General features: G+C 32.6%; 1 protein-coding gene and 1 pseudogene across 1 annotated transcript; both read right to left on the minus strand.

The window, feature by feature from the left end:
* Positions 1 to 5,079, minus strand: part of LOC146888664 (uncharacterized) — a 6,376-nt pseudogene extending 1,297 nt beyond the window's left edge.
* Positions 5,080 to 21,273: 16,194 nt separating this feature from the next.
* LOC114191973 (callose synthase 2-like) lies at positions 21,274 to 41,098 on the minus strand. Its single transcript, XM_085669683.1, has 44 exons — positions 40,962 to 41,098; positions 40,608 to 40,881; positions 39,658 to 39,894; positions 39,105 to 39,205; positions 38,719 to 38,837; positions 38,523 to 38,616; positions 38,303 to 38,413; positions 37,867 to 37,983; positions 37,693 to 37,785; positions 37,504 to 37,595; positions 36,938 to 37,064; positions 36,001 to 36,138; positions 35,826 to 35,902; positions 35,646 to 35,745; positions 35,100 to 35,222; positions 34,884 to 35,001; positions 33,991 to 34,325; positions 33,682 to 33,734; positions 33,527 to 33,587; positions 33,142 to 33,223; positions 33,014 to 33,063; positions 32,839 to 32,925; positions 32,175 to 32,312; positions 31,623 to 31,717; positions 31,393 to 31,477; positions 31,141 to 31,301; positions 30,939 to 31,062; positions 30,759 to 30,856; positions 30,548 to 30,677; positions 30,248 to 30,399; positions 29,901 to 30,010; positions 28,736 to 28,855; positions 28,542 to 28,610; positions 28,263 to 28,452; positions 28,033 to 28,189; positions 27,586 to 27,705; positions 27,381 to 27,499; positions 27,190 to 27,273; positions 24,409 to 24,521; positions 24,088 to 24,317; positions 23,215 to 24,012; positions 23,049 to 23,099; positions 22,456 to 22,641; positions 21,274 to 21,865 (listed from the first exon to the last, which is right to left on the minus strand). The coding sequence occupies exons 3-44, from the start codon at positions 39,842 to 39,844 to the stop codon at positions 21,617 to 21,619; spliced, it is 5,844 nt and encodes a 1,947-aa protein (XP_085525809.1). The 5' UTR covers positions 39,845 to 39,894; positions 40,608 to 40,881; positions 40,962 to 41,098; the 3' UTR covers positions 21,274 to 21,616.
* Positions 41,099 to 72,089: the final 30,991 nt, after the last annotated feature.

Here is a 72,089-nt window from a genome sequence, read left to right on the forward strand (position 1 = left end):
ACATAAAACAATTAAAATTAACAAGAGTTATAGTATAATTAAATTATATATTAAGCTTTTACAATGTTGACCTGAATAGTGTTCTTAAGTTTGTCTTCTTTATAATATTTAGGAATCTTCTTCCAACTAGAATAGCTAATGGGAAGAGAATTAGAGTTTCTTGCAATGCTACCTAAGAACATATTCAATAATGCTCCACCATTTGCAATTGGTTGACCCTCATTATTTCACTGCACAACAATCCTTTCATTAGGAGGTAAATGCTAGACATCATTGGTTCGCAGTTGTTTTGTAATTCTCTTTCCTTGACATCTACGGAATGTGAGAAAATAATTATTACTAATTTATTATAAAGACAAATATATGTATAATATATTATGTAGTACTTTGTATATAGTTGCTTACCAATCACATTAACAAACCTTGCTCTTTTTCGAGTTGCAGGCATTTGTTCATCTAGTTGCAACTCAGTCTCTTCATTTTCTTTCTCTTCATTTTCAGAATATGAATATGATGTAGTTGGTATTGTTAGTTCAGATATAAGAAAAGATTGATATGGTGGTTGAGAATTAGATTGAGGTGTAATTGGGGGTTGGCTAGTTGAAGATATCCTCACTTTCAGGGTTCCTGAAAATACATTGGTTAGATATTCCGAAAACTAAATATAAAATCAAATTGATATATACAAAATCTAATCTATAATAGAATATATACAGAATGCAGAATATAAAATATATACAATATATATATATATATATATATATATATATATATATAAATATATATATATAATAGGACAAAACAAATTACTTGCCTGAGATGCAGATGGAGGTGGAGGACATGCATATTTAGGACCTTGTTGAATACTTGCTTGAGATGCAAATGGAAGTGTGGGGGGGGGGGGGGGGGGGGGGAATGAAAATGAAGGAACCTTGTTGAATATTTGCTTGAGGTGTAATTGGGGTTGGAATTTGTACTTGGTAGACAGCTTTTGTCGCCTAAACTGTCCCAAACAAACTAAATTAATCACCCTTTACTAATGCAGTATAAGGATCACCTCAGGTCAGTCCAAGGATGGAGTCAATGCAATGAGTGGATTGAATGCTAAATACATGTTTTTGGGAGATTTTTAAAAGCATAAAAGATAGACAAAGAAATTAAAACGAAGGCATTTGTAAAGTGATGAATTAATGAAACTAACTCATAAGAAATATGCTAGACACTTAAAAGAAGAATAAATGAGAATGTATGTAGCCATGAAACTAATGCAAGGATAACAAGGAGAAGAAATGACAACATTTGAAACAGATAACAAAAATTGGCCTAGCTAGTGTCTAAAACTCAATAACAAAGTGATCACTAAGAAAGAAGGGAAACAAAACTAAAAATGATGTCTACGTACTCCACTAGCTAGTGCCCTATTTTAATTTAGAACTTGATTTGGCATAACACAAGAGCATGAAACCAATAAAACAGTGACTGACCCAAGCCATATGGAGCCAAAAACAGAACTGCAATGTATATCATGGAAAGCTTAAACAATAACTGTAAATTAAACATAATAAAAATGCAAAGTAACTTTAAACTAGGATATATTCAACCAAGATGGATGCTCTCTGGACAGCAGCAAATGAAGTGCAGGACAAAATAAAAATATAAAATCAGAAGCTAAGTGTAAAATGCAAGCTGAAAATATTCATTGAAGACATAAAACTCCCACAACAGATTGAATTGGCAAGAACATTCATCATGGATTTCAACTTACATAGTCTTAGAATCAAAATAACAACTGAATAGCAAACTAAAATAAAACTCACAATCCATATCACAATGCAAAGTGCTCAACAATTCATCTTCGAGGAACTTGAAAAGAAATTTTTTTTCAGAGAATAGAGAATTATGGTGTTGTCTAAGAGCTAACAAAAGAAACTGCACTACAGAAAAAAAACACTCCCTCGTTCTCTCTATCCCCTTTTCCAAATTCCAGCCCCCTACCCTCTGCACCAAATTGCCTCTCCAAATTCCCAACAACATCCTGCCAAAAGCTGCCAAAAGCTGATTATCCTTTTTTGAGTGTGTGTGCTGCCAGTGCTCACAGAATTTTCTTCTATTTTGTCTGCTGATGTGGCAATGACAACCAACCCTAGATCAGCTCCCTTTTTTGGGCCATTCCATGTGCAGAGAAGAAGCCCATTAGGTGAAGAAAGGGTCTGCTTCAAGGCTTTGCTAAATGCACCAAATTTTCAACGAAAACATGAGGTGGTTTTTGCCTTTGTAACTGCTGCCATCTTCCAGAGTAAACTGCATCTCGCAAAAAATTCCAAAAATTGCGTTCTACCACTTCAATTAAAGCTCTTTGAGTGTAGAATCCAACGCAACAAGAACCAACTCATTTGAACACCTATATAGAAAGTTATGATCAAAACAAGCAGCAAAGGTCAGTGCTGAAAAATCGGCGTTTTTCCGCCAGTGGCGGCAACAGGGTAGCGCCAGGCGGGAACGTGATAGTGGAAAATGATCCTTTAAGATGCGCCGGGCGGTAATAAATACCGCCAGGCGATACTGCAACTTTTGAAAATAACTTTAAAATATCACATTTTGAAGCTAAGATTGAAAGATAAAGGAAACTAAAATGGCAAGTGAGTGCAATAAGCTTCAATATGAAGGTATAGAAATTGAGTTATCAGTACTTTAATTCATGGAGGTTGAGTACTAGGTAGTGAAGAATGAGTACTCACTTTAGTTTTTGACTTAGACTTACTTGAGGTTGAAAAGTTCATCTTCAAGACTCCTAACAACAGATAAATATTGATAAAGTTAGAAAAATCACAAAGCCATGCAGAAAAGAAAAGAATTAACAAATATGCTTATAGGATTGAAAACATTTCAAAGTAGCTAATTAGATTTTCAATATTCAAGCCTGTCTTAATACAACAACTCCAATAGCTAAAAAATGTTAGGACTACCTAAAGACTTTCAAAGCACTTTTCTACAAGTCAAAGCAGCTAAGGAAACATGTAAGAAAGCTCAAAACAATAAAAAAATCAAAACAGAGTAAACAATCAAATTTAGACATGGTTCCTTTGATTTCAATAACGCACACATGCTAGACTAGACAGTAGAGTTTATGAAGAATAACAAAAACTATGAAAGCTTTTTGAGGCATAAATAGTTAGGATTCGTTTAAGAAATAGTGAACATCATAATGCAAATTTAGAGGTCAAAGAATAAAGGAGATGCATAAATGAGGCTTGGAAAATTGTGAAGATGGATGTCAAAATAAAGTTTTGTTTATCCTTGTTATGTAATAATATTGGTACAAAATTACCTGGATGAGATTGATAATGAGATGTAGGTGTAACTACATGTCCCCATGTAGAAGATTTATTGGTTGATATTTTCTTCTTGATTGATATTTTCTTCATCTTCAGGTGGTCTACCAAATAATATAAACACATCAAATTCAACAATGAAGGATATTAATTTAAGATGAATTAGTAAAATGACTCAACAATTGAAAAAAGAAAAAAAAAACTTGCTAGTTGTATATTTCCATCCTTGTTAGAAAATAATATTTCTAGGTTTTGTTGTTCAAATGGCTCACATTCATGAAATTGTCAACATCATCTCCATCCATGTTGTATAAGTCTCTAGGCTTTACATGTACAAGTATGCACCAATTTTTATCCAACTCATCGTCTACATAATACACCATTTGAGCTTTTGATGCCTTAATGTATGGCTCGTCATTATCATTATCATCGGTGTGGATTAAGTGTGCAAACCTTACTAATGTAAATCCATACTCATGACTTATAATCCCTCTAGATTTAGTTGTATTAGCCTAGTGAATTAAACAATTGAGAATCAACCATGGTAGTTTATCTCAATTATGTCTACCAATCGACCATAGCCCTCTGACCGTAATAAGAAAGAGTATAGGTATAGGTAAAAGCCTCCTTCTCATGTCTAAAGGAGGAGATCCAATATTTCTTTTATCTAAATCTATCCGTTGGAGCAGAGCCAAAGCCCTTGAAAGGAGGACCTGAGGATAGAGACCTCTACCCTCACTCGATAGCAGAAGGACCCATAGCCTTCTCTTTTAGAGGGAAAACTAAGCACCAATGAATAACTTGCTCCCCCAACCCATCGATGAACACTTCAGCATCGTACTCGGGGTTTCTGCATCTTCAGCTACAGACTCTTATTCCTTCCATGTATATCTTCTGTCCGGGCAGTTGCCCTTTTTTCTTCTATAGTCAAGTCGGCCTTTTCCTCTGCTCTGAGGGTGCATCTACGCGAATGCATATCTGGACATGGTGTCTTTCCCCCGAAACCTACCTTTAAATAAAGGAATAGTTGGATTGCCCTTCCTTTTTTGAAGGGAGTGGATCCTTTCCACAAATATAACTCTCGGTCTTCTTTTTGGTTCAGCTACTTAGCTTGAGTAAGACTGAATTTCTGGGTTAAGATTACATTCTCCTAGAGGGTCGTCCCTTCTTCCCTGATAGATAGCGCTAGTATAGAGATTAGGCTCTCCTACCTACATAGAAAGCAACCTTCCCTTAGATTATATCCCAGCCCGGTCAGTAAGAAATGGATTACCATCCTACTAGAAGAAATAAAAAGAATAGACTGATTCCAGGATCTCTTCTTGGCGAATTTCTCCACTTAGGATTAGCGGGATCATAGACTACAGAAGTAGCGCTTTCTACGAGTAGATTAGCATACCCGATCAGGTCCGGGGTTGGGATACCTGGTTCTAGTGCTATGAACCAGAAGTTGCTCGATAGGAAGGGCTTCTTTATCAAAAAGAGAAATGATATTTCATAATAGAGGAAAGATGGTAGCCTAGTTTGGATTAAAGGTATGCCACAAGGCTATCCGAGTTCACAGATGTCCCTACTTACCTCCAAACTGCATTTGATTATCACTACTACTTGCATAACTCCTTGTCCCAAATATACCAAACACTCCATTGTTTTGTGTTTTAAGCCATAGATCACGCTCCAATATACAAAATTTGAACCCATTAACATTGTAGGCACTATATCGCTTTGCATAATCAATAGGACCCATGGGTAAGAACTTTAAATAATCTGAATGGATATCAAATGATTCATTTCTTGTCTAAAACACAAAAGATAAGAATCATACAAATTGTAATATACTCATAAATAAAAGATTTCTAGAAAAAAATATACATACACGACGTAAAAACCACTCAACAAATTCTTTATGAACCCTTTTGTCTAAGCCATCCATATATTGAGGTGTGTTTCTTGGCATGTTTATCTAAGATTTATCCATGGTCTGTTCAGGCCAAAATAATTCATACATTATTATAGTATAACAATAATAAACAAAACAAAGGAGAATAATGAATTCTCCTTTCCTATCTAAAGTAGAATTTGGTTGAACAAACCATATGTATATAAAAATTGGTTGAACAAGCGATATGTATATATATAACAAGAAATTGATAAATAAAGAACAAAGAAAAAAAAGTATTAAAATATAATGAATGTGCCATAAGAGATATTATGTCTTGTAAGATAAATTTGATTATTGAAAGAAGATAATGTATTTAATTTGGACTAGAAAGTGTTGATAATAGTTGAATAGCCAAAAAGTTTTAATCAAGAAGATATTATAAAGTTTGGCCCATTTATTATATTATAAAATTTTATTAATAAGAAAAATCAAATATGAATTCAAAAGTATTGGTTCAGAATACATAGTTTTTAAGTGTGAGTGGTTTTGTTGGAATAATTATGAGATTAAATAATGGTGTACTCCACCATGCAAAGTATCTTAGTTAGTGCACAATAACATCTTAGCTTTATATATATATATATATATATATATATATATATATATATATATATATATATATATATATATATATATATATATATATATATATATATATATATTACTTTTTTTAATTCCCTTTTTATAATTCATAATTAAAAATGTTTCCTTCTCTGGATATTTAAGAAGCTTAATAATCATGTGAAGCGGTTTTATTAGTGGGTTATTTTTCTGTTTTTAATAAATGCGAGTCTATAGGATTCCTATTTTGTAGGCGTCAACTTAGTCATGTATGCTAGTCTGATGCTAGTCTGTTATCTTTTTATATTGGCTATAAAGTAGCCTATTTTTGAGGCAATAAACACACAATTCTTGCACCGATACTTTGATATACACTTTCAAACTGGCATCAAAGCTTTACGGGGCCTGATACAGAAGCTACAACTTACTTGTGAGAAGCAAAGTCTCAAAATGCAAAGCGGGAAGTTATCGACCAAAATACCTTACTTTGATGGTCAACATTATGACCATTGGAGTGAATTAATGGAGAATCTTCTTTGTGCCTAGGGTCTTTCGAATGTAGTCAAAACTGGTGTCGAGGAGCCACAAGAGGGCACGACTCTAACTACTGAGCAAACAACAAAGTTTGAGAAATCTAGACTCGAGGATCATAAGGTAAAGGATTACCTCTTCCAAGCCATTGATCGAATGGTCTTCGAGCAAATTCTTGATAGGAGTACATCCCAAATTGTGTGGGATTCACTGAAACGTAAATATGGAGGAAATGCACGTCTGAAGAAATCCATGCTCAATGCATTGTGACGAGAGTTTGAGGTGCTTGAGATGAGTGATACAGAGACCATCTCAGAATACTTTGCACGGGTTATGGCAATGGCGAATAGGATGCGAAGCAACGGAGAAATTATGCTGACTGCAAGGTGGTTGAAAAAAATTCTTCGCACACTAACAACACGGTTCACTTATGTGCTAGTCTCGATTGAGGAATCATAGGACACTGAGAACATGTCCATTGATGAGTTACAAAGCTTGTTAGTTGTCCTTGAGAAAAAATTCAAACGAATCAATTGAGATGATGAGAATGTATTGACATCTGAAAGCGATTACGGTAGAGGTCGAGAAGGAAGTAGAGGGCCCAACCGATGACATGGACGTGGTAGAGGAAGACAATCCTTCTCCAAGGCAACTGTGGAATGCTTCAAGTGCCACCAGTTGAGGCATTTTCAGTATGAATGCCTTAAATGGACCAAAGAGGAGGCAAACTATGCAGAACTTGATGACACTGAAGAGTTGCTCTTGATGGCCACGATCAACGAAGAAGCCAACAAGAAGATAACATGGTTTCTAGATTCTGGGTGCTCTAATCACATGTGTGGTGATAAAAAGGCTTTCGTTGACTTGACGTATGAGGCTAAGCATTTTGTGAAATGTGGAAATTATTCACGTATGGTTGTGGTTGGCATAGGAAGTATCAGATTAGTTTTCAATGGCACCACTTTTCTAATATGGGATGTATATTATGTACCAAAGCTTCAAAAAAACTTATTAAGCATTGGTCAACTTCAGGAAAGGGGTCTCTTCATCCTTATACAAAAGGGAAAGTGCAACATCTATCACCCATCCAAAGGTTGGATTGCCCACACAAATATGAACAAAAAATCGTATGTTCATTCTTCTTGATGAAGGCTGAGACACTTTTCCTCCCACTGACGAGTGTCTACATACTTCCTCCACTGACCTTACTTATCTCTGGCATAAAAGGCTCGGTTACCTACACTACAAAGGCCTAAAGACTCTACAAACCCTAAACATGGTACATGATCTTCCAACACTTGATTCCTCGGATGTTGTATGTCCTGATTGCTTCATTGGCAAACAACATCGCAATCCAACTCCTAAGACAAGCAAGTGACATGCAAACACTATCTTGGAGCTTATACATGTAGACATATGTGGACCTATATAACCTATTTCTCATAGTGGAAAATAGTATTTCTTAAGCCTCATTGATGATTATAGTCATAAAGGGTATGAGTATTTGCTTTCTAAAAATTTGAAGCTTTGGAGTGTTTCAAGTTATACAAAAGCATGGTGGAAAAGGAAGTTGGGGCGTCCATCAAATGTCTCCAAATCGATAGAAGAGGTGAGTTCAATTCTCTTGCATTCAAATCTTTTTGTGATGAAAATGGTATTAAGCGACAACTTACCACTACCTACACGCCACATTAAAACGGAGTCGCTGAACGTAAGAATAGGACTGTTATGAACATGGTGAGATGTATGCTCTCAACAAAAGGAATTCCAAAATTTTTTTGGCTAGAAGTAGTAAATTGGGCATTTTATCTTCTAAATCGTTGTCCCACACATGCCGTGAAAAATATCACACAACAAGAAGCTTGGAGTGGAATCAAACCTTTAATCAAACACCTTCGAGTTTGGTGATGCTTAGCTCATGTACATCACAAAGCAGCCCTGCTTTCGCTCCTCAATCTCATCACACATCAGCCTTCATATGATCATCACGACTTTGATCTTCTCCTTCCATCTTGCATCAACATCAACTTTCTCTCTTCGCACAAAATCTGCAGCACCCATTTCTCTCGAAGACAGATTCATGGGATTTCCAAATCAGGAGGTTTCCAATCGTGCATCTTAAGTGAAACTATGCATTTGGGTGAAGGGTTGATCTGCAAATAAGTAAGATTGGAGTTAAGGGGTCAAGAATGCAAATTAGCAAAAAGAGAAGGGTTTCCTAGCAAAGAGGATTTATTAAAAAAGGGAATTTTTAAAAAGGGAAACTAAATAAAACAAAATACTATTAAAGCTAACCTTTTAAACACATTTTTATGAAAAATCTATTTTTCTAAACTATCAACGAAAACTAATTAATTCAAACCAAACAAATATTTATTTAAACTAAAAAGAAAGTTTTAAAATGGAAAAACACTATAAAATGGAGTGCTAATATACATCTCTTTTAAGCATTGAACAATTTTAGAATGGGGTTGAAAAAGAGTAAACTTGAAATCCAATTAATAGTTCAACTAATAGTTTAACCATTGAAATGGAAAGAACGATGTTGAATTGAAAGTAGAGAACGATGACGAAATCGAAAGCATGTAGAATGATGACGAAATCGAAGAACGATGTTTATTACCTTATTTCAAGGAGAACAATTGATGAAATCGAAAGAATGAACATCTTCCTCCTAGGGCACGAGCTAGAACTGCTGCAGGGAGATAAAATTAGAGAGACCAAACCGAAATTGAAGGTTAGCGAGCATGAAATCACTAATGCGTTTACCACAAAGAGGCACGAGCCCTGATTTTAGGTAGAACGATGAAATCGAAAGCTTCCTTCTAGAGCATGAGCCACAACTACTTCAAGGAGATGAAATCAAATAAATGAAAATAAAAATGAAAGTAGTAATTATGAAATGAAGGAGACGAGGATACGCACAATCCTGCTTCTTCTTCTTCGAGAATATGTGCCTAACTACAGAGGTAACATGAGAAATGGAGAAAGAGAAAGAGACCAAGAGAAAAAGCCCTTAAAAAATTATGAAAAAAGAGAGAAAAATAAGAGGGTAATGATAATTTTACTAGGGTTTGTTAAAAAAACCCTGATACTTGTTGAAGGTTTTTAAAACCCCTACTATGTATATCTTTTCCTTGAGGTTATTATAACCCCTAGTAATAAATCCCCAATATAATTAAATATTTTTGTAGTGACCATTAAAGCTTTCAATATTGTGATTTGTCTTATAAGAGAGATACATCTTATAAGTGTATCAGAAAAAAATGTTGAGTTAGGGGGTTGAACTAAACTTTACAAAGAATTTAGAAATAGGAACTCAACGAAGGACTTACAATAAATACTTTAAAGAAAATTAATTACACTTATTTTTAATATTTTAAAATTTTCGACAATTATGTAATACAAATTTAATTTATATATGAATGGTAACAAATAAGAAAAAGATAACAACACCATGAATTATATTGGTTTAGTCTTATAAGAGAGATACATCTAGTTGTTTGACCATATCGATTAAGTCAATATACCAATTTTAAGTTTTTAATGGTATGCCGAAAGAACAACAAGAAATAAACATACCACAAGATCTTGAATCCTACAAAATCTCTTAAAACCTTTTATGAAACTCTATCCTAAGAAAGTCTCTTCATATTGTAGTTAAGAACAATACAACTCCAAAAAGAAAAGTTGAGGAAAGAATATGACATAAACAAATTTCAACTTAACCCAAGAAAATAAAGAAATGTGATCTTTAATGTTACTCTGTCAAACTATGATCTTGGTTGCACGATTCTTGTAGAAAACCTCAAAGGAAATGATTTAGAATGCAAATCTTGTTGACATTTAAGATTTAGAAAAGTTTGATTGAGTTGATTTAATCTTTCCAACCACTTGGATTTGTTGATAGATGTGTTCAAGAGTTGATATTGTAGTTAAGCTTGCATTGAGTTGTAATTCTTAGGATTAAGGTGTGATTGAGTGTGGGTGTGATGTTAGATCTCGTTATTTCATGTTCTAAAATTGTTTTAAAAATTCGTTACATGATTCCTTTTGGTTTAAATAAAAGGAAAAGAATTTCAATTAATGGAAAGTAGTTTTAACCTATTGAAATATTTATAGCCTCACTACGACAAAAACAATTTTTACTAGAGGTTATTTATGACATTTCAGGGGGTTTTAACCCCCGTTAAAGAGTTACCGGTGGTTTGTTTTTCCCCTAGAATAATTAGCGTCGTTAATAGATTACCGGCGGTTTTGACTAACCCTTGGTAACACAACACTTATTGGCGATTTTAAAACCCTTGATAATTACTGGCGGTTTCAAAATCCCTGGTAATTACCGACGGTTCCAAAATCCTGGTAATTATAGGCGATTTTAAACCGCTAGTAATTACTTGCGGTTTTAAAACCCCTAGTAATTACCAGCGGTTTTGGAACCCTTGGTATTTATTCCTTGTATGTAGTTTTAAATCTTTTATACTGTATAATAGTACCGAAAGTCCATTTTTTTACCCTTGCAATGCAATTCAATATTTATTGATGTTTTTACTTTTCAAATTCTCTTAATTTTATTTGTTATACTTTTTGAATGCATATAATTCATAAAGCATATGATAAGCAAAATTTTTTAACATTCAGATATTTATTTATAACTAGATATAACATTCATAAAAACAAGGAACGTAGTCTATAAGTTCAAAGTAAATAATAAAGTTTAAACGTTCAAACTAATGAAATATTCTAATATCTTTGTTCTAATTGTTATAAAGTTAAATAAAATGGAAGTCTAATAAGATTCTTCAACTATCAATCTTGATCTGAGTCATTTGTTTCTCCATTGGGAACACTCCTTTGATCAGATATCTAACATTAAAAATAAAAATAATTAGTAAAATTCTTCACAGTATAAAATATATATTGGACAGGTCCTCCAAGCTTGGCATCTTCTACCAAATGTACAATTAAATGAATCATGACTGTAAAGAAAGAAGGAGGAAATAACATCTCCATGTGGCACAATGTGAGGAGAACTCTACTTTGTAGTTGGTCAAGTTCATCCATTCTTAAAACTTTATTGCAAAATTGTCTAAAAAACATACACAAATCAATCAAGATAGAACATACTTCTTTAGGAAGTGTATTTCTCATTGCCAAAGGTAAAAGTTGCTCCATCAAAACATGTGAGTCATGACATTTTAATCCACCAAGCTTACGTTGTTTAACATCAATGCATCTACTAATGTTACTAGAGTAACCATCTGGAACAGTCATGTTCTTCAAAGTTTTGAGAAAGATATCTTTATTTGCATTTGTCAATGTATATATAGCAGGGAGATATCTACCATTCTCATCAGGCCAAACTTCAGGTCTAATACCCCAAAGTTGTAAATCCTTTCACGCTTTTAGATTGCCTTTACATTTTTTTGAACTATCATTCAACAAGGTAAATACCACATTATCACATACATTTTTTTTTTCAATATGCATAACATCCAAATTGTGATGTAATAAGTTGTCTACCCAATAAGGAAGTTCAAAAAATATACTCTTTTTTCGCCATTATTGAGTGTCTAACTTAGCATGATTAACTCCCCGTTGTCTTTTGGCTGGTTCTTCAAGTATTGGTTCTTTCCTAAATTCAACATTGACATTTTCAACTTGTTGTAAGACATCATATACTGACTAGGGATGTAAAAAATATCTGTACCCGCGGGTATACGCGGATAAAACCCGTAATGGGTAGGAAACGAATATTAAAAATGGATACCCGCTACCCGTGGGTACGGGTATTTTTGATACCCACATGTTAACGGGGCTGGTACGGGTATCATATTATCCGTACCCGTGGATACTCGTATCCGCTAAACTTTAATTCACAAAAATACCTTATATATATATATATATATATTAGTAAAAAACATTATGACCTAATTTTTTCTAAGGTGCACATCTTGTCTTGTCTTTTGTTTTTATTCTTCTAGCTTTATGTATTGGTACATTGTATTCTTCCAAGTACACCCTTTGACATTCTTCTCTTTCCCTTCTTTGAAATTGGGCATATACATCAAACTCTATATAGACAGTGATATTTATGGTATGCTTGTTGTCAAATGATGGAATCAAAATAAGAATACTTGGCACGTAGCAGTTGAGGTTTTTTATTTGTTGATCAAAACACTAATTAAAGAATTTTCATTGTGTTGAACGTCATTTTATATTTATTTTTATAATTATTTGGACTTGTATAGACTTGAGTTTGTTTGAACTTTATTTAAAATTTATGACAGTAATGTATTTTATTTTATTTTATTTGAATTTATGATTAAATTTTTTATTTTTAATTAATTTTGTAAATACCCGTGGGTACCCGTGGATACCCGCAAATATGAAAAAAATAGACGGGTACCCACATAATGGATACCTAACGGATATGGGTACAGGTACGGGGCAAATATTTATCCAGCGGGTAGGGTACGAAGGAGCTACTACCCGTACCCTACCCGCTCCGTTGACATCCCTAATCCTGACACTACCACAAGTGGATTTATATTTTCTATAGTTCCATCAAATCTCATGCGAGCCAATCTAAATCTGTACCTTCCATCTAACCAACGACAATGACTCATGAAACAAAATTTACCACCTTTAAGAAGCTTCTTAGGATTTGTGTCAAAATTACATATAGGACATGTCAACCCAATATGTGTGTTCCATCCAGATAGGGTTCCAAGACCAAGAAAATCACTAATAGTCCACAATACAGCTACATGCATATCAAACACTTCATTTCCATATGAGTCAAAAGTTTTTATGCCCGTGCTCCATAACTCTTTCAACTCTTTTATTAGTAGTTGTAAATATACATCAATATCATTTCCTAGAGCTCGTTTTCCTAGAATGATCATAGAGAGAATAAAGGAACTTTGCTTCATACACATCTAAGGAGGAAGGTTGTACGATATGAGTACAACTGGCCAAATACTATGACTAGTGCTTAGATTGCCATATGGATTAAACCCATTAGTAGCCAAACCAAGTCTCACATTTCGAGGGTCTAAGGCAAATTGAGGATGTTTAAGGTTAAATGTCTTCCATGCCTTAGAATCACTTGGATGCCTTAAGATGCCTTCATTTGTACTTTTTGATGCATGCCATCGCATATGCTCAACTATTTTAGAAGACATAAACATCCTTTGTAAGCGTGGCTTCAGAGGAAAATACCTTAAAACCTTGCATGAATCTTTTTTCTTTTAATACTTGTACCACTGTCACTTGTACCTTTCTTTTTTGCCTTCCATCTAGATGTTTTACATTTCTTACAAAATTCCCTATTTGCATATTCTCCTAAGTATAACATGCAATCATTTGGATAAGCATCAATTTTTGTGTAATGAAGACCAAGCTTGTTAATGATTTTCTTCGCCTCATAGAATGAGCGTGGTATTTTAGCATGTTCAAAAGCATCGACTAACAACTCTAGTATCATGGACATTCCCTTTTTAGTTATTTTGCACATACATTTGATGTGATACAACTTGATCAAGAAAGAAAGTTTAGAATATTTATCACACCCTCTATATAAACTCTCTTGACCTTCTTGCATCAACTGAAAAAAACTCCTAGATTCTCATTCATATTATGGCTTGACTCTGCACTCGTTTTCTTATCATCCACCATGCCATCATTGTATTGATGATACCCAAATGCACCATTAATCATGTCACACATTGGATTATTAGCAAGAATTACTTCATCGTTTTCTTGCAGCATTACATGTATTTCATCTAGCACATTTGCTCCTCTTCTCTCCCCATGTAGAAGCCACATTGTATATCCTTTTGGAAAAGGTTTGAGAATCAAGTGTTCATACACTATTTCATGACATTGTCACTTGTTAAAGTTGCATTTTGGACAGACATTCTATCTCCCCCCTCACACTGCTATTAGCAAATGAAAAGTCCAAAAATGTGTTCAATCCTTCTATATATTGAGGTGTATTTCTAGGCATCTCTATCCAAGATTTGCCTATTGAGAATTGGGTCTGTTCAAGTCAATTAATTGATACATCATTTCAAGACAAGAATAAAATACATAACAAAGGACAATAGGATTGACCAGTTAAAACATTTTTTAAGAAATATAAATTTTCTTAATAACTTTGGGAATAAATTATTTAAATGTCATGGTTGATTATTGAAAATAATATTAGTGTGTTGCGAAACATAACGTTGTGCTATTATAAAATCACTAAACACCAACACATATTTCATATATTAGAAAAGTGTAATAATAAATATTTAAGTATTTAAATAATAAAATTTATGAAATAATGATAATAAATAAATAATAAAATATGCTGTCATTATATTTTAATGATTAATATCTTTAGAATTTCTTTCCCCTTTTATTATTAATAATAATTATAATAATAGTAATTATTAGATTATGATTGAAATTTTGAAGTCAACTAATTTGTTTTAAATTTTTTGTATTACAAGCACATTAATTATAATATACTACATACTCTATGATCATTGATTTTTTTAGTGATAGTTATGTTCTTATTAATAATGCAAAATCATCTTGAACTTGATAAGCACCCGGAGTTAGTAACATTTTGGGTGCTTAAGAGAAAGACTAGAGTTGTGGCATCGTTTATTGTCACAACATGCAAGGTGGTTCTATATTTTCTAAGCTCAATAGTGTAACGTCCCATTTAATAAATAAACTTAATTAAATGATACATCACATAGAATAATCTAAAGGGCATTGTCATGGAGTAGAAATGTCACTCCTTACAGTTGTCCAAAATACTTGGAGAGAAAAACTAAGGCACACCATGATGCCATTAACAAACGAAATAAAAGTTTAACGATATCCAAAATACATGCTAATGGACCAAGATAGTACATAGGTCACAGTGCCTTAAAAGAAAACTCGAAGTAAGGGGATCCAACCCAAGATAAGCTACGCAACGGAGTTTCCATCACCTTCATGACCACGAGGGGTTCTCACATCTGCTCACATCAATAAATTGATGATCATCGTAAAAGGAGAAAACCACACACAAGGCAAACACAAACAAACAGAAAGGGTAAGCTAAAGTAAAAAGGTTTTATCATACAATTTAGCATGCAATTTAAAAGTCAAGAATACATGAATCAACCAAGCATGTGATAGCAAACCAGCAAGACTTTAAGACTTAATTATCCAGATACATATAATCAGTCGGATTCACTGGATGCTTGCACTTGTAGTGGCCTCTACTGCTCTCGCAGAGCCATTATAAACACACACTTATCATATCACGATTGTCAATCTCGCTTAGGCTAAGGAGCTCTCGCTCAGGCAAGAGGAACCCCCCGCTCAAGCTACCAGATCTCACCTGGGCAAAATTGCAAACAGTGGGCACGTCGAGGTCTCGCTCAAGCTAGCCCAACTCACTTAGGTGAGACTACTCTCGCTTAGGCGAGTGACCTTCGCTTAGTCAAGTCCTCGAAATAGAGAAGGGGGGTGAGCTACTGTTGTTCTCGCTCAGGCGAGAGCTCCTCGCTTAGGCGAGAGCTCCTTGCATAGGCGAGAGCTTTCATTTTGAGCGACCAACCCGCTCGCCTGGGCGAGTTCAACAGAACTCACTACTCTCACTCGTGCAAAACCAGATTCAAACCATCACAATAGTGCAAACAACATGTTATCACACAATAAAAAACATACATTAATCACCAAATTGTAAAACAAACCAGACAAGCATAATAACTTGAAAACAGTAGAACCCTAGCTTCCCTTACTTGGACAGATGCTAGCGAAAAGACATAGACCCCTAAACAGCTGAGCACTATAGCTCCGGGAACAGATTCGTGAGCTGGAAAACACTGGCGCAAATAGAAAACGAGGTTATCAAGATGAACCTCTGTTGGAACCACTAAAATAAGACTAGAGAGAAGAGGATATGGGTTGAAGACCAACTTACATGGAGTAGAAATGGGTTTGAGCTAGCTTGAAGACGAATGAGATCCAAACCCTAGCAGAGCTCTGTTGAGGGAAAAAGGAAGTGAGCAAAGGGACTGTTTTTGCAAAGTGGCAGAATGGAAAACGAAGAGATTGAAAGGGAGTCCTTGGGGCACCCTATGGGTTGCCCAACAGATGAGGCTAGACCCTTAAACTTTTAGGGCAGAAAGTAAGTGGGCCTTACAAATAGTATTCATGTAAATTTTAATTTCTTATGACAATTGAGTATTTAGCTCAATTATAAGTTGACTTCTTAGAACATCTTAATTTATGATGATAACCAAAGTTAATTAATATGGATACTTCTCTCACTATAGCACATTGCTTATTTATAAATATATAATTAAGACAGATCTTATATAAAAATCACGAAGCAAACTCCACAAGCACCGATTTTTAATTATATGAACTCATTTTATACCAAAACTCATTTTATATGCTATTTAAGTAAACATAGGTGTAGACATTGATCTTGTAGATCTAAAAAAGTTCATCAATTGTCATGAAAATTATCAAAATTCACACCAAGCACAACTCAAGCTTAAATCATACTGATTTAAGAATAACCCACATTGTTATACCATAAATGTTAGTTTCAAAGTAAAGCATTACACATTATGTATTTACATAACAATTTAAAGAACTTGTGTTGTTAGTACATTCTAACTAAATTGACAAGGAGTGTATGTGAGGATTTCTTGTGATGACGTAGAAAGCAAACAAACCTACAAGCTTGTTTTTTTTATCCCTACAAAGTTATTTAAACATACTTAACAAGTAAAAGTATTAGAGAAACAACTATTTTCTTCATGAGAAACTAAACCAAACACAGTAATACTGATACATCAAGTTAAGAAAAATTGGAGCATACATCAAGATCAATTTCATTTACAAAACAGCTGAACGAATGCATTTGACTTTTTCTCAATTAGGCACATAACAAGGGAAGGGAGAAGGAGAAAAACAAGTGAATAACCATTACTGTAGCACCATTTCTCAATCAAACACACGTCTTTATATGGACTTGTATTAGAATATTACATTTAAATAAAAATGATGAGAACAGGGGAACTATTACCTTGAGCTTCAAACATGCAGGACAAACAGTGAGAGGCACACTGAAAATTAGAGAGACAAAATTGAACTGAGACTAAAATGAAAGAATGGGGATGAAATTGAAATAGCTATGACGAAATTGAAGGCAGGACAACAATGTTTATTACCTGATTTCATGAAGAACGATGAAATCAAATGAGCAAACGTCTTCCTCCTAGGGCACAAGCAACATCAACGTTTACCTTGAGCGAACACAGTTTACCTGGATTGAAATCGAAAGAGCAAATGCAGAGAGACAAAATTAGAGAGATGAAATGAGAAACGAAAATGATATCGAAAGCATGGAGATGAATGGGAGGTACGCAGTTTCCCTGAGCAAAAGCAAAAGAGGCATGACCTTGCTTTTCTTTTTACTAAGGAGACACACCAAGAAAGAAAAAAGAAGAACTCTATAGCCAAATTAAAATTTTTTAAATTTACGAAGAAAAATAATAAAAGAATAAGGTGAAAATATATTTACTGGGGTTTGACCCCTGATAGTTCCTGAGGGTTTCTAAAACCTCTCTTATGTCTTTTTTTTACTAGAGGTTTTCTAACCCCAGTTAGTAAACCTCTATTATAATTATTTATTTTTGTAGTGCCTTGTTGGAAAACATTTAAATTGATTAAAACATTATTTTAATTAGTTAAAAAAGGCCAAAACTTTTTCTCCTAAACAAATTCACATTGTTTCAAGTGATTGAAATGTGAATCAATTTATTAGAATCAATAAAGAATTCATTTTAAGTGATTTTAGTAGATTGAGTTATGCATAAGTCGATTGAATTGTCTTCATCAACTCAATTTCATTTGTTTTAATATATTAAAATAGATTTTGAACTTATTGTTTTTATGACTTCATCAAAACTATTTTCTATATCTTATTTTTAAAAAGAAAACTAGAAATTACTTTTTATACTACAAATTAAAAATCGTTTCAAAAAATTTTCTTTGACCTTCCATTTGTAAAGAATCTTTCAAAATGTTTGAGTTTCAAGTGTTTCATCACATTCATGTGAGTCACCTAATATTGCTTCTAGAGGGAGTTTCTTTTATTTTTCATTGTCCAATTGATTTTGTTCCAATTTTATTATTTTTTATTTGTAAGTGATTTCTTGATTAGTGTTATCAAGGTTTAATTGTGGAAGGGTTCCACAAGATTAGATCTTGTATTGTGTTGTATTTCTTGTTTTTTTTTTAAGGTGCATGTAAAATCTTTAAATTAGTGGATTAACTTAATTAGGATAATTAAGCAAGTAGATATAGGTATCTTGTGAGGGTGAAGCAATATAATTTGTGGTGTTATTCTCTTTCTCTTATCTCTTACAATTGATACTCCAAGAATTTCACTCATTTAGAATTGATACCCTCATCTCGCGGTTATTCTACAATCTTTGTGGTTGTTGACCGTCTCTCCAAGTATGCTCATTTTGCCCCTCTACAAGTTTCATTTATTGCTATGAAAGTTGCTGAAGTGTTTGTAGCTAATGTGGTTAAGTTGAATGGATTTCCACGTTCCATTGTTTTTTATCGGGATAAGGTGTTCATTAGTTCCTTTTTGCAGCACCTCTTTAAGCTTCATGGGACTTCATTGAAAATGAGCTCGACATACCATCCTTAAACAGATGACAAATCGGATGCAGTTAACAAATGCCTTTAGATGTATCTGTGCTATTTCAGCTTTGATAAACCTCATTAGCGGGTTCATTTCTTGTCTTGGGTAGAATTTTGGTATAATTATTATTTTCACACTTCCATGGGTATGACACTTTTTAAGGTGTTGTATGGTAGGGATCCTCCTTCCATTATTCTAGGATCTATCAGTGATGACATACCTTGGGACCTTCAACAACAATTGCAACAACATGATCAACTTCTGACCACTCTCAAAGCAAATCTCCACAAGGCACAAACTCACACGAAACTATATGCCGATAAACATCGTACTGATTTGCAATTTTTAGTGAGTGATTATGTTTTTGTGAAACTTCAACCTTATCGCCAACATTCAATTCGTTTATAATGCAATCATAAGTTAGGCATGCATTATTTTGGGCCTTTCAAGGTTTTATCCAGAATAGGTTCTATGACTTATATGTTAGAACTACCACCGCAAGCCAAAATTCATCTGGTCTTTCATGTTTCGATTCTCAAACCATGTCATGGTGATCTGTCATTTCCAATCATTCCTTTACCCTTGCAACACTTTGATGACCTTGTAGACAAGATATCTCTTGATGGGGAAGGTAATGTAATATCCATAAGAGAGGCTAGTAGTGGAACCAAGGACAACTGGAAGTCCACAATGAAGAGGGACAAGTGGCACAAAAGTTTGTTAGGCGTAGTAAATTGTTGGTGAATATACATGGATGAAAGAGGGATTGAAAGGGGTATTTATGAGGGAATGAAGGATTGTATCAATGGTGGTTATTTTCTTCTCTAGGTTTTGTGGACCTTTATTTCTGGTTCGTCTTATTATTCTCTTTTTTTCTATGCTATTGTTTCTATTTAAGTTTTGAAATAATACAAGGATGAGGTTCTTACATCATATTCTAGGTTATCTATGAAATTATTTTTCAGTGTTGATATAGTTGGAGGGAACCATAACACATTCCATACATTAATTAAATAAGTCTAAGAATACATATTAGATGAGTATGCCCACACACTGATCAAATGAGTCTTGTAACAAACATTAGAGGAATTTGTCCATACACTAATTAGTCGAGTTTAGCAATATACGTTAGATGAGTCTGTTCATACATATGTTAGATGAGTCTATTAATATACATTAAATGACTTTATCCATTTGTTGATTAGTAGAGTCTTGCAATATACATTAGATGGGTTTGTCGTTATATTAATTAGACGAGTCTAAAATACATATTAGATGTGTGTCCATATACTAATTAGACCAGATCTAACAACATATATTAGATGAGTTTGTCAATGAATTGATTAGACAAGTCTAACAATATACATTAAATCAATTTTTCATACACTGAGTTGTATTTTAGTAGGTCTACTTTACATATTTTTGCATATCCTTTATATTTTTAAAGAGTCTATTCTATTTGTACACATGTTTTATCCTTTGCATTTTTGCAGAACCTATTTATATTTTTATACAGATATTGACTTTCTAAACAAACATATAAATCATTTTTATGTTGATTTTATTCTTAGTTATAAAATTTTTATTATTTCTTTTTACTGTAGGGCGACCTTACCTATCTCGTATTTTCGTACCTATTAACCTGTGTCTAGACACGAGTTTAAGACTGGTATTAATGAAAATTATATTTAGTAGTTTCTTTTGTGTTCATGACTGCCGGTATATCAGGTCTAAAAATTATATGTTAGGTTGTGCATAATGTAAAGAAAGAAATAAGTATATCAGGTCTAAAAATATATGTTAGGTTGTGCTTAATGTAAAGAAAGAAATAAGTCGGTAAGGATATTCAAAAGAATAGGAAATATATTACGTAGATGAGTAATAAGTACTTAGTTTCAACAGTCAAAATATATATTAATTCGAGAATATCAATATACATTAACCGATACATACTAACTTGTATTCATAAAATCATATAAAAAAAACTTAAATATATTTAACCTGGTTAACATTCATTTCTATTTTCAAATACTCAAGCCTCATTATTTCTCTCTATCTTTCTTTTTCCGTGTCATATTATGATATTTTTCTCTCTTATATCCTTCGCACACTAGCTGTCTAAAAATAGCATTAGGCATCCAAATATCATTTTCCAGTAAACAAAAAGAAAAGAAAGAGAGAAAGAATGAGTCATTAACAAGTGGATATAAAAATTACAAAACCTAGTACAATTTACAGAGTAGAGAATCTTCTTTTTTCTGATACAACATCCAAACTGTAATCCATTCTATAGCATTTATGTACAATGTTGGACATCTGAGTAGGTTGTAAAACCGCATTTACAAAAAAGCAAGTATGAATACAGACATGTACAAAAAAAACATCATATTATCTTTCATTAATCATTGTCATCCAATCATGTGTGGTCACATTATTTAAAGAATATGACAAGAAGTCAAAACTCTTAAAATAATGTAACCAAAGGAGGTTGAAAGGTTACGTTTGATAAAAGATAACAGAAGAAATCTATCACTCTTTGTGGTTGGAGGAGCGATCACTTCTTTGTCCACCAAGAATACGAGAAATCTGTAAACCTCTACTGAAAGCTTGGTTGAAGAGCATACGAGTTTGAAATTCTGAAACAAATGGGAACCATGCCAAGAAAGCAACTGGTGTGAAGAGAAGCAAGCCCATTATCACTTCATATCCACGAGCAAGTGCCCGAATAGACCCCCAAAACCCAGTTTTTTCAATCACAGGTTTACAAGCTTGTGCAATCTTGTACAAAGAAAAAACAAAAGACAATGAAAATGAAATGAGTATATATGCTCAAACTGATTCTGAGAAGAGATATTGAGGTGTCCCTTTCTTATATTTTGACAATAAAGTTTCTAGTTTGCATAGGATTTGACGAAAGAGAGATACCATATAAAGACATTTATCAATGGTTTTATAGAGTGGCAACATGCATTGCTTTGATCCCTAAGAACTTTTGTGGATTGTGAGCATAAAGGGTCTGTCAGAAGCCATTTTGAATAGCTTTCCAAAAATAAATAGCTATTTTTATGATTGCAAACAAACATAAACTAACTTAAGTTTTATTTTTTAAAAATCTCTAACAAGAAATCACTAGATTATGTTACATCATGATCACTTCTTTTTTCAATCCTTGTTGGGCTCATAATTATTAGCAACTTTACAACTTCTTTACAACTTCATAGGGTAAACTACTTAGCAAGTAAACAATTTTGGAAAACAATTTGCATAGATGTGCACTCTCTTAGGGATCAAAGCAACACAAATTGACATGGATCAAACATTGACTTGAAAGAATATGTGAGTAAAGAAAAAAAAAGGTATTTACTGACCAGCAGCAAGCCCCAGCCTGTTGGCATGACTGCTAGGATGCAGACTATTATGTCCTTGAATGTCAAACCAGCAACTGCTATTAAGACTATGAAGATGGTAAGAAATGTCAAGAAAATTGAACCCTCAATCAATCGAAATAAAAGCTGGTAGTCTGCGCTAAGGCGTCGCCTGCCGAGAGATACACCCTGCAAAGTTCCAATATTATAACAGAAAGAGATGAGTTAGGGGTGTAAGAGAAAATAAGAGTGTGGGTGGACATGGTTACTCTTCAATATGTCTAACCATGGTAAAAGAAAACGTAGAGAATGTACCTAAAAGTTAAACATATTATGTGGATCTGAGCTTTTAATATTTAACTGAACCAAACACAGGACACAGTGACAGAAGTGTCTCAATTATTTTAGTAATGCAGTGTTAAGACCTGTACGAGGTGAATCATGGTTTTACCATGTAACCTCTTTATTTGCTGTTTTTCAAGTAACATAATGCCTAGACTCAATAATGGTGTTCATAAACAAAGCACTAAGCTGCATCTTTGAAAAATGAATACACCAAATCTTAACATATAGAATATAATAGTGTGAAATCTCACCTTCATTAAACCCAATATTACAAAGATTATCATCCATGAAACACCATAAACCTGTAAGCCAATAGTAACAACAGTTAAACTGAAGTTCTTGGAGCTAGGAATTGGGGACTTATAAACAACCAAAAAAGGAGTGTTCCTAGGTAGAACTGGGTAAGAAAGAACTTACCAGAACACTTTGAGTTGAATCAGTAATTGACAGGTGATATACAAGGCCATATTGATATATGAAAAAACGGAGGGCTAATATGATCTCAGTAGCAATACCACGCTTTCCGGAGTGCCGGAGATGCTCATGTTCCTTTTCCCACCAGGATTCCCAACTTTTATCAGGTGCTACACCAATGCCTCCACGGTTGCTTATCCATTTATGCCAATCTGTCCAGTCATCAACTATCTTCTGCCACTCAAAGCCTGATGGATTAAAAAGGAAGGGAGCAAAAAGCCATGTCCCTACCATGAACCACATGGTTATAGTAATGAAAATATAAGCAACCACTCCTCTGTATGCATGACCAAATATATGGTATACCACAAGCAGAATCACCAGTTCAATTCCTTTAACAAAATGGCTGCGAGAATAGAGCCTGTAGTTATCAGCAAATTTAGCATGAAACACCACAAAACCACGGCCTGTGCCTCTGTACTGTGCACCTCCATGAAGCAATGTCCTTCCATAATAGTGTGTTTTTGTTCCAAGAGAAAATGTGAAAAATACAGGTGCCAACTGTAGTTGCATGAGTATAAATTCACTCAATGCCTGACGGAATCCCCTCTCCAAGCCAATTTCCATCAACATAGGCAATGCCAATAAAAGTCCAATTTGCACAACTGACTGAGAAGCAAGAGCTACTTGAAGAGCTTTGTTTTCTCGAATAGTTCTCTGTTTGTTCAAACTTTCTTCAAGTCCACTAAGGGAAAGATAGAGGCGTCCATAAAGGAATACATAAACTGTGAGGACAGTTACCTGTCAAAATCAAAGTCAGTATTTGCAACAGATCATATTCATATATGCTACAAGTAGGGTAGATTCCACACATACCAGGGTACTGAAATAGAAGCCGATGGTAGTGTAATAGCAAGATAGCATTCGGAAGAAATCAAAACGGTGTCCAAGCCTGTATATGTCTCTACTCATTGTCTGCTCACCGTTACCAGCAGCGATTTTTGCTTCAAACATTGATATCTGGTTAAGTCCCACATCCCTTCCTTTACCAACTTGTATGTACTCATGATGAGTGACATTTCCTTCACGTAAAGTAGAATTGAAACCTACACACCATAAATAAACTTTAACAATTAGATAACCTTTTGAAAGAAACAGAAACAAGTTGCATACATGATACAGGAAAAGAACACGTGCCTGCAAATATATCCTCACTCAAGTTGATGACCTTAGAAGCCTTGCTTACACCCCCTCTTGTCAAGTGGAAAAGTCTATCAAACACATCTGGATGGCCATAATGGAACCGCACTCTGAATGAAAGGAATAAAAACATTACTGATATAATCAAACAAAAACTGACAACACTGGAGACATATAGACTAAAATTTTAACTCAACATCTGAATTGTCACACAGCACTTGACCGACCTTAACACAGAGAAAGAATATATCCTAAGAAAAAGTAGGGAAATATAACTAATATTTATATTCTTGCTACTTCTACATTTCAGTAACTTTGATTATATTATGTTGTTAGTAGGATATTTAAGTGTACTACTAGAAGCTGTTAAAAGATTCTAGAGATCTTTATGTAATTCTTACTATAGGGTTAGAGTCCTCTATACTGATGTACTATTTTAAATAAATCAATTAAATAAAAATCTTATTTCTTTCATACTAATCCTTTCAAGTTAGTATCAGAGCTCCCAATCTTGTGAGCTTGCTTCCACATTTTTTCCTTATCGTCTTAGTCATGGTTCTTTATAGGGTTGCCTGAAATGCACCCAAATTTTGGTTCTGTCAATGCTGCCCCCAGCAACTGCCATCCGCTAGAGCCACTGGAGCCACAGCCACCATTTAGTTGTCACCAGAGTCGTTGCCAGAGCTATTGTTGGATCTTTTGTTGGAGTTGTAACTGCCGTCGTTGCTACTGTCATTGCTACCGTCATCACTGTTATCCACTGCCATTGCTGGAGCTTTCTATCTTATTGTTGTGTTTTATTTAGGAGGGAACTAAGGAATCCCTATTATTTATTTAAGCATGGAAGCTCCACTAAGAAATGTTGATCTTCCAACTACATGCACTATGTGATGAAATTGAAAGATGAAGGAAATTCTATTGTGAATAAAGGGCAATATCAAAGGTGTGTGGGGAAGCTCATTTACTTAGATCACACCAAACCTAAGATAGCCTATGTTGTGAGTGTAGTTAATCAATTCATGCATGATCCAAGGGAAAGAGACATTTACAAGCTATGAACAAAACCCTTCAATATTTGAATACAAGTCTAGGAAAGGCATTGTTGTTCAAGAGGAATGAAAAACTAAAAATGGAAGTGTATAGTGATGCATATTAGCAGGGTTTATCATAGATAGGAAATCCACCTTTGGATATTTCATGTTCTTGTGTGGAAATTTGGTGACTTAGAGAAGTAAAAAACAAATTGTTGTTGCAAAGTCTAGTGCAAAGGTTGAATTTTGAGTTGTGGCACATGGGATGTGTAAATTGTTATAGCTGAGAATTATTCTAAATGATTTTAAAGTGACATGTGAAGAACTATGATTCTTTATTGTAATAATAAGTCAGACATTAGTATTATTCACAATCCAGTTCAACATGATAGGACCAAACAAATAGAAATAGATTGACACTATTAAAGAGAAACTAGATAGTGGTATTATCACTACTTCTTATCTCTCGCTTGGGCTTCAGTTAGCAAATATGTTTACCAAAGGTCTTCCCCCTGAACAATTTCATGATCTCACATGCAATATGGGAATGATAGATATCCATTGACTAGCTTGAGGGGGAGTGTTGTTAGTAGGATATTAAGTGTACTACTAGAATATGTTAAAAGATTATAGAGATCTCTATGTAATTATTACTATAGGGTTAGAAATGGTGGAGGAACAATGTATACGAATAGTCTCCTTCTCATCTCCCCTATTTTCTAAGGGAATCCATGGTGAAACTAGTAGACAAAAGTCTTAGAAAAAGGGGGGAAATTATGAAAGTGATTAAGTTTCATTTGAAGAGAGCTTAGGAAAGGATGAAGCAACTGGCTGGCGTAGATCAGATAAGAAGTATCAGATTGTGATATGGTTTATGTAAAACTATACCCATATAGCCAAGTTTCTGCGGCTCACAGAAGTAATGCCAAGTTCAGCCCTAAGTACCTTGCTCCCATTAGAATCATTGATTATATTGTAAATGTCCACAATGTATTTCATGTATCAAAACCTATAAAACATGTTGGAGATTCAATAACCTCAACCAATCTACCCTATCAAACTGAAGGGGAACTTGCATTATCAAACTGAAGGGGAACTTGCATAAAAGGAACCTGAGGCCATTTTAGAAGAATAACTATGAAAAGGAAAGGTGCTGAAATTACTAAAGTCATGGTCAAGTGGAAACATCAACTTCCAGAGGATGCAATATGTAAGTTCTATTATGATTAGGAGATATACCCTGTATTCTATCCTTGAGGCCAAGGATGTTTCCAAGGGAGGGGCATTGATATGAAATAGAAAATCTATAGTTAAGGGTTTATGTCATTCAGTTAGGCTTTTAGTTGGGTAGAAAATGGTTAGTGGAGTTAGCTAGTTAGTTAGCTATATAAGTAGCAAGTTAGCTAATTGATCCTCATGAAAATTCATAATTTGTAACAAAGACTTTTGTAATTCCTGAAAGTTCTCAATAAAAATCATTTGGGACTTTTCTTCCACAAAGTTCCCTCTCTTCTCTATGTTCTTCAAGTTTACACTTAATTCCTAGGACTGGAAATTCTCGTAACATGTGCATGCCATTTGCACATGACATTATTTTGGTCGTAGAATCAATTGAAGAAATAAATAGGAAGTTAGAAAAACAACAATGAGCTCTGAAAGTTAAACTATAACAAGGGTTAGTATTCTGCTGCTATACATCTCATTATAAACCTCCATTTAAATACTGAAACCAACCAGAAAGACTCACTTCAAGGGGTAAGCCAACAATCTTTGTCCAATTGTCACAAAACTATGCTCTTGATTGGACATAAACCACGCAAGAGATGAAACACTGCAAGAAACATAAGGTACATAAAGATAAACGGAAAAAAATTAATAGATTACAGTTTATATCAGAAACGATATCAATTGATTCAAAATTGTTATAACAGAACATACCTGCCAGTAAATATATACTCTCGGAGTCCAAGTATTGTTGGCATTCTTGGACCATCAGGTTGTTTGAGAAATTCCTGCAGCAAATTCCTCATCTTGAAGGCTTCTTCCATATAGTTATCCTGTTACACGCAAATTTAGCAACCTGAATTTGTTTTTCAAAAGCTAGCTTCCCCTTTTTCATATATGCGTAAATAATGCAAAAAACCTGATTCATATCAATTGTTTGCAAGCCTTCCCCACGTGTGAAAATGATGGCATGGTTTTGATTTTCTGGCTTTCCCTCACCCAATATTGCTGGTCCAGGAAGCTTTATCCTGTAAATTACCTACACCAAAATAACCAATCAACAAATTGAAAAGAATTGCTACTGTTAAAGAATATATCATTGGGTTGGATATGTTTGAGAAGAATCCATCTGTCCAGATTTACACAATAACAATTAAAAAAATAGAGGAAAAATCATTTTGCTATTTTCCCCCTTGCAATGAGAAAGATGCCAATGGATGTACCAAATGATTTTGTTGTATGAATTTTGGCCTATCTTTCGGAGCTGTCATAAGTAGGCTATACAATATAATAATGTTAAGGATTTTGATCAATTTCAATACATTGACTTTGATTATTGTTAGTTCATTGGTCTACAAAACAGTACCTGGTCTAAACTCTGAACTGTTTCAGATGAATCATTTGACTTTGCCGGTAATGGAGCTTTCACTAGAGCTGAATAATAAACCTTATCTGTTTTTCGAGATGAATCTTTGATATGCTCTTCAACCTCATCAATGTAAGCAACTCGAAGAGAAGGGTACCTGCATTTGGAACTTTAGCACTGAATGTTTGCATAAGCTATGACAAGCGAGGAGGTTGGTTTGAGAGACATACTTAATCATAAGCTTTAAAATTTCTTTTGCCCTGGGATCACCAGATCGCTTATGAATACTATATTGTTGACACGAAACTACATATGTGAATTTCATGTCAGCTAATGATTGACATTGTGTCCACAGTGTCCTGTCAGTGGTTGAATTTTCCCTGCTCTCTAGTTCTGCAGCCTTGTAACCTTTCATTAATTCTGTGAAGTGAAATGGAAATATTAATCTCAGCGTGTAATAGATAAAGTAATGATTCTTCATCTTTCAATGAATCGTTTGTGGTGTGTACCTTCATCCTTCGCCATGTCAAGAAAAGCCTGTAGCTCCAACGCTTGTCGAATATACATCATTCCTCGGACTTTACTTGGTGAGAATAAAGTGAAAAGGATTAGAGGAAATTCATAATTCCACATTACAAATATAACTTTAAATTTTGTGCATCTTAAATGCAAAAATGTTTGACGGACAGGAAGTAGTTCATACCAGTTTTGGTCAATGTCTGTCCTCTGTATGATGCCCATAAACGAAGATCTTCTTCATTCTCTACTCTGAGTTTTTCTTCACTTTTATAATCAAAACGCTGAACAAAGTTTTTCCATTCATCTGCAGAAAATCATGATCAGGAGAAAAACTAAACTACAGAATTGTAAAGACTTATGGTATGAAAGGAAAATTAGTACATCATTAGCAAGGATGGACCAAGCTCTAGGTAATGGAGTTTTGTCCCATCTAAATTTTATGTATTTTTCAATTCTCGTGGTAGTATTTGGTCATTGTTTCCATTAAATTTCAGGTTGATTTCATAAAATGGTGATGAACGAGTATCTTTCAAGAAAATTTGAAGTGTACCCGTGTCTACTGTGCATCCTAGCCTCTACTGCCAAATTATTTTACTGATTATCACAATTACAAAATCAAATGGGTATCCATAGCTTTATATTTTAAGATTTTTTGTTAAGTGACTTTAAGCCAGTTGACCAAGTTTAGAGGATTAAATCCACGACATCAAAATCTTCTAATTAAACTTAGTTAAGTAGTATTAGGTTACACTATCTTAAAAAGTGAACTTTAATTTTAATTCAACTTCATAAAACTGATTTATTGAAGTAAGGCTTGCACCCATCTATCTATCTATCTATACATACATACATACATACACACACACACACACACACACACACACACACACACACACACACACACACACACACACACACACACACACACACACACACACACACACACACACACATATATATATATATATATATATATATATATATATGTATGTACACACTCATGCAGAGGACATCAAGCATGGGAACAGTGGAAGGGGGGCCTGATAACTAGTGGTACGACCCATAAAACTCGTTAAAAAAAAAAAGGCTCTAATAAGTTTTGATTATATTTTGTAAAATGAATTTTAAACCTAACTTAATTTGATAACCTATATATTATAATTTGATCATATTTGTAAGATCTCCAATATAATACCATAAAATTTACTACATTTCAAGCCCGAAGGGCTCCAGCATGGAGGCATGCTACATTCTTGGTACATCAACATTTTTGTTAGCTATCTTGATACATCAACTTAAGCTTTAAGTTCAAGCAATTCTTTGACAAATATCAAGAGAAAATGGGAAACCTGGAAATATCTTTTGCAGGTAAAAGAGGATAGACACTCCATCTTCATTTGGCTCTTCCAGGTGATTTAAGGAGAAAAGAACAGCTTCATCAAAGTATGGTGTCAAAACACTACAAAATCAAGATATACAAAGCCATTAATATACTTTATCTATAAATTCCAGGACTTCAAAAGGCTCCTTAATCGTTATTGCATATATCACAATCATACAGAACTCATATAGGTCACTCTTATAGATTTGTCATCCTTTTCAAAAAAAAAAAAAGAAAACGGAAGATATGGAGTGAATTTACTCAATAATAAATCATAAAATTAATGTTTATAAGTTGCACATGGAATGAGCTTACGAGAAGGACATCATGTTCCGAACTTTGGGAGCAGGTGGCATATCCATAAACAATGAATTAGAGAAGAAAGTTATACGCCTCCGAGCATCCAAGTTGGATGGAACATCCATAGCAGACTCCCTGACAGTAAGCAGTAATTGAAGCCTTTTTATCTGTAAAAATCAGCAAGCACATAAAATGAAAAAAAAAAACACAGAAACAGAACAATGCAGACATCGGAAATCTGGGAAAAATGAGGTTGAGAACAAACATATAATTTTTATTTTACTTAATAATAACATTTATTATTCTGAGACTTACTTTCTCTATCCAAGCGTCAATATCTGTTTCAACAGGAAATTGAAGTTTACCAAAGAACGTATATTGTTGATCAAGGGGTGTAAACCTTTCATCTTTCCCATAAGACCCACCATGGCTTGAATCTAGCAATCTACAAGAGAATAATAATTAAACCAAAATGAACACAACTTATGAAATAAGTAAGAGAAACATAAAATTTCAAATGACTAACCCCTCACTGTCTCCTTCCATTATGTCTCTGGTCACAATCTCTAGCATGTCAAGCAAGAGTATCACAATTGAATCCTTGTCTTCCACTTTGTTATCCAACTGAACATATAACAACAAAATTTTATTAAAGTTCACTCTTGATCAAAGAGAAAATGTAACATTGCTATTTACATATAATTACCAAAAGTTCAATCAGTTGAACAAATCGATCATACAGATTAGGGACAGCACTCAGATTCAACTCAGTCAGCAAAGCTTTGTTTTCTATGTGCTCATCAACTCTTTGAAAAATATTTTGTATAACCCTGCATTTGTGAAACCATACATCATGCGGGTGTATCAAACTTTGTTTTCATGCATAACTCAGATGCTTTGAAACTTACAATTTCTCACGTTCTCCAAGAACCAAGAAGTTAATAATGCTTTTAAAAGAAGCATAGCATTCCTCAACAGCAGATTTCATGTACTTGTCTCTTGACATTCTCTTTTCCAGTTCTTGTCCTTTTCCAAAACTGTCTTTGGCCATTGACACAGCTATAGGGATCTGTGCAACAAATAGAGTTTTAAATGATTTAAAAAGGATCCACATTATTCTCTCACACCCACACAAAGTAATTGAACACAGGTATATGAACCTTGCTAGCAAGTAAGAAAGGTGGCCACTGGATGAGGTTTAAAGATCGGTCGGCCGAATATGGTACGAGCATGAGGTCCATCTCCCTAACATTTCACTTTAGTCAGACTTATTTGCAACAAAAAATAAAGGCTTCACATGAAAACGAGAAAATCTCAATATTCTAGTAGTTCAAGCTTTATCAAAAGCAAAGAATCAAGATATTGAGAAAATGTTAAGTCATAGCCCTACCTGTTATCAATTAGGTCCTCTTCCCTCAGACTAGTGATTATTTTGTTCCATAACTGTGCAAATCGTGCAGATTCCTTCTCTTTATTAGAAGATACCTGAAACAACAGGTTATATAAGGATCAAATTGATATTTATAAAAGAAGATTACATCTAGAAAACAAATACAAGACAGGTAGATTGGGAATGATATCAACAAAAGAACCATTCAACTCAATAGTGTCATATTTGACAAGGAAACACCTTAAAAACTAATTCATAATTGAAACCCAAAATGTATGATTAAAGCTACAAGCCTGACTCATAAAAGGTGTGTCTGAAAAAATGTCAAGTTAAATTCTAGAATAAAGCCAAATGGATATAGAGACAGTCTCTTTTACACTACTAAACCTCAATAATAGATAGATTTAGTTAGGAATGCATGTCTCCGAGGCTTCCTCCCAGAGCTACTTGTAAGTTCCTCAGAAGTATGTTTTAAATCTTACTATCCAAGCTTGCAGGTTAATGATGAGTATTCAGTAAAAACATAGACATAATCTGGAAAAGTTTCAAAACCTGTTCAAAGTTGCGAGAAAAGTGGGCCTTTAGGCCCTTCTTTCGTTTTGTCTCAGTCTGTTCCGCGGGAATCAAGCAACCATTAAAAGCACCCGGAATTGAATCAAAACGAGACCTAAGTAATTCCAAGGTTCGAATCTGAAATTAAAATGAAAAAAAAAAATGAATTATGTTTATGAATTTCAAGATCCATAAATCCACAGTTAAAGTAGCAGAAAAAACATTCTTTACCTTAGTTTGTACAGCAAAAATAACAGAAGAAAAAACAAATCAATCAAAACTTGAACATTAAACCCCGGACCATTTCATAACTTTCAATGTTTTTTTAACTTTGTTAAGATCCAATTGCAAGTGATCGAACTTGAGTTGAACATTAGTATTCATAATTAGTAATATAATGAACAAAATATAACAGAATCAAGAGTGTACAAAAAGGAAAATAGGAAGCCTTAATTTGAAAAGACAGAAATAGTAATATTACTTTTTAATTGAAATTTTGTATAGTTGTTAATATATAGGCTTAGCTACATCAACTAAACCATGTTAAAATCTTCTAAGTATGGAAATGATGCATTCTAATAATCTTCACTTCTAAGCAAGTGTCAATAGACAACAGGTTTTGAGACCAAAAAATTAATACTTAATACACACACAATAGACAAACCTCTCCCAATCGTCGAAATGCACCATATATGCCTCCCCATATTGTAGAGAATATAGCATACCAAATCTGTGTATCCATAAAGTAGACCTACAAAGGGAACCTTGTTACTATTAAACACATAGAACAAAGAAATAATGAAATTAGTGAGACATGTGATAGCAAGATAGAAACGTACAAGTATGATAGGGGACCATATAGCAATCACTACACCCATATTGTTTCTGGCTGCACGTAGTAGAATATGATATTAAGAACAAACATTATATAAACTACAATCATTTTTTTATTAATTCCAAGTGTTACCATGAGGGAAGAACTCATGCCATCTGTAATCTGATACATGAGCATTCATGATGGCTCTTGTTGGACCCACAAGAGGCATTATCTGCAGTTTTGAAGAAATTAAGGTAATGATTTTAAGGTCAATATAAGATGCTACAGAAAAGTCTGCAACTTTGCAGGTATAGAGACACTCCTAAACTAGAAAAGATTCCTTAGATAATAGACAGTAATCACACTATATGAAATTGCAGATTCCTATACACAGAAGCACATACTAATATTGATATGTACACAATGAAATTGGGTAGAAATGAACCGGTTAGAAAATGGAACTCAGATAAAAGTAACTGGAAAAGTGAAGAGAAAGAAGAAATAAGATCAAATGGAAACATGGTCGAATCTTTACCTCCAGGTAGTAACTGAATGCTAATTTAGCTAGAATTAGGAGAACCCAGAAAGAAGTGTACCTATAAAATTAAGACAGTTACAGTTTAACCAACAGATATGACAAATGAAAATGATCAAAGGTGAGGATTGAAGAAATTAACTTCGTTCCCTTACTTCAACAATGAAAGTGGACCTTCTTGCATTCCTCTTCCAACAAAGAGGCGAGGCTGCAAATTGTTGAAATGAAAATTGAGAGAAAATAAAACAATAAATACTGAACAAATTAACTGAAAAAATGCTAAATATATGTTCTTTCTCGTAAACCAGTGTCTACCTAACATTTAAAAGAAAAACTAGACAACACAAATAATATTTGTCTGAAGTATTTCTTAAGGAATATAAAAAGGCATTGGTTTAAAAGAAAGTACACATATCATTATATATATAAGCATAAATACACAAGCCAGATATGCCTCTGTTTACCTGAGACCACCACATCATGAGCTTCACAACACCATTGTTAGACCTCTCAAGATACCGGCGAATGAATGGGAACACAAATAACAGTGCAGAGAGAATGTTTGGAGATAAGTAAATGAAGACAGCCAAAATGAACAGAGAAGGGGAACCTGTACCATTGCCAAACCAATTTTTAATGGTTTGTGCAAAGCCAGATGGATTTTTCCAACTATAAGCATAAGTGACTGGTAAAATTATGACCCATGCTGCTGCTAAAACCGCCTTAAATATATACCGCAGCTTCACATGAAGTGACATGACGTTCCTTGCTTTCCAACTAAGGACAATGTCCAGAACGGCTGGAAAAGTATAAAGACAGCATAATCAACTTTTATGGGAATTTATAAGCATGAGTCATCCTGATAAAAATTCTCAGTAACTTTTTGAAATAAAAGTTAATTAAAACAAAGAAACAAGAGATTCAAAATCTTGTGAACATTTAGAATAAGGATTTATATTATCTTTTATGGTCTTGCTTTGATATGTCTATTGTAACCATCACTTGGAACAATAGTCTCAGAATACTATTTCTGTATTTCTTATTACTTCTGAGTTTGGCTGCTATGAAATGAACCCACTAGGCACAGAGAACGAATTAATCTCTAATGTTAGTTAAATGAAATAATCAGCATCATTGAGTCTGCTAGGCTTCATTTTCAAAAGTTTGACGGAAGAAATCTCCTGAAACAAATTTTTAACATTTATATGCTAAAAGGAAAAACTAAAACGTAAAGTGGAAAGAAAGACATTTTTTATGCTGAAAAACTGGGTTATATAGTCTTTTCTCTCCATCTCTTTTCCAATACATTAAGTCAGACAAATGATATGGAAACAAAAGTTGCATGTTTTTTATCTACCTTGTGCAAGCTTCAATATTGCAGCAGTTATGAAGATGCTAAGAACTTTCTTGAAAACATCACCCTCAAATACAGAGCTTAATTGGCCAGAACCATTCCAAGCAATGATTATCATCGCCTTAATTGAAAAGCATGATCAGCACCCTCATTAGATTGGATGGATGCAGAGTGAAGTAAAATGTTGTATATAAAAATCTATATATATGAAACTATTACCTGCAAACAGAGTATATAAAAGCTCCACATTCTATCGAAACTTCTAAATACATGCCAAAATGTGCGTATTTCAACAAAATTAACTTTTCCACTCCATCGGTCAGTGGCACGAACTCTGTTTTCCTACTTTCCAAAATGAAGCATAAGAAAAAAGCAGTTAGGATATAAGATCACGGACAGAGGATGCTTCATTCATGTTTCATGTTTGAGGAAAACATTTGAGGAAAAACTAGACGTATGCATCTTTAATAAATATTGAATTCCAATATATGCAATTCTGAATACAAGTCCTATAAGCACTAGTTATGATCATAATTACATTTTAAACCACAAGTTAACCTATATATGAAATTTTGAATCACAGAAGGCTAAGAATGACCAAGACAATAATCAGTTTTCATCAGGACGCAGTCTCTAATTAAGCTTCTTGTTAATGGTAATAGACTGTTTTGTTGGAGTTCGAGCAAAGTAAGAAGCTTAAGTTGTTCTTGTTACACAAGCCAATGAATAATTCTAATCCCATACCAGACATGAAGTATGACATACCTCGTCTTTGTTATCCTGACGTTGCTCCCGAGGTAAAGGCACAGAGAAGAAATCAGAGTCAACACGCATGGGCCACCCTAACCGAAAACAATCAAGTGACCTACAATTTGGGAAAGATAATCTATTTAAGGATAAAATTAGTACAATGAAAAACTGCCACATAAAAAAGAAGCATAATACCAAAAATATTCATTTAAATCATCATAGTTTCTCCACTGAGAATGCTTTGCTTTTCCCATATTACTCCTCTTAGCTTCCTATAATACACAAAACTCCCATGAAATAGATAAACAAGGCTATGAAATGTTGAAATTAAACAAAAGAATTCTTCAGATTATAATAAGGCAGAACTCACCTTGGCTATTACATCATATATTGGTTTTACCACTTTCATAAGAAAAGCCTCATTTTCACCACCATAAGCAGGCTTTACTGGTTCACCGGTAAGCGGACTAACATTTCCGGCTAACATCCCATACAATTCAAATGCCATCTAGTCAGATGAAGAAAAAGATATGCTTAGGTTTTGTTCATAATTATTTTGACAGTCAAATCAAGCATCAGAAAGTTGATTTTACATCATAAAATGAAAGATTATGAAAATTTTGAACTACCAAAATAAACATTCAAGTACATGCTTGAAAGATGGTGGTGGTTTAGTCCCACATCAACCTATTGTTGCGGGTTGCACAATGGCGGAGGCCAGGTGGGCCAAGTCATAATCCAAGTGGGATTCCTAGTAGGACAATTGCTGAGGGAGAGATTGTTACATGTGGCATCAATTGTCTCGTAGCGGAGGCCAAATGGGCTGGTCACAATCGAATTGTGGTGTTTGGGCTAAGTTACACTCTTAAGTAAAAAAAATCGTGCCCTGACTAATAGCTATAGCTTTTGGTCCAGTGGTAAACGCTCGATTCTAACAATTGGTGTCAAAGTCAAGGTCACGAGTTGGATTCTTGGTGGACAATTGTTAAGGGAGATTTCTAGTAGGACAATTGCTGATAAATTTCTAGTAGTGTGCAATATACTTGGAAAATAGATAAAAACATCATGCATAGAAAATGCCAAAAGAGTTTCTAGTGGAAATGAGTTCACTCTTAAAAGTTAGATTTAGGTCTAGCTTAACCCTATAAAAACAACTTGAAAGGTGAGGATTGTCCCATTTATATAGTCTTTTGACACTATTTCTTGTCAACATGCGATAAATTTTTCTCTATTAACCATCAATGAATAGAAGGGTCTGATTCTCTCATTTTAGACTGAAGAAATATTTTTATTTAAATAATACTTACGTGATGGTAGATATAACAAAGGCATTCTGGCATAAACCTCAAGTTTGCAGCTTCTCCCCATATAAGAAGATATAGGCCCATGTATAATAATTTGCGCTGTTGCATTTCCTGCTGAATAGTTGGCAACCTAGCAACCATTTGAAAATAAAGATTAAAACTTAAAAAAAGTGTATATAGCAAAGGTCGACACTAGTTGTTTGTGCAAATCAAGTGAATAAGCTGACTTCATCTAGAAGGATGGCCTTGGCCGTTCTTGCCCCTTATCCTTGACTGGAATGAATAGTTAAAAAATTTCACATCTTTTAAGAGTCAAGACCGATGGTAATTTACAAACACTGTCCTGTAACAAACTGAAATACCTTTTTACGACAAACTAATAAGGAAGCCTAAATTCCAAAGTGAACAATACATTCAATATGATGATTCTAACAATGCCAGCAGACTTGAGGTCTGAATGCAGATTGATCTCTACCCTCACTAGGTACTTATAAGACCATAAATTTCAATTTGACACCCAAATAAACTAGCATTTGAAGTAACTACTAATTGAGATATGCAAATCTCACCAGAGGCTACTTTTGCGGCCCAAATACTTGCACCATTTTTTGTAGTTTCTGAAGAGTTTCTTCATCACTTCATTTAAAGCACGATCATCCAACTAAATAAGAAAGTGCAATATGTAAGAAACAAAGGGAGAAAAGTACGTTTATATAAAAAAATAAATGCAGAAGCCATAGAAATAGATAAAATCAAACCTTGGGTTGTTGATCAGGTTTTGGAACTTGTCGTATATGTACATTAGCAAGCAAAAGAATCAAGTGCTCCCTTTGATTTTCCACATTATCCTTCTGCACAAATACAAGATAACCTTTAAATGATATATAAAAAATTAAACACCAATGGTAGACATAGATCAGTTCAGTCTCTACCTGGAAACCAAACATCAGCTGAAGCCAGTCCAGAATGTCTTCATTTACTTTGTTAGCATGACCCTTTGTCCAAGGCAAACCCCTTATATTACGGAGTGCCAAAACCGCAGCTTGAATCTGTAAAAGCAAATAAGCACATGCAACCTAATCAACACTTCAAAAATTATTTACCATATATTGTTTCATTACCGAATATTGAAGATTCTTATATCTTTTCTGCCTGTGTTTGTAACACAGGCAATGCTAACCCACTGAAAAACTCGATGTTTCTAGCCTTTGATTCAGTGATTCTACTGCCTTTCTACAGTTTTTTTTTTTTCATTAGCTTAAACAGGAGTTTCCAAGTTTTAATACAGAGTGTTACCTCTTTGAACCTTACGTATCAAGCATTAACTCATATGAAAAGTTGATTCAAACATAACTATAGAGAACAAACCTCATGATATTTCATTATAGCCTCTTTTCCACTCTCTGGATCAAGTGGCAAAATATTATAAGGGGAATATAATTGCTTCTGTTCCTCAACCTTAGTATGAGCTTGCATAATCTGCAATTAAATATCAAAAACAGAATGTCATAATCAAAATAAAGCAATCAGTGAAGAATCAACACATTGTTCTCTTTATATGTAAACTTTATTAAGAAAGTAGTTTTACCTCTTCAGATACTGGAAGATCTTCCGTTCGATTAACTGCCTTCAATACCTCAAATAAAACAGCAGCCGTTTGATATGCTTTTGTGAGCTGAGCACTGAGGAATCAAATGGTGTTAATTACAGATAATTGTGTAATATAAGACAGAAAAAATCAGGTCAATGACCAAATGATTGATTCAATGATGTTGTAAACCCACCGGTCCTTATCAGCAGCATTTTGTAATGCTTGAATATACTTTTCGTAGTACTGCCTATAAAAGGCCTGCATTTCACGAGCATCACTCTTTCTTCTTCCCTCATATGTTGTGACATTTTCCTGTTATTTAATGGAAAAGTACTTTCATATCTTCACATTTCCAAACAACTGAATATCAATACATTCAACTCTAACATAGGAAGCATCTGTTTTTTGGTTTTTCACTGATTCATTAGTATACTCAAATTAGAAATCATTACACAAGTCTTTTCAAATCTCCTAATTGTGGCATCAATTAGTCAAGGTATGAATGATCCTAAAAGGATTGAAATCATTAAGCAAAGAAAAGATTGTACGAATTCTTAACAAATGAAATCAGAAGTCCACCTTCTCCAGACGCTGAAGAAGAGCAGTTTTGAATTGGCGAACACCACGTCCACTAGACTGGGGATCTAGTCTGTGAGCTAGTTCAAAAGCATAAAACCGACCTAATGATAATAAAGACATGAGCATTAGATAAAGAACATTCACATCAAATTTCAGAAACCATCTCATGGCTGTGTCATTCTATGAGACTAGCATATATATCCAAATAGAATAATCAAAAGAGAAGGGCAACAAGGAAAAGGTAACTAAAGAAGAAAAAACTGCAACATTTTTTTAAAACAACCCTCAAACATTTTCCATCAAACTCGGAATCTGTTAAGTCAAATCCATCAATAGAGCTTACAACCCCATTTGTTTTCCTTTTCAATGAATATTAGCATCATGGTATGGTATCTATTCTTTTTATTAAATTTAAGGTTCTAAACATTATTAGACTTCAACTTTTTGCACACCCTTACAGAACAAGAACTTATCCTGTAGTTATCTAACCAAACTTGTCAAATAACATACACACCTTACATGGTTCATATGCGCAACTTTTACAGAAACTTACAGAGATAAGCAACTCTTTTATTGCTGGCGTCTACTTCATTAGCAACACGGAGGATGGGAGCTATCTCAACAAGTGAAGAAGGCACCACTTCACTGTCCAAGATTGGGTCTGCTCCTAAATTTCCAGCAGTCTGAGTTCGTAGTATACGCCTTTGCGGAGGCTGATCAGACCCCCTTCTATAAGACATCTTCACACCTCAAATTTATCAATCTATATCACTTCTAGATGTTATCACTCCTGTAACAAGTAAAGAAGTGAATCACTGTATAGCTGAGATATCAAAATTCATAGTGATGTCTAACATGATCTCATATGAAAAGAAGTGAATCATTGATGTTAGATAACTGACATAACTGATATAAGATATATCAGTTCTGGTTTCTGTTGTATCATTCCTCTATATACATCTCTTCTTGTTTTATCTTTCTTACAATTGAAGTACATAGCAAAGACCTTCAGGAAAAAAGAATTGCTGACAATTATGAGAAATGATGGCAAATCAAATCAGAAAACTGACCCTTCATAACTCTGCCATTAAAATCACTTTTCAATGGTTGGAAACACAAACACATGAAGTTTGGTTATTTGTCACAGTCAAAGATAAAAAAAATTTCTTTCCTCACTACCCCTTCTCTTTCGCTGCCCCTCTGTATGTGAGATATGAAGATTGGAAGGAGCATATAAGGTAAGGATGGTTGTGATTATACTATTCTCATGATCCATCACAAAGTAAAAATTCTATTCTATTTGCCCTGAAAAGTTGAATATCCATGAAACCCCATATAAAGTACATGCAGAAGAATTAGAAGAGGGAATTACCAGGGAAGGAAAATTCCCCAAAACCACGATTGCTACGATTAATAATAAACAGAATTGAAACCAGCTTCCCGAATTCAAAACATGAAAGAAAAACCAAAATCCCAATTGCAAGAAAGCGCCAATAAACACACCTCAAAAGGCCATGGATGAAACTCTGCCACAGAGGCAGTGATATCTTGGTTTCTGCAAGACACACAAATCAAGCAAGAAACTTTCTTTCAGTCCCCCACTGTCTCTGAGCAACCCATCATGCAGGACAGAAAAAAGGATCAACTTTTACACGAATCATGTTGCGAACAACTAAGCACGTGCAAGGGAGTGTGCTAGGAAGATCAAATTCAACTCCATAATTGTCAAGGTAATATTTTTCAAAAGATAAAACAAGGGGGGTGTCTGCAATCAGTACTGGTCCAAGTGACAATAAAATAAATAAAACAAAAGCCTTTACAAGAAAGTAAAAAGGAGAAACCAGTTAAGAAGCTTACATGGTTGTTAGATAGTGTGAGAAACAGAGAAAGTGAAAGTGCAGTAGAAGTTGTTGGGAATGAATGAATGATGAGTGAGTGAATGAGTGCAATCAATAACTCACAAATGAGTGAACCAAGAGAGAGAACAATGGTAACAGAGGATTGGTGGCTTCATCTGCATGCTTGTTTAAAGTCAATGCTCTTTAGCGGGTAATGGACTTCCAATCAAAGAAGGCCACGTCATCACTTGAAGTTCTGTATGGTTTCTTCTTCTAAAACAAACACCTTGCTTAAAACAAGGAAAAGAAAATGTAAAGGTGGAAAAAAAGGTTGTCGGAAGCCATTATTAATTGTATATCTAGAACCAATTTTAATTTGATTTCTACCACCATTATCATTAGGTTATTTAAAAAAAAAAATAGTCAATATCATTTTTTAATATACCTCTTATCAATGTTTTTATATAATACGATTAGTGGTGTAAAAATAAATTATCTCATAATTCCATCAATGAGTCAAGAGTAAAAATATAATCAATTAACTCGACCCATGTTCCAAAGGGCTATGAGTTTTAGTCTCATCGTGGTCCTATATTTGAATATTTTGACCTAGTTTAAAAAGATAATTTTAAATCTAAAATTTTGAAAGTTTGTGTTTTTAAATTTTAAATTACATTAATGAAATTAATTTTATTTTTCACATATAATAATTGAATACATACATTATAATACACATGTATATATTTTACTCAAATAATTTCATTTTAAATTTTTCTTAAATTATAATTATTATTTAAAAAATGGTTTGATTGTAACTCTAAGTTCATTTGGATTGCTGGTTAAATGAAAACAAAAAGAAAATCATTAAATTTATAATTATAATTATTTTTTTGAATCAATTTACTTTTAGTCTATTTTATGTATTTATTTATCATACCAAACATTTTAAACACCTCTAGGTACAATTATTGTTAACAAATTTATCTGTATATAATGATCCATAAATTAGATGGTAGTATAATAGATTTTAAATTGCCAACATATAGTGGTATGCAATTAAAAGTTCAGTAATTTTTATCTTTTATGCTTTAATGAAGAGAACACTTATTGAGGCAAAATTAAAGGGTTGTGGTAGTAGTTGTTGATTTATTTTATCTTAATGTTGTACACTTTGAATAGATAGGATAAAAAGAGAGAAAAAGGATTAACCTTTGATGATGATCCTTTGAAAGAAACGAAGATGAAAATTATTGTGATATTTGAATATGATTTGGACAGTGATTTTATGATAACTTGTTGAATGGATGTGTTTTTGTTTGTGGTTATCCCAACTTTTTTAAATCTGGTGAATGGATTCTCTTTTTACTTCTTTTTCTTATCTTTATTTTGTAGCTTTAAAGGTTCATGTGCTACCTTCCACCTCTAAATTATAGTGCTTTGGCCTATCTCTAAAATATAGCAGTATGAATCACAGCACTTTTTTATTAGAACCTTGCCCTTATATTTTGTCATTATTTCTTTTGGCACACATGAAACTTCAGATTTCATATTGTATATTTAATTCAAAGTTGGACCACGAAAATATGATGCACACTTGATCAACTTCCTGCATCTTTAATTGAGAAATCTTTGACTTGTAGACCTCTATCAATTACTAATAAAATCGACTAATAAAATCGACTGTTATTCACTTCGAAATTTTAGTCCAATTTAGTTATTTATCTTTAAAAATGTGTGAAATTAGTCATTTTAACCGAATTTTATTAAGTTTATTTGATATTTCAAACATGTTTCATGAGAGTATTTGAGTTATTTACATCTTTTGACACATTTTTACTTCAATGTTATCTAAAATGCTATGATGAAATATATTTAAAATGTCATATAAACTTAACAAAATGTGATTAAAATGATTCATGTATTTCTAAAGTGGGAGAGACTAAATTGGTTCAAAGTGTTAGGAATCCAAGTGTGAGTCTAAGTCCCACATTGACCAGAAATGAGAAAGTAGAACATTATATAAGAATAAAGACCCATAAACCCATTGCCTTAAGGTTTTGAGTTGAGAATGGTGTCAGTGTCTTATGTGGTTAGGCTCAGATCTCATTGATGTTGTTCTCCCTATGTGATTGGGCTCAGGTCTCATTGGTGTTGTTTTCCCCGGTGAAACTCCCTCTGTAACAACCTAACACAAAGAATAACTAATTTCAATTTTCATTGAAAGTTAAGATAAAAAACATATTTAACTCTTATTTAATTCATATAGTTAAAACTCAAAATAATAAAAGACAATTTAAATATATTTTCTAACTTTATACTTTTAAATGCTTTCAAAATATAAAAACATGATTATTTTTTACAACAGTACCTCAAATGTTGAAAATTCTTTTAAATACTATTTTATATTTAAAGAAAAATGATTATTTAAAGTATAAGTGATATCGAGTTCTTATTTATTACTTTCTTTTCTACTTAAATCCTTAAAAAATATTAAATTATCAATGAAAAATTTATGGTAAAATAGATTTTATTAATGAATTTTATAATTGAACTTTTTTAAAATCCCTTCTTAAATTGGTCATAAATGGATTTTGTTTAGAGTTGGTCAATAAATTTATCGATAATTGAATTTTTTGAAAATTTTTCGATAAAAATCTATATGTAATTGATTTTTTTTTTTAAATTCATAGGTTATTCTATCATTAAATACATAGGTAAGTCCATCAGTAAAATGGGAATCAATTTTTTTTCCAAATCTAACAAAATATTTATTATAAATTAATTAGAGATTGGTGAAAAGAAAGTGAGAAGATGATAAGAGAAGACAACAATAGTGACAGAGATAACAACAATAAAGAAGAGGAACTGAAAGTGACAACAATAACTAGTAGAGAAGGAAAAAGAAAATGAAGATTTACGTGCTTATTCTCTCAGTTATTAGTTATTCTAAGACATTAATTTATAATTATACAGAATGAATGACTCATTTAAAAAATATTAAAATCAAAGGATAATGAACATAACTATTTACTATCGGTGTCACTCTTCAATGACACAATAAACCTTAACCATCTTTTGCACTTAAAAATAAAAGAACATAATATTAACAAGAAATAAAACAATAGCAAACTTCAACAAAAACGTGCTACACCAAAATTATAGCTAAAAATAAAAGGAAGTTGACACCTATCCTAAGAGAAACCTGGGGTAAATGATAACTTTTTTTTTGTAAGGGTTATTAAATTTTAGTCTATGCCATATATATGTATATATATATATATATATATACAAACGGCAAAGTTAAAGTTATAGACAATTTTCCTCTTCTTAATATTCACACTATAAAAAAATATTTCATTAATCATCAATTTTAGTAATCAAAAGTTTAGTTACTATAATGACTAATTTAAATACTAGTTTACAAAATAAAATTGGTTAATAAAATAATTACTATTATGAATAAAAATTTATAATTGATTTCAAAATTGGTTTCTGAAATTTAGCTACTAAAGGAAATTGGTCACTAAACATTAGTTATTAGTTTTTTGTTACAAAAAAATTAATTTTTAAATTAATCTCTAATTAATTAGTAACTAATTATAATTTTTTTATTCATAATAGTAATTATTTTAGTAACTAATAATTTTTTTTTAAAATTAATATCTAAATTGGTCATTATTTTTATTTATAAAAAATAGTTATTAATGAGACATAGTTTTGTAGTGTAAATTTTGTTACTTAAGAATGAAGATGTTAGTAGAATAAATATTTAGAGATGAACAAATATCAAACTAGATATTATTGCTATATTTAATTCATTGATGAGTCAACGGACATAACATAAGATAATTTGGAAAATTAATTGAGTGTGAAGAGTTAGTATCACATAAACCATTTAATATATTTATTAATTGACCGAATGGTAATGAGTGCCTTATTTTTATGAAATCAAGTTGTTAGCATCACATCAAACTTTAATTTTATTATAGATTGATTTACACTTTGTGACAGATAAAAGTCTTTGTGGGTGGTGGTATTAAGTGTTGGATGATATAAAATAAAGCATCGTTTATTATCTGTATTTAGTGAAAGAGAAAAAAAAAAAAGAGGATTTTTTAAGAGATAAGATATATAAAAAAATAAGTTTTTCATAAAATAATAAGAGGTAATTAACATTCATAAGAGTTTGTTATACATGCACTCCCTCTTCACACAAAATTTCTAACTTTTGTGACTTTGTTACAATTGCATTCATTCTCTTCCAAAATAATATAATTTGGTTTAGACGAGACTATAACAACACCCTTTGATATATTTATTTTAATTATATGTGCATCCTCTTTTTATTTCTACTCAAACTTTTGTGATTTGGGTAGTCCATCCCTAATTAACTATTTTATTCTTTATTTTCTCGTTTTTTATAAATATTTTTTTTTTGAATAATATCTGACTTTAAATATGTTAAGATAAAATCCTAATAAGACATTTGAAGTTGTACACATTATCCATTTATGTGCTTTATTTGTAGCAAGTGTTTTCTAGTGAAATTGTTTTGTTAACATTATCCGAGAGTGGGTCATAGTGTCAATTCTTAAGTTTTGTTATGGCTTTTGTTTGAAAAAAATTTCTGAGAAATATTTGTGATCCATATTTGATATTCCAGTGCATGAAAAGAGATAGAGGTATATGTTGGTTTAATTAAATATAGAGGATGTTAGTCTAATAAAATGGAATATATATAGAATATTTTAAAAAATTAAGGAATGCATATGTAGTATTTGTAAAACATAGAAAGAATTAATGTAATAGTTTTAATAAGTACATAAGCAAAACTAAATGTAAAAATTAATAAAAAAAAACACTTTTAATAACTTACAATCAACTAACGAAAATAAAGTAAAGTGTCAAAATAATTATTCTAAAAATGAGAAGCATGGGTAATTACCATAAACCTTAGAATATATTATTATAATTAACTTAAAAAAATTATTCTAAACTTTTCATCCCGTTTGGAGAGAAAAATAACATTTATATAAATTTTATTTTTATTCTTTCATCCTTCCATTTTACTAAACAAATATAGATTTAAGATTACATGTGTTTTATCATTTTATTTTTACATTTTTTTCTCATTTCAGTTAAATACTTTTTATATTAACACAAAAATGAATTAAAGATATAACTTATTGTTTTTTAGCGGTTTTAAAACGTTTGTCGTTCCAATTATATATTGGTTAAATTAGGTTTCAACATTTAACGGGAAGTACATTTAATCGATAATGCACGTATAATCGATTATTTACGAGATAAATTGCAAGTGTTTTTCAAAAACTAGTTTGGATGATCGACTATCATCTAACATAATCAATTATATGCATCAATATTTCTTTTACAAATTGAGATTTCAAAATCTTTATAAAAGGAGTATTAGTATTGTTATTACGAGAACTCTTGGAAATCAATCAAAGAGATATACAATTTTTTTTTAGATAAAAATGCAATTCAAAAGTTCTCAAGAGATTTTAAAAGTGATGTGTTTTGAGTAAGTTTCAAAGTCTTTTTGTTGTGGTAACTTCTTTTGAATTGTTGTTTCTGGATTGTTTCTAGGCTTCTCTCTTTTTTTTTTTTTTGCAATATGTTGAGTGTTTCAGTCGTGGTTTTTGTAAGTTTATTTGTACAAAGTTGATAAGGCTGGACATTTTCTTGGATAGTGAAAGAGTGAATAAGGCCAACATCCTCTTGAAGGGAGTCAATAATAGATATGACAAAGATCCTCTTTGATTTCTAGTGCAAGATTGAGGTTCATAACCTCTAGAGTGTTGTAATTGTTGTTTGAATTATACAAACACTTGTTTTATTTAGTGAAACTTGTTTTTGTTAAGGGAAAAGTTGAGACTCAAGTAGGATCAGTGGTGACCTGAACCAATATAAATTCTTATGTATTTTCCTCTATCTTTATCATCTTTTATTTCTAATTTTAATCTTGTATCAATTAGTTTTAAGAAAAATGAATTCTGGGTTTTTGAAATCTGAGAAAAGTTTTCAAACCAATTCATCCACTCTTAGTTTAAATAAAGCTAAACCTTTTTTTCTAACAATGCAAACACCTCTAGATTCCAACTTTCATATGCACTTATCTGTTTATTTTGTAATTGTTTATGCATATTTTTAAGCATGTCCTCCGCCCAGAAAAAGAAGCCTTGCATCATACAAATATGCACACCCACTATTTTCTTACCCATTCTCTCATGTTGTCCACTTGTTAGAATTTTTGTACTAAGGCAATGAACATTTTTTTGACAAACCATTTTCCCATTTTGTCCATTAGTTGGTGTTTTTGTACTAAGGACATGAACAAACTTTCAAATTTGTGTCAAGCTATTATTTTTTATCCATTTATTTAGCCAATACATAATGTTTGCTTCATCCCCTAACTTTCTACTAATCACATTGAGTAACTATTGATTATTTTCTTTCTGCATGCCTCTCATAAATCCCTCCATCAAATTGAGGACTTGATTATTATTTCCTTCAAAACTAGATAAATTCCTCTAATTCCCAAATTTGTAGTTGAGGACCTTTAACATTATAGTTATTCAACTATGGATGTTGTGAGTACACTTTATGTTATATTGTCAATAAATGAAACCAATCATTGTCTCTAAACTTTATGGTGGGAATGCAGGTATGTAAACAAATACATTGCCAAAACAGGGAATGCTCATGTCTATGTTTCCTTGAGCCTCAAAATATACAAAATTCTGGAAATAAAAATATGGAATGTCATAGGTATATTCAAAATTGGATGGGAAAATCAAAGAAAAGAATTTACATGGCACCTTATATTCATGTGTAAGTTCAATTCACCATGGGTTCAACCCGGGTGAGCCGGGTTCTTGGTGGGTTGGGTCAAAAATTGACCTGTACTGACATTTCTAAAAAGTTTCAACCCACTTTGACGGTTCTACTTTGTGGTGTCATTCTACGTATGAGAGTGGATTAAGGAATATTGGACAGAGGGTGAGGGAGAGTAAAAATATATAGATTAAGTGTGAGAAGTGATATTTGGGGTAACTTGTGATTGGGTAGTTTGTAAAGTAGAAAGTAGTGTATAACAGGTTCACATTACCAGGACTATGCCTAAGTTTAACGGTAGAATAATACTTAGGGGTGGGGGATCTTTGGTCAATGGACAAATGATAGTAGGAGGAAATTAGTTCACTAGGTGTTCGTGGTTGATGTTAGAATGGCAAGGAATTGGTTAGAAAGATTGGTACTAGGGAATTAATGAATTTAAGAGGTTAATTCATATTGAGGTTGGTAGTATTGGTTGTTGGAATTGGAGTCTTTTATGTTAGGCTACCTTGAGATTGGGTGAAGAGGGTATGATTTTAAGTGGGAAATGGTAAGATGGCAAGGTTAATGGGTAGCCACAAGAGCAACATGGATCTGGATAAGTGCAGGAGTTCACAAGTGATGATTCAAAGTGAGTTGCCAATAAGTGGAAGGGTGAGACTTGACTTCTACAGGGGAAAAACCAGTAAATTTGTGTTACTGGTGTAGCGCCTAGCAGAGGCACTACACCATCAAGCTATAGCTATAACTTCAGAGGCTACTAGAGCGCTTAGTGCTTGGCGACATGGATGATTCCACCAGGCAATAACTTAAAAGCAGTGAGCATTGCAGTGCATGGCGTCTGACGGTAGGGAAGGCTCCGCCAAGCGATATTTGCTATTTGAAACACCTCTGGAGCTTGTAGTGCCTAACGGCTTATGGCTTCCGCCACATGGTCAGCAACTAGCTTTCGCCTTATAGCTCTGGAGTAGCGTCGGGTGATAAGGAAGGGGTAGGGGTTTGTATGATTTGGATGTGCGTGGTCTACAAGATTTTCAGTGATACCTTAAAGATGAACTGTTGGAGTATTCCTTGAGTTGTGGCTCGAAATGTTTTCCCTTTAGTTGTGGCTCGGGATAGAGGGTAAACATGTGGCATTCCTTGAGTTATGGCTCAGAATGACATCCTTTGTGTTGTGGCTCAGGATGGAGGATAAACACAAGCATTTCTTGAGTTATGGCTCGGAATGGTAAGTGTTACTGGTGTGAGTATGTGAGTTGTGGCTCGTACAGAGAGTCTCCACTTGATTGAGCAATCACAAGTTGTGGCCAGTGATGTGTTAATCTTGTGTCGAGAGTACGAATTGTGGTTCGTATTTGAAACTCCACCTGGCGTTGCGGAGTGTGGTCCGTAGCATGATATTTCCTCACGTATGTCTACAAGTTGTGGCTTGTAGATGGTGGCAACAAAGGATACCTTAAAGTTATTATCTAAAGATGTAGAACGTGGATAAACATGTTGGTGGTCATGCTTTGTGGAATCAGAGGATGGGGTTTCTCTAATGAATGTGTATATGTATTTTTTAAATCATGATTTTATATATATATATATATATATATATATGTGTGTGTGTGTGTGTGTGTGTGTGTGTATTTATTAGCTCACCCTATCTGCTTGTGTTTAGCAATGATCGTGTAAGTATTACACAAGAGTAGATGATATTGTAGGTGGTGTTGGTGAGGCATAGAGTCAGAGTGGGAGCTAGCATGGGAGAATTATTTTATGGAATTTTATTATTGTTTTGCTTTTTATGTATTTGAGAACAATATTTTATTAGTTTATGGATTTTTAATTTTTTGTCGTTGGAACTTGATGTTATATATCCAGATGAGTTATTAGTTTGATGATAAATTCTTCAAACTATTATTTTTAACTTGTATCTAATCTAATTTTAGTTTATAAAATATTCAATTTTTCTTAAACTTATTCTTATAACTGCTTGTATAGAAATTTCTTGAGACTTATGCTGTGTTTGGATCCACATGGGTACTGTTCATGCGGATGAAAAGTGACTTGAAAACGCATTTGAATATGCTTGTTTGCGAGCATGGATTTGCATGTGAGTTGCAAATTTTGGTACTCTCTAAAATGAAAAGATGTGTAGGAAAAGTCAGATCATCGTTTAAAATTACTTTATTGTCCCTCTCTTTTAAACATTTAATTTACTTATATTTATTAGTTTCTTTTTTCCCGTGAATGTATGCAGGAAAGATTCATGACTGCACACCCTACATAGGTTCCTACATGTTATATGCATATAATAATTAGTAAGGTTAAATATGTTTATGGTCTCTTAACTTTCAATGAATTTTGGAATTAGTCCATCTTGAAACTTTGGACCAATTTAGTCCTTCATCTTTTGAAATACATGGATTTAATTCTTTTAGTCAAATTTTATTAGGTTTATTTGATGTCTTGTATGCATTTCAAGATTGTATTTGAGTTGTTTATACTATTTAAAACATTTTTACTTCAATGTTAAGTCAAATACTATTATGAAACGCGTTTGAAATGTCAAATAAATTTAACAAAATTTAAGTAAAATGACTAAATCCACGTATTTCGAAATATGAAGGACTAAATTAGTTCAAAGTTTTGAAATGGACTAATTCCAAAATTTATTGATAGTTAATGGACTAAAAACATATTTAACCCTAATTAGTATTATATAATAAAATATATATAATAATTATATATTAGTTATATGGATATTGATAACACTTTATATTATTATTATTATATATATATATATAATTTTAATTTTTAATTATTATAATAATTAGTGTTATATAATAATAATGATTAATATTATTATTCAAATAAATATCTTTTGTGAATGAATTATGTAAGGCCCATGAAAATCCACCTTACTTTTCTGCCCTAAAGTTAGTGGGCTGCCCTACAGTATTGGGCCTAAAGGCCGACCCATAGGATAAAAGCTTTCATGTTGCCCTAATCTCACACTCACTTTCATTCTCACAGATCCAGCAGCCGTCACTCTCCTTACCCCTCACAGAACGCTCTGCTAGGGTTTTGCCTGAGGTCCCTTTCGAGCTAGCTCAAACCAGTTTCCACTCCGCGTAAGTGCCTTCTAACTTGTATGTATTTTTCCTTGGCATTAAGTCCAGTCAGGTCTTCGTAACAAATTTCCCCTTTGTTCTGTTCCCCCACTGTTTTCCAGCTCTTTAGTAGTTCTCGGGACAGCAGTGCTAGCTACCGTACTGCCAGAACTTCCGTTAACCCTCCCTCCAGGTACGGGAAGCTAGACCCTCTTCGTGTGGTGTGTTTTGTCTTGTATCGTTGTGAGTTGTGGTTTGCTTGAGTTTGTGTACTACTATGGGCGTATGAACTGCTTGGAAATCTCTGTGGGGGTGTGGGTATGCGTTGTGCAGGTGCGAACAGTGGCGAACACTGATAGTCTCGCCCAGGCGAGCTCGACTCGCCCAGGCGAGATGTGCAGGGGCTCGCCCAGAGTTTCCTGCGCGAGTGGTCGCCCAGGCGACCAGAGTGTGTTTTGAGCGAGCAGACAACTCGCCCAGGCGAGAGGGGTCTCGCCTAAGCGAGATCCCGCATTGCTCTCTTGTTCCTTTTTGAGCCCTCGCTTAGGCGGAGGAGGACTCGCCTGAGCGAGATTGTCTCGCCTGAGTGAGATCCCTCAGCCTGGGCGAGGTGCTGGGCGAGACAGTGTTGTGATGTTGGATATTTGTTGTTCCTGGATGGTCTGTTTTGGTTGGGTATGAATGTATGATGAGTGGTATGTATATAATGAGGTATGAGGTATAAGTAGTATGATTCCTAAATTACAAATGATGGGTTTGGTATGAAAGTTGGCATGATCTCTACATGACTTGTATATGATGAGTTGGTTACATATGTATGTGTGTGAGGCCACAAACTTGGCATGAGTAATAATAAATCTTGGTGGTTGGTAAAGCTTTGGTATGGTTAGCATGAGGAGAAACACCTCTCGCATGATAGAGGATAATGAGTTGGTAATGGTTCAACATATGAGAAATGGAGATTTGTTATGGGTTTTGGGTTAAAACCTCATGTGCAATGTATGTATAAGTCCTTGGTTATTTATGTGTGCTGGTCCGCGTCAGTGCATAATCCCCTGGGGTCCCTAGGTGAGACTTTCAGGGTTGCGCTTCAGTGGTCGGGACGTAATCCCATGGCCCCTGTTAGTGGGTGTCCATGGTGGTGCCCCATCTGTATAACTAAGTAAGGATTCAAGGTAAGGACTGTATCCTGACACTCTAAGGGGCCAGTTAGTCTCACTTAGAGCGGACTGACTCCTGTGGTGAAAGTAGCAGGAGGCCTGAAATTCATTAAGGGCTAACCTTGTGGTGAGGGAGAATTGATTCATCGTAACATTTGTAACACATAGCTCGGGGATGAGCAGCTCAGGTTCGAGCAGAGGTATCCACCACAAGTGCAAGCATCCGCTGAATCCGACTAAGTTATACGTATCCGGATGAGTCGAGTCGAGTCGTAGTGTATTGAATGAAGAGTCATAACATGTTTGGTTGTTATATGGATATGAGATGATGAAAATATATTTAACTGTATGATGAATCTGTGTTGGCTCTAGCTTACCCGTTTTGTTACATGGTTGTGTTGTATGTGGTTGTTCTTCCTTGTGATGATCATCAACTTGGTTGATGGGAGCAGATGGGCGAGGTTCTCGTGGTCAACAAGGGAACGGCGATTCCGCTACCTAGCCATCTGGGCTGTACCTTATACTTCATTCTGTCATGTTTTCTTTAGGGCTATGGCCCCTGTACTCGTGGTTATTAGATTGTAAACTCTTAGTTGAACAGTTTTCTGCTTTTGTTGGCATCGTGGTGTGCCTAGTTTTGTAGGGGTAATATTGGAAACCCCAGGACTGCGTAGTTATACTATCTGATGTGTGACGTTTCCTTTAATTGTGTTTATAAATTAAATGGGACGTTACAAATTAATTATATAAAATTAAATTAAATAAATGTAAAGATATAAATTAAATAGTCTATATCATAAATTATTTTAAGTTATCAATTAAAATAACAATAATTTATTTTAAGTTATTAATGATATCAATAAATTATATTTTTCTAATTTTAAATAACATTTTAAATTTTATTTTAATATCATTTCTTCAATTTATATTGAAGGGTAAAATAATAATCATACAATTTACTTTATTAAAAAATAAATTTATTAAAATTTATCATCACATCATACACAAACTTTTCACTCATATCCACTCAAATGATATCATCTTGCTCTTAATCCAAACAACTCCATTTTTATTTACAAATAAACTCAAATCAACACAAATATATCCCCTCAAATCCATACTTTAATCCAAACGCAGCATTAAAGATTTTTTTATTTAGAACTAAAATAATAGTGTAAATAAAAGTAACTAGGATTATTTAAAGGAAGAATAATTTAAAATAAATAAGTGTTTTTATAATATAATTTTAAATTTTTTTATTTAATCAAATATCTTTAATTTTTATTTATTTATTTCTAATTCTTTTACTATATTTTACTCTCCATTTATTTCTTTCGTGTGTACCTAACATGGCATTAAAGTTCCGTTAGATTATATCAATTAGGCTAACTTTTCAATTAAAGAGGGCTTTAAATTTAACCTACTTCTGCCTTTCGGTGTCTTTCATCCGACAATTTTTAATTCTGTAGGTCAAAGTCGTTACTTATTAAATTCCACTTGGAGTAAACAGATAAACTGATTTAATAAAATTTTCATCGATAAATAAATGTTAGGAGAAAATATGTATTTGTTTCATGATATATTTCGTAAAATTAGAAATAGCTTTTGATCAAAACTTGTATATCGATTCATGTATTTTTAAAAGTAGGGTTAATTATGTTTTTGGTCCCTAAACTATTAGACGATTTTGGTTTTAGTCCTTCTTCTAACATTTGGTCTATTTAGGTCCTTATCCTTTCAAAATTCATGAAATCAGTTCTCAATATCTAACGGCGTTAGTGTTTTCTTTGATGTGGCAAACGGTGATCTCTGTCATCATTTCATTTGTAACACGTGACAAATTAATTAATTTAAAAATTTAAATTAAATTTCCACCTCATCTTATTTCTCAAACATTTTCTTCTTTTCCATGTTACAACACCCATCTCAACTTTTCAAGTTTTCTATTTCCAGCACCACCATCCACCATCCTTTATGACCTGACCTTCATCTCATCCTTTCCATTTCTCATCCACAATTCTGGCTTTTTTTAATAAAAAATATCCATTACAAAACAAACATATTTATCGTATTCCTTAACAACAAGCTCATATCTTTCTCCTCCTAATGCACACATCAACTAAATTCATCTTCCATCATCACCACCCTCTCACACCACAACATAAATTAACTACACATATTCAATAGAACAAAAAATTCATAACTAACAACAAAAAATTCCATTCAAAACTTAAATCATATCGCATAAACATAAATCGTTGTAAGCATCAATTACCCAAACACAATCAGAAAATGAATCTGCAATTGAACCTAGGGTTTTTACAAACATCACCCTTCCCAAATAATTCACGTCCAAACTAGTATCCGCCGATCAATTCACTGAATCTGAAATTCGAGGAAACAGTAACTACTAGGCAAATCATGGTGGCGAAGAAGGTGCGGAAGGAGTGGGAGGTGTAAGACCGTGGAGGGGGTAGGGGTTAGGGTTAAGGAGGGAGCGGCGACATATGGATATTTGATGGCAAGCGACGGAACGTGCAACGATTGAAGGCTTGGGGAAGAAAATATGCTTTGCGTTAGTGGCATTTCCATATGGCAGCGTCGACATGGCCTTGGATGGTCGAACCGGGGGCGGAGTGGAGGGCGTCATTGGTTTATGGTGGTATTGGTGAGGTTGTTGTGTTTCCAATCTAAGGCTTGGAAGAGAAAGAGAAGAGGAGAAAAGGGAGATTTGAGTAGCGGCGACATTGGCGGGTAACACTTTCGACGATGAGGCTTTCGATTACAAACGTCTCTGGTCAAGTGGACGGAGCACGAATGAAGAAGAAGTACCTGCAATGCCCAATTGTGTGCAATGGTAAAAGAAAAGTGGGAACGCTTTTGTGATGTGATCTGGGTGGAGGTAGGAGAAGACGCATCTCGCAAAGAGATTTGGGGAAGGAAGCCCTAGTTTGAGAAAGAAGAAGAATATGAGGTGGAAATTTAATTTAAATTTTTAAATTAATTAATTTTTCATGTGTTACAAATGAAATGACGACAGAGATCACCGTTTGCCACGTCAAAGAAAACACTAACGCCATTAGATATTGAGGACTGATTTCATGAATTTTGAAAGGATAAGGACCTAATTAGACCAAATGTTAGAAGAGGGACTAAAACCAAAATCGCATAATAGTTTAGGGACCAAAAACATAGTTAACCCTTAAAAGTACTAGTTTTTGTTTTATTTTTTCAACAGTGTCATGATAAATGATGTGTCACGTATTATTTAATTTTTTATAAAATAAAATATTTACATCGATCTAATTCACATTTTTCACAATAACACTTAATTTAAATTTTTTAAAATTTTAAGAAGTTAAAAATATTTAATTTTAAATCAACTCTAATTCTAAATTAAAAATATTTAATAAAAATATGTATTTAATAAGAATATTCATATAACATTTATATACAAATTAAATTTTGTCTCAATTTGGAAAAGAACAAAAATGCTAAATTTTAAAATAGAATTACGACCAAATTAAAAATAAATAACGAATATTAGGATCAAATTAAATATAAATAATTGACTCTGACACATGACATAATATTGACTTGACACGTGAATTTTTTTTAATTAAAAAAAAAACTAAATTTAAAAAAAATTAAAAAAATCACAAAATGACATGTTGCATGATATGAGCTTGACATGTATACATTTTTTTTAAAATAAAAAAATTAATAAAATTAATAAAAAAATAAAAAAAATCACAAAATGGCATGTGGCAGTTACTATTCACATTCTGTTACCTATTTTAACGGTGTTAGCAAAAAAGACCAAATTGAATAAAATTGACAAATATTATGACCAAATTAAAAAAAAAACAAAAGTATGATCAAATTGAAAAAATTGACCGAAAACTTGGACAAAATCATTATTTAAGCCTTATTGTTATTATTTTAATTATATTATTATATATTAATAATAATATATAAAAAATTGATGTTTTGGCCACATAAAATAAACTTTGACACAGTTAAAAAAATAGGGACCAAAGCCAATATTTTTAAAAATATAGGGACCAAACGATATATAAGTTTCGACCGAGAATTATTTCCAATTTTACATAATAGTTCAAAGAAAAAAACATATTTTTCTCTAAATTTTATTTATTTATTAGCTTGGCTATAAAATTTTTGGAATAATTTTAAAAGAAATAATCAACTATAAATTACTTTTGAAAAAACTTGAATAAATTTTCCATAGATTTGAATAAACTCTTCTAAATGAGTTGTTTAACTTACAAGTTCACTCGTAATTTCTTGAACTTTTTCATGTTTAAGATACTACAAAATCATTAAACGAAAATCAAATTTAAAGATAAAAATAATTAGTCATTAAATTAGAAATAATTTTATAAATTAAAAATACATATATTTAAAATAGTCTCAATTATTAATAAAAAGTTATAATTAATTTATTAATTAGAATCTAAATTGTTATATAATATGAGTTATCAAAGTTTTAACTACTTGTTATTATTTATTCTAAAATTTTCTTTATTTTAAAAATTAATTTAAAATTAATAATAAATAGTTAAAACTTTGACAATTAATATTAGAGATCTATTTAAATTTTGATTCACAAATTAATTATAAAATTTTATTAACATTAGATATTATTTTAAATATTAAAAAAATATATCTGATTTAATCAATTTAATAGTTAATTATTTTTGTCTCCAAATTTCATTGCTATTAAATGGATTTTTAGATATAAAAAATATTAAATTATTTATTAAGTAAATTTGGATAAATTTTTTATATTCTCATCAACTTTCCGGTGGGAGTAAATTAATAAACTTGAAATCAAATAAATTTTCTGCTTAACTTTTTTTTAATCATTGTACCATCCGTTCTTGTCCTACACTTGAATGTTAATATTTAGACCATTTACATATTGGTCCAAGAGGTTGAAGTGACTACATCAAAGATGGATTATCTTAAACCATATATAGTGAAGATTAACTTTAGATTAGGAAGTTTACCTTAATTATCAAGAAATTAAGAAAGTCAAACCAAAGTCTAATCAAGTAAGGCTCATAAGTCCACTATAAATATGCATACTTTACGAAATATGTTTTCAAGTTAATGTTTACTAAGAAAAAGAAAACTACCGTGAGTTGACTTAAGTTTCAGAGTACCTTTTGTAGGTATCTCCTCCTGAAGTTGGATTGTGTCAAAAATTCTATTCCAAAGAGGAGACTTAGAGTACACAATTTTGTTGGAGACCTCACAACATATATATTTGTCCCTATACAAGCAATAATGATAATATTTTATTAGAAATTAACTTCAAATTAATTTTTTTTATGAACTATTATATATGATTTAGTCATATATTTAGTTTGATATTTAGCGCTAATTATTTGATTATTATGATTTTAAATTTTCTCTACTATAAAGTGAAAATATTAAATTATTGCGTGTATTAATAGCTTTTTAATATTCCTTTCGAGTCATTAATAGTTTTTATATCTTTCTTAAGATTGTTTGGCAAAAATAAAGAAATACAATGTCTTTCATTTTAATGAAGTACTCACGCAATTTTATGTTTTACTTAGTTTTTTTTCTCTATTTCGAAATTGAATGCACTTAAAAAGCATTTGTAAGTATGAAATGAAATCTTTAAACAACGATCAATTTTAATATAAAAAATAATTTATTATTATAGTGATCAATTAATATATTAATTATAAATTTAAAATTATTAGTAACTAAAATAATTTTAAAAAATATAATTAATTTCTAAAATAATAATTAAAATAAGTTCTATTATAAATTAATTTCTAACATTTGATGTAAATGTTTTGATTATTAAAATAATTAGTTTTTAAATTAATTTTTATTTTGAAAAGTCGTCTCTAAAGATATTTTTTGTTACTAAATTTGATTATTATTTAAATGTTTTTTAATGAAGTAATTACCTGTTGAGTATCTTGTATTTTAATTACAACCAATTTATTTATGGATTTTTGTTTTAAATAATTTATACCTAATTAGCTTTATTTATAAATTTTTGTATTACATATTTTTATTGTAGATAATACTATGTTTTCTTGTATTGTTTACAGAATGTTTAAACTGTTTAAAAATTATAAGAAATATAAAGTTACAATTAATAAAAAGTAAAGAATATCGTGTTAAACATTCCAAATAATAAATATAAATAAATTTTTTAAGATCCAAAAATGGAAAAGATTATTAATCAAACTAGTTGAAGAAATCCAAATCACTTAACAAAGGACGGATTTTAAGGGAGGCAGACATGGGTCTTGCTCGCTCGGTCAATACTTCACTTATATATATATATATATATATATATATATATATATATATATATATATATATATATATATATATATATATATATATATATATATAAATAAAAGAATAAATTTAATTTTATAAAATTGAGTTATTATCTATATCTTTTCTTTTATGACTAATTTTATAATTTAAAACAAAAAACGTTGTGCCGCATTTGAGGGGATAAAAACATATTTTAAAATGTCCTATATTACACCCCACTTATTTCTGTAATTTCTCCAAACCTAGACGGTGTGGGTCTAAGAGATTGAACTTTTCATTCTTTATACACTAACCCACTAAACAAAAAGTTTAAATTAATTTTCAACAAATATTGCAGTTGTTTTATAATTTAAGTGTATTTTTTTGAGATCAAATTAATCAAGTATTATTATCCATTAAACCTTAAATATTTGAACATTTACAATGTCAGGAAAAGAAATATCCTGACCCTTTTTTTTCAATATTCAATTTAAAGCTCATATTTACTATAACTTTTGATTAACTAACAATATAACATAAACATAAATTAATTGTTATATTATAGAATGAAGGAGTTAAATATGTTTTTGTCCTTTAATTTTTAGTGAATTTTGGAATTAATCCATTTCGAAATTTTGGATCGATTTAATCTTTCATCTTTTGAAATACGTGGATTTAGTCATTTTAATCAAATTTTGTTAGGTTTATTTGATGTTTCAAACGTATTTCAGGATTGTATTTGAATTATTTATACTGCTTGATATATTTTTGCTTTAATGTTAAGAAATGAAAGACTAAATTAATTTAAAATTTCGAAATGAACTAATTTTAAAATTTACTGAAAATTAAGAGATCACAAACATATTTAATCCTAGAAGTAATTGATTGATGGTGAGAAAAAAAGTGAATATGATTGTGGAAGGTTAGGCAGGGATGAATAATATTGATCCACATCTGCATAATAATGTGTTGAGTGGAAAAGAAAGAAGACAAAGACAGTGTAGTAACATGCCACCATTTTATTTGTATAGTTAGGTTTAATAATTAATATTGTCAAGTTTTCATTGTCGTCATACATGCATGTTCATTATGGTCTTTCTTTATTTTTTTCCAAAACGACAAGCGACAAAGAAGACATTGACTTGGCTATATTATTTTTGCATTATATTTTGAACCTTACATAATTCTCAAAACAAACAAAATTTTCAGCAATTATTTTTCAGGCAGGGATCCCAACACCAGGCATATCCTTTTGGACTCCTCTCTCTCTCTCTATATATATACATATATATATATATATATATATATATATATATATATTGAGATTCATTTATTAAATTATTAATCTTAATTAATAATATATCTGACATAATATGTCAGCAATACAATTTTCCTTTCTCTTTGTTAATATGCATAACATATAACATATTATAGATAATTATTCCCTCACTTTTAGTCATCAAACATAACATTTGTTTAAATAATAATAATGAGAATTATTTTAATTGATATAACTTTTTTTCTTACATAAAATAAATTATTAGTTACATTAATATATATATATATATATATATATATATATATATATATATATATATATATATATATTATTTTCGGTCAATATGGACAATATTTAAATATATTATTTTTACTAACTTTTTACTAAATAAATAATTAAATAAAAAATAATGTAAATCTCAACTTCATAAATGTTAATTATCCTAAGCATAATAAAGAAATATAAACGTTAAATTATGACATATACAATATTTTCTAGTATTTTACCTTCGATATCTATTTTTAATATATTCTATAAAGAAATGAGGGAATTGCAATACTCAGAGACATAATTTATAGTAAAGGTTGCTCTTTTCATATAAGAGATACATAATTAATGTGACAATATATAAAAAATAAAATGAATGGTTAAGATAGAGAATATACACTCACAGGAAGAAATAAACCATGTATAATCTCAAAAGCCTTAAAATAAGCAGTAAGAAACCACGACAAAAACCATGAGTAATGCAATGTGAGAGTCGCCGGAAAAAAAAAAAAAAAACTCAATAAAATGTATATATAAGAAATGAAGATCCTAAAACATAGTGTATATTAATATTGATTAATTCGTGTTGAGTATCTTTTGTTATTACACATTCCATCTTAAAAAATACATTTTTGTTTTGTTATTAAATATATTTTATCTCTTGTCGAATGAAATTTATATAATATAGATGATATGAGATTTTCAACTCTATGAAGGTATAATAATAGGGAAATTATTTTTTTTAAAAATTTTGTCGACAAATTTTTGACAATGTACACGTGAAAACATCTTAATAGATGAAAGAAATGTTTGATATGATTTGAAAAGAGAAGGACAAGATTTTATGTGTGTTGAAAAGTAAACTTTGTCAAACTTGTCAAAAAAATGTTTGTCAAAGTATTATAGTCCATAATAATAATAGGGAAAAATATGTTTTTGATTCCTTAACCTTAAGTGAAAATTGAAATTAGTCTTTCTTTGAAACTTTGGTCAAATCCTTCAACTTTAGAACGGTGTGAATTTAGTCTTTTAATCAAACTTTGTTAAGTTTATTTGACGTTACAAATACGTTTCATGATAGTTTCTTAGCTAACGTTGAAGTCAAAAATGTGTCAAAATGTGTAAACAACTAAAATACTATCATGAAATGCGTTCAAAATATTAAATAAACTGAATAAAATTTGGTTAAGAGAATTAAATAATGCACATAGTTCTAAAATTAAAAAACTAAATTGGATAAAAATTTTGGAAATGGATTAATTCTAATTTTCATCAAAAATAAAAAAACAAAACCATATTTATTCTATTATAATAATAATAGAGTTAATTGACTACCGAGGTTACTTATATCCATTATTATTGGTTTACTTGTATGCTAAGAAATGTTGTGGATGTGACTGAAGGTAATGCTTTTGGAAAATTGTGACTTTTCAGAAGAGGAGCAATCGTGGTACTGGAGAATAGAGTTTTGTTGGTAAAGGAACTTTGGATGTGGTTTCTGCGAAACTATGTGATGTTAATGTTTTGGTCGAAAGCCATAGTCATAAAGCGTGTGAAACTAGGACTTTTCCTTAACAAAACAAAAGCAAAGCAAATCTGAGTCATGTTAGGTATTTATGTGCAGATTAGTCAGAACTAGTTCCAAACAAAAACAGCACTCTGGGTTGCTTTAAGAATCTAGCACGTAATGTTTCTTCTTTCGTAAAACTTTTTTTATTTTATCAACAAGATTTTCTATTCAGAATTTATAGTATTTAGAAACGAAGTTAGTACAATTTTTTCTCTATTACTAAAGAGAGGTTGAAGTATATATTTTCAAGCCACGAGGTATGTGAAAAATAAGAACAGAAAAAAAACATAATTATAATGATATACTTGAGGTAAATGTGAATAAGTACGAGAGATGTATGATTCAAATAAATTAGAGTTTAGTTCTCCAACTATATTGGTGTAGTTCTCACTTGCATGTGGTAATCTAGTGGCTAGGTTTATATTTCGGAAAACTTTTTTACTCAATTTAATATTAAAAATAGAGTAGTACTATTTTTGACACGACTTTTAAAATCCTGCACCATTATTTTTTAATCATATTTAATGAAGGTGTGGGCCCAATTTACAATCTCACATAAGAGCAAATATGCAAATGTTGCCACCTCACATTTGTTTTCTCGTGGCAGTAAAAAACATTTCTCTCAAAAAAGCAATAATGTTTTTGGATATGAATTATTAGAGAATAATAATTTTTTTTGATCAGTTGAAATGTTTTATGATGAAATATATTTCTTCTGAAATGAATTAAAATTTTAAAAAAATATAAAAGTAATTTTGTTATAGAAAATTATAGAATTTCGAATTTTATGTACAACAATATAAATTTAATATTTTTATAGTTTTTCACATGTCTTATGTAATTTGTTTTCTTTCATATGAGCACAATTGTTATGGTTAGATGATGGTGGTTTCATTAAGATTTAAATATTGTATATCCCACTAGGCCTAAGTGATTTTTGACTTAAATGAGCTCAAATATTATTAATTCACTAACACACAAAAAATCTTTTAATGTTTGATATTTTCGATTTGACATTTGCTCAAATATCGACGTCTGTCCAAACATCGACGTCTGTCCAAACACCGACATCGTACTAGGTGACATCAAAATAACGTCGGAAAATTAGCAGATATTAATTGTCGTCGGTGCATTAGGGGTCCGACGTTATCCAACGTTGGGACCAAGATGAGTAGACGTCAATTTTCGCGCGGAATAGAGGTAGAAATGAGAGCAATTTGATGTCTGTCAGTGTTTGCCAGACGTTAAATAACGTCGGCCCTGGTATGGTCATACGTTAAATAACGTCTGTCAGAGCACCACCAGACTTTAAACTGCTCTATTTTTTTCTTTAAAATTTAGCTATTTTTACAACATTCCTACACCTGAAATTAGAAAATTCCCAGAATAGTTTCATAATACTTTCAGCACAATTCTGGAGTTACAGTTATATATAATAAAACTTAAGTTTCAACATATATTCTAAACTAATATAAATAACAGCAAACTAAAAGTTTCAACATAAAATTCTTGTACAACAAAGTTTCTGAAAGGAGTTCTAATTCATGTGGTATCAACTCCATATTTCCAATAGATATGCTGCCCACTCTTATCTTAGTGTCTGAATAATGTCATCTGGTAGAGGTGATGGATTCTTGAATCGCTAAAAAAGTAAAACAATTGCATTATGTATGAATATCATTCTTTAAAGTTTGATATGATTTATAATATGTAAAAGATATATATAATTACCTCTATCCATTCATCTTTAATTGCAGCTCGAATGATTGTTGTTATCCAAAACATGACATAATATCCACATTCCCATGAATCTTCTTGCTTGTTACACTGAACATTATAAATAAAATAAACACATCAAAGTCATAAGTTGACATACAAAAATTAATAACTTTAAAATGAATGAGTTCTAACCTTTGGATATAATACTTTAAGTTGTTGGCCTCCAGGCTTACCCACAATTCTAATGAAATTTTGGAAACATAAAACATATGTTAGTTTTTATAACTAAGTAGACACATAGGCTAGGATTGAAAAAAAATAATACTTACTCTTGTAACATGTTTTTATAAGCAGGAGGAATCTTCCTATGGCATGAACAAAACCATACAACTAGGCATTGTCTTGGAATGATGAGACATAGTTGTCGATGATACCTACATCAATCACAAGTACTTAGCTGAAATAATTAATAATACTTCATAAAATATTATTAGCAAAAACACTTACGCATCAATGTATGGTGCAAAGTAGATCTCTCTATTTGACTCAACCATCCATGTTTGCAAATAAAGTTTGATGTGGTCAGGTGAGTTTCCCGAAGGTTGAATTGTTTGAGGTTCAATGAATCCATAGACGAAAGATCAACCTTGGTCCACAATGACTTTGTCCATGTACCTACAAGAAGACAGTTAGGTATAATATTAAAAGGTACCAATTCCTTGCTTTAAATATGAAATACAATAAAAAAATCTTACATGCACCATAGTTGTATGTAGGGATGTCAACGGGGCGGGTAGGGTACGGGTAGTAGCTCCCCCGTACCCTACCCGCTGAATAAATATTCGCCCCGTACCCGTATCCATATCCGTTGGGTATCCGTTATGCGGGTATCCATCTATTTTTTTCATATCCGCGGGTATCCACGGGTACTCGCGGGTATTTACAAAAATATTTTAAAAAATAAATATTTAACCATAATTAGTGCTTGGATCAAGAAGTTTCTTTTCTCCGATTGATTCTTGAAAAAAAACAAATAAAAAATCACAATCAATTTATATTGTAGTTTATTTTTGAATAAAATATTAAAGAAATTACTAACTTCATCAATGTCCACCCTTGCAACATTTTTAAAGTTTCATGTTGTCCAATTTTAATCTAGAAGATCCTGAAAACATAAGAAGTTCATTAAAAATTTCTAACAATCACTTAATTAAAATATCTAAGTAAAAGTATTAATTTCATTACCTTCCATGTTGGTCCATAACCAGTCTTGGAGACACATCAATGCCTCCACAGTATCTGAAAGTAATTTATTCTGTTGGTTGTGGGGTAAGAATCTGACCACCATTATTGAATGAAGACTCATAATGTTTTTTACTAATATATATATATATATATATATATATATATATATATATATATATATATAAGGGTATTTTTCTGAGTTAAAGTTTAGCGGGTACGGGTATCCACGGGTACGGATACTATGATACCCATACCCACCCCGTTAACATACGGGTATCAAAAATACCCGTACCCGCGGGTAGCGGGTATCCATTTTTAATATCCGTTTCCTACCCGTTGCGGGTTTTATCCACGGATACCCGCGGGTACGGATTTTTTTGACATCCCTAGTTGTATGACTAAAATATTTAACATCTTATCTCCTGTAATGATCTCTAGTGCATCATTCAGGTTAATGTACAATGAGACATGACAATGGAGGCCAAATACTCTTAACTCCCACTCTAGCTTTACCGGTCCTCTTTTTAACTTGTGTAATTTCAAAAGCAGCTCTCCTAGAGGATCATCTTCTGCTTATGCTATTTCATCATCTTCACGTATAACACGTGGACGTTGGACCGACTGTTTTTCAGGACGAGTGGACTGAAATAAAGATTTAGAAAAGTTTGACGTTTTAAGTTTTATAAATTGTAAGATTGAACTAATAAAAACATGATGTCATAATACCTTTGGTGGGCTAAAGTATGACATGATCAATGCTTTAGGCTAAGCAATAAATGTGCCTAAAGCCTCCCCAACAAATTGGATTTCTGAAGTTGGCACAGGCGCTTGAGCATGGGGATCTCAAACTTCATCAATCATCACACGCGCATACTGGGGCAATAGAGGAACACCATGGATAGTCTCCCCACCCTAAAGTTGTCGTCCTATGGCCACTACGCGCGGGGGGTCTTCATCAACCAATAGCTCATACTGACTTGTGTAGTCAGTATGATCTACACTAGAGCATGAGCCTTTTGTACTCACACATTGTCCTATTGAAGCTTGAGTGGGATATTCCATGTTTTGTTGCTGCATCGACTGAAGCTTTTCTTCAAGTGTTCTTTGTATTTGTTGTTGTTGTTGAAGTTGTTTCATAAAACGTTGCTCCATAATTCCTATGCGTTGGTTGAATCTTTCCTCCATTTGTTGCTCCATCTTCCTCAAGGCCTCTTAACTCAACGATTCATTACTTCTTTGTGGAGGACCAAAGTAATCTCGAAGACCAATGGCACCTCCAACACTACGCACACGTCCTGGGTGCTCTGGCCTCCCAATTGCCGTTGTGAATATATTGTCCTGACCATGGCCAACAAACGAACCCTGTGTCTCTAGCTCAATTAATTCATCCTGCACCACAAAAGAAAGTTTAATCAAAAGTAGAAACATATGAATTATGATAGTCAAATAAGGTTTGTACTTACTATTTTTTGAGATATGATTTGAGCTGATTGTGATGTCATTTGTCCATCGGACTTAGTCCGAGCAGCCTTCCACATATCGTACCTAGGAATTGCATCCATTAGGTCAGGGGACTCAAGTCCCAGAGACTATGCACGAGACTTTTTCAATTTTTTCTCCAATAATGCATAGCCACCTCGAGAGAGTACGTGTGGTGTATCATTAAGCCTTTGTCTTTGTTGGGCTGCTGTCCTTTTTTCCTGTCACACATAACATTATTTAATAGTTTTAATACACAAATGTATGAGTAGTGTCACTATAAACAAATTTAACAAACAAACCTGCCAGTCTCCAAACTTTCTACATGCACGAAATTGCATCCACTCCTCCTCAAAGATTTTGTACTTAGCACAAGGAATGTCATGTTGTCTGTCTCCAAACACATATAGACGTGTTAGCCTTGCCTTGAAGTCCCTCCATCTAGTGGCTATGTGAGATAAAAATTTCTTTCTAATTCACTCAGTGTTCGGAGTAATCTCAAATTTGTGCTATTTAAAACATAAAATATGTTATGTTAACAGTAACATAAAAAATACTATAGTTGGTTTAACTAAACATACCACAAGATCCTGCCATAGGAGGTTCTTCTCAACCTCCGCGACGTCATCCCAACATGCAATTGCAATAGAAACTTTCGTTTTGGCCAACATTATTATGTAGCTACGATACTTTTTTTCCCAAGGGCCACTGGGTTCACCCGATCGAGGATCAATGTGGACCGACATCCTCTCTCGTCGGTTTGTGACATCCGGCAATCGAGTAACAGATCTACCAGGTCCCTTGTGGTCTGATCCAGAGCTTGTCATACCTGAAACATATCATTAGGAATACTCAATTAACCTCTATTATATTAAAACAACAAGAAAAATAAAAAATTGTAAATGTGACAATATTATTAAATAAACACCTATCAAGAAATTGTGTTCTCCCATATTCCTTCATTGTGATCACTTCGAATAGTATGGATGTCATCAGTTATATCATCAACTTTGTCTTGAATGGTTCTTGATGAGAAAGACGTTGTCTCAAGTATGTCTAGACAATCTTCATCATCATTGACGTGCATGTTTCTTCCTTCTAATACAACTGACAAATTTTGATTGGTTGGATCAATGACATAAAATATTTATCTTGCTTGACTAGCCATAATAAATGGTTCATTTGTATCACTCATCTTGTTAAGATCCACCAAAGTGAAGCCAAAGTCATTTGTCCCAACACCCAAATTACTATCAACCCATTTACACTTGAAAACTGGCATTCTAAAAGTCACATAGTCAACTTCCCATATTTCGTGTATTATTCCAAAGTAACTCATGGATGCTGTAATTGGATTCTTGTCCTTAGAACTGGCAAAATGTACAGATTCAACTTGAAGTGTAACCCCATTATTTTGAACTATGTTTGCTACTTAAGTTCCCATAAAGATTCATACCATCTATAGCAAGTCCAAGTCTTAAGTTTCTTGGCTCAACACCAAATTCTGGAAATGTTTCATCAATCTTCTTCCATTGTGGAGAATCAACTTGGTGTCGAAGAAGATTATCACACCTTCTTCCATCAATGTGCCATTTCAGGTTTTTTGCATCTTCTTTAATGGAAAATAGTCGTTTGAATCTAGGTAGTATAGGAAGGTACCACATCACCTTAGTAGGTGGACCATCTTTGTCTTCATCGCCACTATTTCCATGACTTTTCTTTTTAAACTGCGATAAACCACATGTTGGACACGCCTTCAGTGAAGCAAACTCGTCTCTGTATAAAACACAATCATTTGGGCATGCATGTATCTTTTGATATTCCAAACCCATTGGACATAAAACTTTCTTCGTCTCGTAATTACGGATAGGTAACGTGTTATTTTCTGGAAGCATCTCCTTTAACAACTCTAACAGTTTTGTGAAACTTGTATTCGTCCATCCATGCCTTGCTTTTAAACTGAATAATTTCAAAGTTGTTGATAGTCGCGTAAAGTTAGTGCATCCTGGGTACAATTCTTCCTTTGAATCGGACTTAAGAGAATCATATAAATGAACTTTTCCAAAATTCTCCTCTCCAACATCACGTACCATATCTTCTAAATGATCATTCATCCAGTCGTCTACATAATCTGTTCCTCGTGACGTCGTAGGCTTGTCTAATACTTCTCCATGCCAAGTCCAAAGTGTATAACTTCTCATTATACCAAAGATGAATAGATGATCACGCATTGTTCCCAAGTCATGACGTATTTGATTAAGACAACAAACACAAGGACAAAAATATGTCCCGTTACTTGAGATTGCGTGTTCTTGAACATATTGCAAAAACTCAGAAACCCCCTTTTCATATTCTTCACTGATGCGACACTCATTCATCCAGCTTCGATCCATACTATGTTCGTAAAAAACTCAATCAATCTCAAACTTTTAACTCTCACAAGGTGAAGCCCTACCCATTCGAAAAAAAATATTTTTCATAATTTGCTAACACATATACAAAGAAGTCAAACATCATAAACTTCACAAAATTTCGACAGCATTTCGCATTGGTCTCTGAAGTACATGAAATGAAAGTGATCGGTCATGATCACAATCAAATATGCATCTAGAGAACAACACAAATTAGCCTCAATCGAAAATTTATGAAATTTATGCATAAACCTCAATGTACACATTGTAGCAAATTATGAAAAATAATTTTTTCAAACTACCCAATCGGAAAATTTAAGATTTAATACAAACGATTAAAAATTTAATCATTTGTACTGAATCTCAAACGGGAACTAAGTTTCGCTCAGTGTATACTATAAGTATAATAAATCTACATATGTAAAATAACACTGCAACAATAATATTCAAAAATAAAATGCAATTAGAATTATTTAAACATGCATATATCTAATAATGAATATAATTTTATTTCGTAATTTTACAAATATTATTATACAATTTTAAATAAAAAAAGAAATAGGCCAAAAAAATTAACAAAAAAAAAAATAGTCTAAGACTAAAACTATAATGACAATTATAAAAAAAATACAAGCAATTATATACATACAACGAACAATTATATACATACAATGAAAAACTAACCTCTTCTAATTGAAAGACGAACTTTGAGAGGGAGTCTAGGGTCTCCGCACACTGCTGGCCAAATGGGAATGATGAGCAAGTGGGACGAATCTCAAAATGCTGCAAATGGGGATGAAAACGCAAAATAATCGGTTCAAAACGCATAAAATCAACCCATAATCAAATCCCAACAAGTTTGATGGCAAAAACCTTTCGAAACTCAGCTGGAGGAGGTCAGAAATGGCGTCGCCGACGGGAAATCTCGCGGAAACGGTGAACAACGTAAGGGTTTCTACATTTCGCGTAGTGATAAACAAAACTCAATGTCGGTGTTGTGTTAATCCGACATTAAGTGACATCGGGGGTGGGGTAGCCAACGTTAAGGGACGTCTGGCGCGAAGGAGTCTGACGTCCTTTTTTAAATGACGTCGGGGTACTTTTTACGTGTGACGTGGAGCGGACATATGTTAAAAAGGTCCCGTTATTTACAAAAATGTCACCGGTCATTTTTAACGTTGAGCTTTTTTTAGGCAGACGTTATTGGGGTGACGTTAAAAGGTTTTTTTGTGTTAGTGATTAGACAATTTTATTTGAATATATTGATGGTTTTTTTTTTAAGTTAATATTTTTAATGTTGTTATTTTCTAACAAAATCATTGTTTTTTTATAGCCTAATGTTATTTTTTGATTGATGATATTTATATTGATGAAGTGAAGGATTGTGGTGTTGGTTTTTTTTGATATTATATTTCGGTTCAACAATCGAAGCATATCTAAACGAAATAAAAAATAGGAGATTTAGACTTTGGTTCCTAATCAAAACCTATACTTCAAGAATAGACTTTAGTTCATAAGTCAATCGAACCCAAAAACAATTAAAGCATATTTAATATATAAAAAAAACAAATGAATATACACTTATTATGGGGAAGACTGAAGCCTATTACTGAATAAGCATCAATTTTTTGGATAATTGAAACCTAAATTTGACCATTGCCCAAAATAATTCAAAATTATTTAAAGCGAGGAAGTAAGGGAATAGGCTTAGGTTCTCTAGTTAAGCGAAGCCTATTCATGACCACATGCTTCAGTTCTTGATACAACTGAAGCCTATAGTTGAATATACACTAGTTCTTTGGGTAACCAAAACCTATTGTTTACCATTTCCAAAATAATTCAAAATCATTTAAAATCAGGAACTAGAATAATAAGTTATTCTTGGAATCCAAGACTTGACATGATAATAAATAATTTTTAAAAATATGTGAATTCTTTCATTATCAAGTAAGTTTGAGACTTAACATAATAATCATTTTTTTTATTATTGTTAAGAGATCTAGCGTGTGTTAGTTTCTGTTAGTGTTAGTTTCGTTTTCTGTTTTCTATTGCATGGGTTGTGCAACCCTTTATATAGGGTTCTCCTCCTCTCTTTTATACACAATTGTCTTTCACAGAATAATATAGTTTTTGTTTCATCATTCTTTGCTAGTCTTACATGGTATCTAGAGCGTGTTGATCCATGGCTTCCAAATCTACGTCCACTCAAACATCTCGCCCTTCCCAATCACCCACGAATGCTTCCACCTTCGTTCCTCATCACTTCACAACTCCCATCATCCACAAGCTCACTAAAGATAATTTTTTCATAAGGAAGCAGAAAATTCTTGCCATCATTCAAGGCTTAGAATTCTTGCACTTTCTTGAAGGTGATAATATTCCTTCTCAGTTTCTTACCGACACTATTACTACCACCCAATCTCTTAATCCCACCACTTTCTACACCACCAACACCAAGGTCATCTTCTTGTAGCATGGCTACTAGCCTCTATGTCTCCAACAATGCTCAACCAAATAGTGGGACTCACCACAGTTGCCCAGATTTGGAAGAAACTACATACATACTATGCAAATCATTCTAGAGCCAGAGTCAAGAAGCTAAAATTGTAGCTCAAAACACCCAAGCGTGAACGTGATGTTCCTACATAACTTCTTAATATAAGGAAATCAGTAAAACCTCTTTTAGCCAATGGTTCGCCAATTATAGATGAAGATCACATCGAGGCTATATTGGATGGCCTCCCAGATGAGTATGACTCATTTGTCACCTCTATCTTGTCTCCACTAATTCTTACACCGTCGATGAGATTGTATCGCTTCTCCTAGCTCAAGAATAGCGTCTCAAGAAACATAAATAGATCATTCTTGCTTTACAAGCCAACGTTATTTCATCTCAAGTCAATGTCACCTCTTCTTCTTGGTATAATTCTTCGCAACGTGGTCGCTCAAATAGTCATGGTGGACATTTTCGATCAAGATCTTCATCCCAAACGCGTGGTGGTCGATCTTTTCAAACCACTCATCTCACTCATCTAATTCAAGAAATGTTCAATGTCAAATTTGTTTAAAAAAGGGTCAAGATGCCCCTAATTGCTGGCACAAATTTACTCAAGATTACCAACTACAACCATAGGTCCACAATGCTCAAGCCTCTCCACCTACCAATGACAATCTTGATAAGCTTTCTTGCACCTCCACGGTCCTTGACTCACTATGGTATCCCGACAATGGCGTATCACACCATGTCACTAATGATCAATTTGTTTTCTCATCTCAAAACTCCTATATTGGTAATGAACGCATAATATTAGGCAATGGTTTAGGTTTGCCAATTTCTCACATTGTCCTATGATAATAATCAGAATGCAAAATTTATTTTGAAAAACATTTTACACGTTCCTAACATTACAAAGAATCTTATAAGCGTATCTCAATTTGCACGTGATAACAAAGTGTTTTTTGAATTTTATCCTGACTTTTGTAATGTTAAACACCACGACTCCAAAGTGATTCTACTTCAAGGAAGAATTAAAGATGGGATAGACCTCTTTCCTTATCTTCAGTCAACTAGTTCACACACCATGCTACCCACCATGAACTCCACTGTAACAAGATCTCATACTTTTGCTCTATGGCCTGCATGAATGGGACATGCTTTCCATAGTACTATCAAACAAATTCTTCACTCTTGTAATCTTCATATTAACAATGTTTTTCAATTCTGTAATGCA

The sequence above is a fragment of the Vigna unguiculata genome, chromosome 1, assembly GCF_037176805.1.
Source record: "Vigna unguiculata cultivar grain cowpea cultivar isolate G323 ecotype 2 chromosome 1, ASM3717680v1, whole genome shotgun sequence".
NCBI classification, from domain to species: domain Eukaryota; kingdom Viridiplantae; phylum Streptophyta; class Magnoliopsida; order Fabales; family Fabaceae; genus Vigna; species Vigna unguiculata.

What these genes read in the sequence shown, in the direction of transcription:
- LOC114191973 (XM_085669683.1), bottom strand. Translation starts at nt 39,844, where the DNA reads ATGTCTTATAGAAGGGGGTCTGATCAGCCTCCGCAAAGGCGTATACTA. An exon ending in CTATAATGAAATATCATGAG is followed by an intron (nt 37,984 to 38,302) that starts GTTTGTTCTCTA and finishes TTGCTTTTACAG; the next exon opens with ATTCAAGCTGCGGTTTTGGC. An exon ending in ACAGACATTGACCAAAACTG is followed by an intron (nt 28,611 to 28,735) that starts GTATGAACTACT and finishes CACCAAGTAAAG; the next exon opens with TCCGAGGAATGATGTATATT.